At 38.1% G+C, this 72,089-nt stretch overlaps 1 pseudogene; it reads right to left on the bottom strand.

Annotated features, from left to right (window-relative positions):
- Nucleotides 1-52,139: 52,139 nt before the first annotated feature.
- LOC149260637 (tobamovirus multiplication protein 3 pseudogene) lies at nt 52,140-52,763 on the bottom strand (annotated as a pseudogene).
- Nucleotides 52,764-72,089: the final 19,326 nt, after the last annotated feature.

Here is a 72,089-nt window from a genome sequence, read left to right as displayed (position 1 = left end):
GACCATAGCATGCTTCTACTAATTTTATATTCAAAGTCATTACTTATCTATCTTTTTTTGATATCGATCGTAAACCATATTTTAACAATGGGATGAAAAATTGGAAAAATATATAATTTTATTTATTTGTTGTTTTTTCTGTTGCAATTCCTTAAAATTCTTTTGGCCTTACTCTATCTGATTTTTTGGAAAGAAAACAATTAAAACATATAACAAGTTTCCACTACTTGTTTGTCGTTATTGTTATTTAAAGATATTTAAAACAATTTTTTTATATTTTTGTTAATCTCATAAATTCTCAAAATCTTACGAGAAGAGTCCCTAAAGCTAATCCACTTAGTGACATACTTGCAATTCAATCTTGGTTAAAATTCATCAACAAACTACAATATTGTAAATTATAATCACTTAAATAAATTCAACAATCTTTGCAATCCAATCTTGATTAAAATTCATCAACAAATTACAATATCATAAATTATAATCACATAAATAAATTTAACAATCTTAGAAATCTATATAACACTTAAATTATGTATACACCAAATAAGATATAATTTAACATTAATTATATTTAAAAATATAAATGTGAAAATGATAACTTATTATCCTACTTTATTTATATTTATGTTTTAAATGTTTAATCATAACTGCTTTCTTAATTAGCATCCTTTAACATTAAATGAATTATAATTATAAACTAATTTAATAAATTGAATTGGTTTAAACCTTTTGAATCACTGTTATAAATGAGTAAAATAACAAATTCAACCTCACAAAAGTTTGAACTTCAAAATTCCAATCAAAGATAAAACTTAAAAAGCCTAACGGTAACCCCAAAAACACCTACGCTACCCATGACTCGGTTCTATCTATTTATCATTATTTGTACCAATCGTCTGATTCAACTCTTTGTTTACGAACTGATTCTGAATGTCTTAGGTATCCTGCTGTTTCGAGCGCACTCATGTTTGAGAGGCTCGTTTGTCGCTTATCGACTTATCTAATCGATCTGTTTACTTTTAAAATTTAATCTCCAACATTGTGATATTTAAAAAGCTCTATGATCTCTTTTCTGTGTATGAATCTTATCTGTATATTTTTAAAATTCAATTTTGAAAGATTATAGTATTTGAAAAGCTAAGTGAACATATGTTTGTTTGGGGGTAATTTATGGTTGTGACTGAACCGAAGTTTTGGGTTCAAATGAGTAGTCTTGAATTCAAATCTCGGGCTATCCCTAGATTGGGATGAGTAGTTAAACATGATGAAAGTGTAGTCCTACCAAACTTAAAAAAAACAAAACACATGATTTCAAATCTTAAACAACTAAATAAACATATAGAATAATCTTAAAAAATTGACAAAATGCCAAAAACATAAACTTTATATACCAAAATGAAAAAATGCCATAAATATATAGAACTTTAGCTTCATATGTAGACTTTAGGGTGCAACGTGACCATGCCGAAGAGCCACTGAAGGTTGGAATACATAACATCTAGAGGTGATGTTATGATTACTGAACTATGGTGCACCATTCCTAAAAATATGGAACTTACTGAGGCAACTGGAAACTGATATGTAGCAACTACTATCGATTGGCAATATCTGCGTGTGAGATCTTTTGTGTGTCTTAGTGGGGCAAGTACATCTATTGTTGAGTTACGTGACGTTATATATATCTCTGGTTTGATGTTTTGGGAACATATATGATTGTGTGTGCATTGAAATTGCTACAGTGAAAACCTTGTAAACCTTGTAATTTATAGATCTTTTTCTCAGTAATGTGGAAAGTAAAAAAACAAGAAGAAAAATTTTGATTTTTACTATCATTTTAAGATTTTTTGAAATGAACAAAAATAGAAGCGGAGAAATTGTCTTGATAATTAAAAGTCTTTAAAATTTGGATAAAAAAATTCAAAAAATCTTGCAATAAATATGTTTGAATCATATTTTTTATGGTAGAAATAGATTCAGCACCATCAAAAACTTCTAGAGCACCCAAAATCTTTAAAAATCCTTGTGAAATTTTATCAAATCTTATCAGAATTTCTATGATTTTCAAAAAAAAAAAAGTCTGTTTAGACTACTTAACGTAACCCTTTTGCAATTCATATAGTTTGCAACAATCATCCCATAAAAGGCTATAAATGATCTATTTATTGCTGTGGTATGCAGTTGATCCAGATGAGGTAAATGCCTTAGCACAATTAATGACATGGAAAACTGTTGTAGCTAACATACCATATGGAGGAGCAAAGAGTGGTATTGGTTGCGACCCACGGAGTTTGAAGCATCAATGAGTTAGAGATGCTTACTCGTATTTTTACTTCGAAGATCTCTGACCTGATTGGAATCCATATACATGTTCCTGCATTAACATGGGAACTAATTCACAGGTCTTTTCCATGATTTCTATGGAAAGAATTAGAATTTTGTGGAAAAAGTTTTTTAGGTTCGGGATTCAATTCATTTTGTCTTCGTTATCCACTATGCTTACACAGTTGATGTGAACAAACAAAGCCCTGAATATTAGATAAATATTCCAAATTCCATGGATACTCATCTGCAATTGTTACTGGAAAACCTGTTGGAAGTATATAGAACTTTATTCCAAAATACCTGACCAACCTCTTGACTGTGTTATAATTTACATAGCTTTCTGATGTTGAATTTTTTTTTTTGTGATGGGTAGGATCTAAGTGGATCCATTGGCAGGAATGCTGCAACAGATAAATGGGTTATGTTTGCAATAGAAGCTTTGTTGGCTGAGTATCGTAAAAGCATCTTAGATCAACGTTGTGTAATCCAGGTAGATTGTTTTTCTCTTCAGCCTTTCTTGTGAATGTAAGTTTAACCACGTTAGAAAACCATTTTGCTTACCTTGCTTTGAATTTACTGCTTGCAATAATTGCATCGTAAAACTCATTACCATACTTTTGCTTTCCTCAAAGGATCGTAAAACTCATTACCATACTTTTGCCTTCCTCAAAGGATATTTATGGACACTATATGACATGAAATTGGCTGGGTAAATATGGCAATAAAATCAATTCGAATTTTATTATTTTTATCTTCATTGTATTGGGGGATTGGAACCATTATAGACTGAAATGCATCATTCTTGAATCAAAGCCTCTATCCTTTTTAGAGTTTGGAAATGTCAGTTCCTAGGTAGCCGAAGTTATCCATGAAAAGGGTAGAAAAATTGTAGCAGTGAGATATTCTAGAAGCTATAAAGAGCAGCAATCCAGCTTACATGAAGCACACAAAGACAAATGGTGTTGTTAAAGGAGTTGAAGCAGCAAATTCAGTTGATCCCAAAGCCCTATTACTTGAAGACTGTGACGTGCTCATCCCTGCTGCTTTAGGTGGTGTTCTGAATAGGTCAATATCCATCCAGCTTAAGTTTCATGGGACTATCTGGCATTTGGAAGTTCATAGGGTTTTGAAAGTGCATTTTATTCAATTGACAATGTAGCATAAATCTTGCAAGAATCTATTGGGCATAGGTGAGGCTTGTATGTAACTTCACATTAGTAAAGCATGTTTGTTAAGCATGATTGTTTCTGTTGAAATACATAAATGAAAGGAAAATTACAGAGGATACAAATTATTTTTCTACTTTACCAGCCATGATAAGGTACAAGGATTGAAGAATGAGTAAGTGTCCGATCACACTGATGAGTTAGTGGTTGCTAGAAAAGCTTCCATGGCAACTGTACCAAACAATTTCCAGTTTGAATCTTTAAGATGTTCAATAAAAGAGAGAACAATGATCATGCCTGAGGCTACGTTTCAACCACAATCCAGGCAAGGAATACCCCCACTTTTATAATTTCCTTCAGCTTTGACCTTTTACTTAAACCATAACGAGAAATCCCGATTCTTTAAATTCAGGCAATTATTGACCAGGCCCACCAAATGAGTCCAACCACACATACTAGATGGAAAAGGCATGCATTATAAAGCCTATAATCTGTGGGGTCATACTGATACACAATATCTATATCCAAAACTGTTCCAAACTGATTACTTTAATCATCAGAATATATTAGCTTATGGTTTCACTCATTGCGGGTCACAATGTGATTCAGGGCTCCCTTCAAATCACCCTCCCCAAAAGAACCAAACAAAATTGCTCAAGGAAATATGGCACGGGTTTCCCTGTCAACTGACTGGGATGTTGCAGACATCATTATCCCTTTCCATCCAAAATCTGCAAAGATTAAAGTAACCTAAAAATCATGCTAAGTTCCTGGCTTGTCCATGATGTTAAATCTTTCAACATGCAACTATAAGAGAATAGACCGGAACACAAAGAGGATAACTCACAACTAAAGTCCTTAACTAAAATGCACCAAAATGCCAGACCCGATCATTCTAGAAAATACCCGGCGATCAATAGAAATTTAACACATAAAGCTGTATGTGGAGTTAATAGGATCTTTTCCGCGGCCGGCCTTCACCGAAGGCATGGGCAGGTTCAGACGATATGGAACTATATCGTAGGGGTATTGTCATCAGTTTGTCGCCCCACTTCATACCTACCATCTTTGCGCTCCTGGAAGAGCGTGGAAAACTGCTATCTCAAAAATCTGCAATCCCAGTGTTCAGAAGCTGAAATCCTTGACTGATTCTGCATCTCCAAATCTACCCTGATGATTCAAATGATTATTTGAGGACTGCCAATGGAGATTTCGGCGATTCATGGTCTGCCAGATTCCAGACGGATATGGGGGGAATTGAGTGCCCCTTATACAATGTATGCTTGAAGTACCCAATCCAATCCATGAAGAGAAGGCCCTTCAAAGCCTTATTGGCTACAACGCCCAGCCAGCAGAGAGTTCTATGGTGATGGGATCCATGAATGTGCCACAAATCATTTCAGGGGAAATAACGTACATCGAAAACCTTCAAACCACCAGCGAAAGTACTTCTTGAATCCAGACCATACATAAACACCTAAAATAACCATTATTTGACTACTTAAATCCAAACCATCTATTGATGAACAGCTAAAACGACCATTATCTAACTACTTCTCGCATTAAAACCATCAGCCCATAAACAGCTAAAACAACCATTATTTAACTACCTCTTAAATCCAAACCATCAATCCAGTAACAGCTAAAACAACTATTATTTGCAGAAAAATAAGTAGAGAATCGACATAACAAACACGAAAATTCACCAGTATGTCCCAGCACAAAAAGTGTCCAAAACATGGTCCCCTGAGCAACCCAAGAAATGGGCCAAAACACCCAAATGTTAAAATCACTAGCTGCAGTGGCCAGCCCAATTACAACAACTATATCCCTCATCAAGATATCTCATATACTTCCAAGGATCCTTCACCCAACAATGCTTCCGAATGGCTCCTCGAATGTGTGCCAAGGTGAACGGACGAGAAACGCTCAAATCAAAGCCCGCTTCATCATTCTGTTATCTGAAACCTAAGTAGGCCTGAGAGGCACTGCAACACCAGTCTCGCCTCCTAGCCTTGGTCCTCTGCTCAAGGGACCGTTACGGAGAGCACCAACAACCTTATGCTTAGGAAAGGATCACCCCAGATACAATGAGGGCAATGATCTCAGCTCCACAATAGCAGGGACATCTGCTTGAGCCTTAGGAACCATGGGCTTGTGTTTTGCGCCCATTTGAAGAGAAGACATCGTTTTCAAAACACAAGAATCAGATAATACTGAAAGCGCCATTACTGCAATGGATAATTAATTATTTCTTGCCTGTGGATGAATTGGGTTATCTTGCTTTCAGATAAAAAAAAATGGTACCGATATCAAAATCCAACCAAAGCACAAGTACCATGCAATAAATTGGGCTCAAGCTACAGTTTTCCAATTAGCTGTGTTCGGTTCCATATGCACGGAACCGATCAGAGTTAACACGGTCCTTTGCATCAGACGATTTCGAAGTTTCCGCTTTAGATCATGAACTGTGAAACGTGCCAAGCGCCTCCTCGAAAAGCTGCCAGCTGGTCAGCAATGTATCTTGCTCGAGTTGGGTAAACATTGACCCTTGGGGGACACATTGTAACCGGGCGTCGCCAATTGCTTCTGCTCCTCAACTTCTTCCACGCGACCACGACCTAACTGTTAGGTGCCCCTGCTCTTCCCCTATCTGCTCTGTGTTCACGCAAAACAAAGCCAGCCCCGCGGAAGGCGTCCTGCGATAATTTTTGGGCATATCTATCATTTCCCCTGCACCCCAATGGGAACTCTATCTTGGAGTATTCGTGATAGTCCTGCGGGGATCCTCCTGCGGCTGTGCCTGTGGCCGCAATTCTGCATAAATTACACTTAACGTAGGATTTTATGATGGAGAGGGATTCGACCCTTCGACTTACGGTAAACACGAGGCGCGTGAAGCCGAGCGCGAAGCTGAGAGTGAAAAAAGAAAGAAACAAAATGAGCCTTGCGATAAACACGACGCGCGTGGAGCCGAGGGTGAAAAAAGAGAAACAAAATGAGCGTGAATCTAATACAGAAAGAAAGAAGAAAGAAAGGGCATAGACCGGGAGTGTTTTTTTTTTTTTTAAATTCATGGAAATTCAGGTCATATTTTGAAAAAATCTGGTAAAGGTTTTTGTAGATATAAGTTACAATTGTTAAGTTTTAAAATTATAAGTGAGAGGCAATTGTTAAATTTTAAAATTGTAACTGTCTTAGAAATTTTTGGATCCTAAATTTATTTCCAATATCAAAAACATAATTCAAACACGGCCTTTACAAAAATTTTGAATATTTTTACCCAGACTCACAACTTTTCGCGGGACAATTTTTCCACCTCCATAGAAGACTATTCTGAAAGAAAAGAAAAGCACAGGAAACCCGGGAAACGTCAAAGGAAAATCCAGACAAGACCAATCCCCATGCCTAAGATATGAGCTTCAGTATGAAGCTATGGAGGTTCGCAGGTGGGCATGAGGGGTACCATTAGGCTTGGAATTTCAAATCCTTTTTGCCCATCAAACAAAAATTTCATGACGTTTTTACATTTTCGATGCCCTTCATTTTACATTCTAAGTAAATTTATAAATGTCAACCTCCCTAATTAGACAACCACTTTCCAAACTGTTTCATAGAGTGCAGGATGCCAACTAAAAACTGCAACCTCTACCAACAAAAAACTACAACCTCTACCAACAAAAAACTACAAACTCTACTCAGTTAAGAGAAATACCTCGTTTCCACTAATGTTAAGTGCAATGGATATTCCCCTGCACAGACATTGGAGAAATTAAATAAATGGATATAAAGGAGTTATCAATTTCTATAGCTTTGAAACTCCAATGTAAGTCTATTCTAGTTTTAGGGTAAGGAAAAGCCTCGAGTTTTAGGGTAAGGAAAGCTTTCTTCAAAAACCATTGGAACTTAACCCAATGACTACATAATTATCAATTGCCAAATATTTATTTCAGTTCTGAAGTATCATCAACCTAAAGCTTTACAAGTCCAAAATAAAAACTAATACCTTTGACCTTTAATCAGTTTACAGTAGAGAGTTATGCCCAAAATTTTCTCTCCAGTCCAACTTGAAAGAACAATGAATCATATCAACTTAAAGTTTAACGAGTCCAGAATAAAAGCTAATGTCTTTCTTTAACCATTGAACATAGACAATTATGCCCAAAATTTTCTCTCCAAGTGAAAGAAAAATGAATCATTTATGCGGAACTGTGAAATGATAATCAAAAATATATTTAACGATAATCGAACATGTATCTAACTGCGTATTCATGTTATATCCGAAATAATGGCAGAGACTTTGAGAAATCAAGCATTCAGTGTAGGGAAATACACATTAATAGTCTAGCGAATAAAAGAGAAGTCAAACATTCCAAAGAATTATGTAGAATAGAAATCAAATAGTTAAGGAAAATACTCATCGAACACACATGGGATTGGTGAATTCTTTGGTGAATTCTTATAACTTCCCTATTGAGGAGAAAATTAGAAGTCCCACTTTAGCATCGCACCGAGAGCTCATAAGCTTTCTGTAGCCCATTCCTGCTCAAGGAGGCAAGGATGCATAGAAGGATAGAATTGTGAACTTACTATTTCCGTGCGCATTCCAGATCTAATGGAAACCCAAGATTGAATGGAAACTCAATATTTGTTGATAACTAAACAAGCTTGTGAACCCCAAAAGTTCAGAATGAGAATCTGATAACAAAAAGGGAAAAATAATACTAATTACAAACGTATACCAACCATCCCCGTTCATAGGGGTTCTGGTATCCTAATAAATAGGAGCATAAATACAGTGTTAAAACTCTCACCAATCTATTGACATAAAGTTAATGTAATGTACTATAATTTATACGTATAGTTGAATGAGGTATTATAATATTCATAATATTCTACTGTAGGCTATCCTTACTTACGCTTAAGGTACTACAGATTTTGACGATTTAACTTTAAAATTGGAAAGCATTTTTACAGTTTACTTATTATAACACCGGTGAAAAATTTTCAACAACGTTCTAAAATACGTCTTGTGACACGTCAAATTCCAAGCCTAGGTACGACCATAGCTACCTCAGCAGATTCTTCTTGTTCTTAACCACCACACGAAATAGACCGCCCCATCAGAGGTAAGATGCGTTGGTGTAATGCCTTATGACGTACTTAATAATTATACCTTATTCCTTTAATTTACAATGTAGCTTGAATGGAACTAATAACACTCTCAAACTTTAAAATGCATGGAAGATTTTTGTTTTTATTCACACATTATTTCACATCGTTTTCAAGTTTCATCGTTTTCAAGTTTGCAGAGTTGTTTTAGGAGTAGTTTAATTAGTCGACGTTTCACCCTTTGAATTGTGTCCTTCCCCCGCGGGTGAACATCCACCATCATCCATGGATGTTTCACACCATCCACTATCATCCATGGATCCATTGAATTCAGCGCCATTAATTCAATTTCAAGTAGTGGTGGGATTTGAAATTTGAATCTCGTGATTCCCACTACCTACTACACCATCTTGTATGTTCCATGTTAAGGTTGTGGCTGCAGGTGTTCTGTTGCAGGTAGGCGAGGATACAGTGTTGTAACGCCCAATGTAGATTTTTCAGTAGGCTCAATTCGAGCAATCATAAGGAATTATCTATTATGATGGAAGAGAATGAGCATTCTCATATGAACGGAAAACAAACAGAGGATAAAGCTTTTAATTGAGTATTCTTCCCTTAATCCTTCCCATCCACGACCGAACTTTGATTGGTTCTGTAAATAGAAATTACTCAGTGTGCTTAGAATTGGCAGAGTTTTGTTTTTTGATATATGATCTTTTTCTGTTGGGAATAACAACTAAATGTGAAGCTTGAATTTGTAGAATTTTGATATCTATTGGTCTTTTTTTATTGCATTGCATAAATAAAAAACGTAATTTTACTTTACAGAATTGGTTGTAGATTTGGCTAATCTTTTTTAGCATTTGTTGGACACCTAATCCTCTAAGGGTTGGTGTGGTATGTAAGCAGTGAAAGGGAGTCCAAGAGACCTTGGAATATGGAATCCAAGGTCATGTAAAATATATTATAAATGTACATCATGTGAATAATAATGAATCATGTGATTATCTTTCCTGTTTGTTGTTCACATTCCATGTGTGTTTAACATGGTATAAGAGCAGGTGTATTCCCACCTTGCCCAAATTTGAGCCACTGGTTTTGTGGTCTCTCTCTTTGTATGTCAATTATGCCTTCCTGTTGCCTTCCTACGTGTCAGAATTACCATTACTATTCTTTTTGCATGTTGTCCCATTGACCTCTCAGTGAGATTCATGTTAGGTTCTCTACCCCCTTGCTTCTCTGTGCTACTGTGTCGTAACTCCTATGTTGTGTGTTGAACCATTTGCATTGCTTCCTCTGCATTGAAAAGAGTGTTACTTCTTGGGTATGATTCACTACTCAACGCTCTCCTCACCTTGACTCTTCATAACATATCTATCGTTATATCGCTGCTACATATATGAATCCAACAGATGTTGAAGGAAAACAAGAATTATAGATGTTATCGAAGGTGTCACAACAAAAAATGTCCTCCATTCGTTTCCAATTCTTTCCCTCTTGGACGGAAAAATTTCATCTTGAAAAATAAAAAGCATTCCCTTTTCCCGTCATTTCTGCTTGCGCTCCATCTGTGACTATTTGCCTTCTCTTCGAGAGAAGGGCAGATATTCTCTCTTCTATATCAGAGAGCCCTCAACTCTTCTCTCACTTATAATATTGTCCAACGGTAATCAGGTGCTCAGAATTATGCTCAAAAATCAAAGTGTTAGAATCTTCTCAAACTCAGCTTTAGATTGAAGAGCTTGTCATTCTGAATCCAACGGCACGAGCAGCACTCAAATTTGAGTTCGTATGCAAAGGTTAGAGCAAGTCAAAGTTCAAGGTTGACTTGCCTACATGGCAGGATTAGGATGATGTGGCAAGTCTTCAGCGGATAAGGAGGCGCCAAGTGGGAACCTTCCATTGGTCCTCACAAATTGCATATTGCAATGGTAAGTGTTTCGGTGTTACAAATCGACCCTCGGCAGGTTCAGGGTTGCGATGCGATGAGGCAATCACAAATCGCAATCGCAATCGATGAAGGGGAGAACAGAACAGCTTATCGGCCCCGGCCCTGGCAAGGTTGAAGTTGTGATGCGATGCAATCGCATATCGCAATCACATCGGCAACAAGAATCGACCCCGGCGTAGTGGAGTTCCAATTGCGATAGACCCTGGACGCGATAGGTTTATATGCCACAGTTTAATACCTTGGCGGGTCCGTGAAATCGCAATCGCAGTGTTCTGTCGGGTAAACAAGACCTTCGCCCACAACCAATTTCCGATTGTGATGAGCGGGAGGTTCTAGAAGCGGGAATTTGATAAGTTGCGGTTCATTATCCCAACGGGTCTGCAATATCGCATCACAACGTTTGTTGTGTTAAGAGCCCGCAACACTGCCGATTGTGATTGCGATAAGGTCGACATAATATAGCCCGCCAAATGGCGAATTTCACGCTTCCTTAGCAGATTTTGGAGCGGAAAAAGGATTTTTGGTCGGTTTTGGAGAATTTTGTGGAATAAATAGTGGAGGAACTGGGAGAAGTCATAACTCCTTCAATTCTTATCCAGATGAGATGCAAAAATAGTTAATTCTAGCATTTTTTGGTATTTTGAACTCATTGAGACATGTTTTAGAGGCATCTGAGCATTGTAAACGCACTTTTGATGTAATTTGAGCATAATAGAGAGGCCCACGCGATTGGAAGTTGAACCAAGGAGACGTAGCCCAGGAGGGGTGAACTCCTTTATCATGTGCTTATTGTGTGTTGTATATTGATGTTGTTTAGCATATGTTTTTATGTTAGATTGTTTATAACATTTACATAAAAAACTCTCATGGGAATCTGTTAATTGCAAAAGTTTTTGAATCCTTAAGCACTTGAAAAGAAAATGATAAGCATCTTAGGTTTATTTTTGAATGGGGAATTAGCACAACATTGCTAATCTGCTCCAATTCAGATCAAGTTGGTATTAGAGCACTGATTTTGCTTACTAGATTTTCTTTGTGAAATAAGGATTTAATTTTTTGCAAGTTTATGTCATGTTCACAAGGTTAAAGCTCAAAAGAGGTGAAGGAAAGTTGGTTGAAAGCCCTGAAATTTGGTCAAAGGGAAGAAGAGCAAGGCTGCCAAAATCTTCTACACCAGTTCAGCCTTAAGGTACAGAAGCTGCAGTTGAGATTCCAACACCAATACAGCCTCAAGTTGTAGTTGAGTCTTCAGATGCCATGTTTCATGAAGGAGAATCTATCATGACATTAGATGAGAAGATCTTCGGAAATACTTTCTTTGATATGACAGGGATGGTTAAGGTCCTCTATGAAGAGAGGAACAATAGACTCCGAGGAGAAAGTTCCAAGCCTCCTAATGAAAAAGGCTCTTCAGGAGGACGTAATGGAAAATAAGATAAAGGAAAAGGAAATAATGGGAATGGAGACAAGCCTCCACCATCTCCACCATCTTCTTCATCTCCTTCTTCGAAAGCCTCTTCACACTCTTCCACCAATACCACCGTTACTCATACTCATAATCATTCTTCAAAACAGGCTGGTAAATCACCTTTTCTGAAGCTTGATGTTAAATCTAGTTGCCTATGTACAATGGAGAAGCTAATGCAGAGAAGTTGGATAACTGGATTCATCAGTTGGAGGTGTATTCTAGAATTCAGAACCTTCAAGAGGATGATAACAAGTTTTAGTTGGATTCATTGAGAATGGAGGGTGCAACACTTGTATTGTGGGAATCAAGGACTCAAGACAAGATTAAAAAACATGGGAAGATCTCTATTACTTGGTCTAATTTCATTGCTGCTATAAAAAGGCAGTTCTACCCTTTAGCTCATATGAAAAAAGCCATTATGAATTGGAAAAATTTCAGATAGTTGAAAGGTCAAAATGTGCAAGAGTATACTCAAGAGTTTAAGAGAAGGGCTCTTATGCTAGGAGTAGACTTATAGTCACAAGGTACCTTACTAAAATACATAGGAGGGTTGCATAGCTATCTTCGACATACTATTCTTATGTTCAGTTCCATGAATCTTGATGAGGTCTGTGTTCAAGCTACACACCTCAAAGCAAGAGGGAAATATGTATTGGAAGAAGGTAAGAATAAGCCATTTCAGAGTGGTGAAAAAGGGAAGAAGTTTAAAGGAAAGCAGAAGAAAAATGCTTCTGTTAAGAAAGAAGGGAAGAGACCCATGTGCAAGAATTGTTCCAAGGAGGGACATGATGAAGCACATTGTTGGAAGCTTCATCCAGAATTACGACCAAAGAAATTTAACAATAAAGGGAAACAGAAGACCAATGTTGTTGCACAACAAGACTTGGGTTCAGACTCAAGGGATGAAACAAAAATCGCAGCCACAGTCACCAAAGGAAAATTCGTGGCAAAAGCAAGCAAAGAGGTCAGCAAAGAGGCAGCCGTAGCAAGTACCAACGCAACAAATAATACCCACAACGTTTCAAATGAGGAAAACCGAATAGAGCTATTCCATATCCGAGTCATTTCCAAACATATGAAAATCGATATGTTGTTTGATAGTGGATCGTATGCCAACTTAATTTCTGTGGATTTGGTTAAGAAAATGAATCTAGAAATCGTGCCCATCACAAACCGTATCCATTGGGATGGATAACCAAGGATGCTAATTTACAGGTCACATGGAAATGTATTTTTAGGTTTGCAATCATCGCTAATTTCATTGATGAAGTTGAATTAGACGTTGTGCCATTGGATATCTCAGGAATTGTGTTGGGAAGTCTATATTTGTATAATAGGAAGGTGGTTTTCCACATATTTGAGAACAAATACCATTTGTTCAAAAACAGGGTGGAGTACATTGTAAGAGCCCATCGCAAGAAACTTAATATGTCTTTGGCAAGCGCAGGTGAAATGAAACGATTGGTTAATTCCAGCAAGAGCCTCGTGCTCCTCATGATCAAGCAGAAAAATGACACGGAGCAAGAATCCTTTGCAGGCTATGATGTAAAGTTGAAAGTTGAATTGGTTGATGTGGTCAATCAATATGGAGACATGTTTCAAGAACCAAAGGGATTGCCACCAAAAAGAGGAATTCAACATGAAATTCAGCTACAACAGGACTGTCCACTCCCAAACATTGGTATGTATCGAATGTCAATTCTAGAAAGTTTAGAAATTAAAAAACAAGTCCAAGAATTGTTAGATAAATGAGTGATTCATCCTTCTACTTCTCCATGTGGTTCATCAATTGTATTGGTATCCAAGAAAGATGGAACTTGGCGCATGTTTGTAGATTATCGAGCTTTAAATAATATCACAATAAAGAATCGATACCCACTACCCAAAATAGATGATTTGGTAGATCAGTTAAAAAATGAAAAGTATTTTACTAAATTAGACTTGAGAAGTGGATATCATCAAGTAATAATAATTGAGGACATGTGGAAGACTACTTTTAAAACCGAACATGGATTGTTTGAGTCGTTGGTTATGCCTTTCTGTCTTTGCAATGCTCCAACTACATTCATGAGAGTTATGAATGATGTTTTAAGATCCTTTCTTGATGAATTTGTAATTGTCTATTTTGATGATATTTTGATATTCGGCAAATAACGAGAAGAGCATGTCAAGCATGTTAGGAAAGTGTTGGATGTCTTGAGAAAAGAACAATTATTTCTGAATATGTCTAAATGTGAATTCGGGAAAACTTCCTTAGTGTATTTGGGTCACATAGTTGGAGGAGGTGAGCTGAAGATTAATCCTTCTAAAGTTTCGATCATTGTGAATTGGCCAATACCCAAATCAGTCACAGAAATAATGAGTTTTTTAGGAGCAACGCAGTACTGGGGGAAGTTTATTGCCAATTTTTCCTCCATAGCAACTCCATTGACCAACGCAAAGGTTGTCTTCTAGTGGGGAGGCAAACAACAAAAAACATTTGATGCTTTGAAACAAAAGATCAGTTCAGCCCTAGTTTTGGCATTGCCGGATTTGAAACAACCATTTGAAATACAAACAGATGCAAGTGACTACGCAATGGGTGCAATTATTTTACAACATGGTAAGCCCATTTCATTTAGTTCTGAAATTTTTAATGTGTTGTTGTTAACTATCCTACGTATGATAAAGAGCTTTATGCATTGGTGCAAAGTGTGAAGAAATGTAAGCATTATTTGATGGGAAAAGAAGCCATTATTCACACTGATCATCAGCCTTTGTAATATCTGCAATCTCAAACCAAATTGCAGTAGTCAAGGCACTTTCGTTGGATGGGATTTTTACAACAATTCCACTTGGTAATCAAGTACAAGAAAGGTATATATAACAGAGTTGCTGATATGATTTCTAAACTGATTGTAAATGTAGCCATTTTACTCTAGAATAATTTTGTTTTGCCTTAAAGTTATGTTGAACAATACACATAGGATGCTGACTTTCAAGTGGTATATTTAAACTTGAGCCAAGGCCACCAAGTTGAGTAATTATACTACCATGCACATGATAACATGTTGTATCATTTGGGAAAACTTTGTGTTCCACAAGGAGAGAGAGTAAATGTCACAAGGGAAGCGCACACTTCTCTTATTGATGGACATTTCAGTGTACGTAAAACAATGGAAAATATTCAGAGGTATTCGTACTAGCATCGTATGCTTGAAGGTGTGTCACGTTTTACCAGAGGTTGTTCATTGTGTGCAGTCAGTAAGCCTAGTAATAAGAAACTAGGACTGTACACACCACTTCCAGTGCCTTCACGACCATGGGAAGTGTTTCTATGGATTTTGTAGGAGGCATTCCTTTGTCAAGCAAAGGTCATGATTATTTGTATGTAGTTTTGGATAGGTTCAACAAGATGTGCATGTTAATTCCTTGTAAAAAGAAAATTACAGCTGAACAAACAACTCAACTTTTCTTTCAAAATATATGGGTTCATTTTGGATTGCCTACTTCTATTGTAACTGATCGTGATTCTCGATTTGTTGGGAATTTTTGGTCAAGTTTATGGAACTTGATGGACACCAAATTGAAGAAAATTACAACCTTTCATCCGCAAACAAATGGTCAAATTGAAGTGATTAACATGACAGACATTCATTTGCTACGAAGATATTGTAGCAAACATCCTAAGTTGTGTGATGAACAATTGCATTATATTCAGCATGCTTACAACCGAGCAAAACACTCTTCTACTCTAACTTTGCCTTTTGAGGCATATCTTGGTTATTTTCCTAAAACACCTTTGGATTTCATCTTTGAGAAAGATGCAGTTGTAGATAGACATAGTGACATAGACAGGGCAAAGAAATTCATTGAGAAAATTCAGTTGATTCACCAAACAATTCAAGAACAACTAGAAAAAGTCAAGGCAAGTATAAGGTAAGGCATGATAAGCATCGTGTGGATCATCAATTTCAAGTAGGTGATGAATTTTGGCTATACATTAGCAAGGAAAGGCTTCAAGGTGAAGGTAAAAAGCTGAAACCAATTCGTTATGGTCCATTTAAAATTATGGAAAAGATTGGTAATAATGCTTTCAAGCTTGATTTGCCTTCATATATGCAAATCTATTTCGTTGTTAATGTTGAAAATTTGAGATTATATGAACCTCCTTTGATTGAAGATCAAGGAGAGAATGTTCAAATTCCATCTATTGAAGACTTTTCTCCAGAATACCTTGATGTGCTTCAACAAGACACTATACTTGATAGAAGGACAAGGACAACTAAAAGGGGAAATATTGATTATCTTCGGGTGGGTCTCAAAGGTACACATCCATCAAAGGCCAAATGGATTGAAGTGGGGAAGGTGAGGGAACAATACCCTCATCTATTCAATAACTGAAAGTGATCATTTTGGGGTCCAAAAGGCTTCTAGTGGGGAGGAGTGATCAGGTGCTCAAAATTATGCTCAAAAATCAAAGTGTTAGAATCTTCTCAAACTCAGCTTCAGATTGAAGAGCTCGTCATTTTGAATCCATTGGTGCAAGCGACACTCAAATTTAAGTTCATATGCAAAAGTTAGAGCAAGTCAAAGTTCAAGTTTGACTTGCCTACATGGCAGGATTAGGATGATGTGGCAAGTCTTTAGCGAATAAGGAGGCGCCAAGTGGCAGCCCACCATTGGCCCTTGCAAATCGCATATTGCAATGGTAAGTGTTTCGGTGTTACAAATCGGCCCCTGCAGGTTCAGGGTTGTGATGCGATGAGGCAATCATAATCGGTGAAGGGGAGAACATAACAGCTTATCAGCCCCAGCCCCGACAAGGTTGAAGTTGCGATGCGATGCAATGCATATCACAATCACATTGACAACAAGAATCGACCCGAGTGCAGTGGAGTTCTGATTGCGATAGACCCCAGACGTGATAGGTTTATATGCCACAGTTTAACACCTCAGTGGGTCCGCGAAATCGAAATCGCAGTGTTCTGTCGGGTAAACAAGACCTTTGCCCGCATTCGATTGTCAATTGCAATGAGCAATAGGTTCCAGATTCAGGAATTTGATATGTTGTAGTTCATTATTCCATTGAGTCCACAATACTGCATCACAACGTTTGTTGTGTTAAGAGTCCGTAGCACTGCCGATTGCGAAAAGGCCGACAGAATATAGCCCACCAAATGACAAATGTCATGCTTCCTTAGCGGATTTTAGAGTGAAAAAATGGTTTTTGGTCGGTTTTGGAGCATTTTGTGGAAGAAATAGTGGAGGAACTGGGAGAAGTCATAACTCCTTCAGTTCTTATCCAAATTGGATGAAAAAATAGTCAATTCTAGCAGTTTTTGGTATTTTGAACTCATTGAGACAGGTTTTAGAGGCATCTGAGCATTGTAAACACACTTTTGATGTAATTTGAGCATAATAGAGAGGCCCAAGCCATTGGAAGCTGGACCAAGGAGACGTAGCCTAGGAGGGGTGAAATCCTTTATCATGTGCTTGTTGTGTGTTGTATATTGATGTTCATTGTTGTTATATTGTTGTTGTTCAACATATGTTTTTATGTTAAATTGTTTATAACATTTACATAAGAAACTCTCATGGGAATTTGTTAATTGCAAAAGTTTTTGAATCCTTAAGCACTTGAAAAGCAAATGATAAGCATCTTGGGTTTATTTCTGAATGGGGAATTAGCACAACATTACTAATATGCTTCAATTTAATTCAAACGGTGCTTACGATTCTTGTTCCTATTCACTCTATGTGCATTCATGAAATTGAACATTCTTTATATGCCTGAAATTTGTTCGTTTCCTCTGTTAAAATTTGTCCAAGTCTACGACCTTTGTTTGAGACTTTGAATTTTGGAGTTCAAGATTGCTGAGAAACGCATGAAAGTTGTGGAAGATTGTTGAGAAATACATGAAAGCCATAGAAGATTGTTGATAAAAGCATGAAGTCAAACCCGTGGAGGAATGATGAGAAGTTCTTTGACATTGAAGCTGTAGAGGAATGCTGAGAAATGCGTTGAAGCACGTTGTGTGTGGAAAATCACCAAAATGGTTTTTTTGGTAAGTGTAACACACGATTCATTAATGTTCCAACCAAGTCTGCATATCCAAATTTATCCACCGATGAAGAGAGGACAAAGATGTTTTTAATGTCTCTTGTGCCGATGGCGCCCAAGAGATTGAGTTGGTTTGTCTCTTGAGTTTTATCTATAGTGGTATCATGCTACTAGACTATGCTTTCAACAACAAGAGCCTTTGTGGCTTGTAATATCCGAGACTCCTTTTTTTGAGTCAACCACCACCGCAAGATTCAAAGGTTTTGTATTATAACCGTGATGTCAACTTTTAGAGAATATTCGTGGACTTGTGCAAATGTTGATATGGATGTACTTGTCAAGAAAGAGCAATAACAATCCAAGGTGTGTGAAGAGAATAAAATCCTGAGGTTTATCATGGAAGCAATCAAGCTAGAAACAAATGCCACTTAGTTTTCGCTGAAGAGCTTCATTGACATTTCTTGAATTTGTGTCAGAGGCTCCTCAATAATGCGTCCATACAAGACACACATTATTAATAACGACCCCGTGAAGAGGAAGACGAGGAGCTATTATTGCATCATCCCTTCTTGTTCGTCTAGTTTTACTTCTACATCGATGAACATGCCTCGAAATTCATCAAAGAAATGACATCTCAATAAACATAGCATTCTATCTAAAAATATCAAGTATTTAGTGCTAAGGTGAACATCTGGGAGGGTTTGAATCACGTGGAGTCAGGCCATCCTCTGGAAATACTTTCTCAAGATCTATAAATTTCGCTGCCAACAATGATCAGTGTTCTCAAATTCAAGTAGATTTCTTAGAAACCACGCCAACACTTCACTCATCCCATCAGGTGAATTCATCACTTCACTTGCCAGCTTTAACGACAAGATTTCGACGTAAATTAGCAACGGACACGCAATCATGTGACACATTATAAAAAATATGGGATACTTGAACCCATGGTTGTTCAACAGATACTTTTCAACATTCTCAAGGATTCTTCTGCTAGCCATTTATGGAGGAGATGGGTGATAGTCTTGGCGGCCTTTTCTAAATTATAAATAGCTCAATATTTTATAAATTTTGGACCAACGACCTTATAACATGGAGGAACATTGATCTATTCGAAAATATTTTCGACCATGACTTCTATCTAGTATCTAAGTAAGAGAATTGTAGATCCCATTGTAGATCTCTTTTAGAGAAATATCCTTCTATTGTTGGTGCATTTTTTGTAGAAGTTGGCACCTTCATCTACTGAAATTGGATACTTGAGAAAATGGCCAAAGTTGATGAATGCCTATAATTATTAAATACTCTAATACAGTCTATTGTTGATAACACCACCAAAATCAACAAAGCCTCTCTCCTTGACATTCAAATATGTCTGCAAAATGCACAAGACAAGATAGATTTTTGCAGCTTGAATCTGAATTCCAGCAACAAGAGCTACAACATAATAGACATCATTTTGAACCTATTTTTGTTCAGAACACTAAGACAAACTCCCATCAGCAACAAGAAATTGCAGATACAGTACCCATTTCAGGAGCATATGTGTGAAATATGCAGAAGTTGACACCTTCATCTGCTAAAATTGGATATTTGGAAAAATGGCCAATTTGATGAATGCCTAGAATTATTAAATACTCTAATACAGTCTATTGTTGATAACACTGCGAAAATCAACAAATCCTCTCTCCTTGACATTCAAATATGTCTGCAAAATGCACAAGACAAGATAGATTTTTGGCAGCTTGAATCTCCATTCCGGCAACAAGAGCTACAATAGAATAGACATCATTTTGAACCTATTTTTGTTTAGAACACTGAGACAAACTCCCATCAGCAACAAGAAATTACAGATGTAGTACCCATTTCAGGAGCATATGTACAGAAATATGCAAAAGTTTAGTTTGCATGTCCCAAGCCCATCATCAGACCTCGGGAAGAACTTTTCCGTAACAAATACAGAACTGGACTTGGATATGACAAGGATGTGTCCTTTCATATTCCAGATTACTCGAAGCCCATACAGTTTCAGAGTGTTGGATTTATTTATGATAGTTCATCTTCAACTCTTCTAAATCCTGCTCCTCTTCCACGGAAGCCACAACAAGTTGTTAAATGCCAACATTGTGACTGAGTTGGCCATATGAAATATCATTGTTTTTATCTTCATCATGTGAGCATTGTCATAAAACTACTAATTCTTCAAAAACAAACCTCCTGCAAGAAAAAATATTCATCTTGGATGGATTGCTTCTTGGTAATGAGATTCAACAACCAAGAAGATATTTTAGTCATATGTCAGAACTTGTTCTAGAGTATTGAACAATCTTACAGTTGAGTTTTCACCATCTTCTCACCTTGTATCTGACAGGGAGGGAAGTGATGGTCATATACATTTTCAAAGCCACATCAAGTGAGTCTGAGCCACAACCTACCATACTAGATTCAGAATTGTAGCCAGAGACAAAGATGCCCTTGAGCATGCCTTTAGTTGGTGGTCAACCTTAAACCATCTATGCGGGGTTGAGACCTCTTTTTTCAGGTTGAGCTTCTCCCTCTTCAAAGAATTGGGGACACTTCCTGTAGCAGAAGACTTCAGTTTCTTGCCAGTTTTGGAAGAGTCTCAGGAATTGCATTAAGCTTTCTAGAGTTGGTGGTCAACCTTAGACCATCTATGCGGGGTTGAGACCTCTTTTTTCAGGTTGAGCTTCTCCCTCTTCAAAGAATTGGGGACACTTCCTGTAGCAGAAGACTTCAGTTTCTTGCCAGTTTTGGAAGAGTCTGAGGAATTGCATTAAGCTTTCCAGAGTTGGTGGTCATCCTTAAACCACCTCTAGTTGAGACCTCCCTTTTTAGGTTGAGGTTCTCCCTTTTTTACGCGTTTTGTGAACCACCCTTTTTTAGGTTGAAGGTATCCCTATTCAAAGCATTAGGAGCACTTCCCCTAGCAGAAGACTTCAGCTTCTTGCCAGACTTGAAAGAGTTCTGGGAACTGCAATAAGCGTTCCCATGTTGTTGGTCATCCTTAAACCATCACCTTATACCAACACCTCAAATAACACTTTCCACCTAGTGCTACCATGATTTTTTTTGTATTTCATATTACACCTCTTTTTTGGACTCTCTTGTGGCCACCAACAACCCCCCTTTTTGTTTGGTATTAGCAATAACACCAAGCAAATGGGGACCCTTAATAAAAAATCCAAAAAAACATTTTATGAAAATTTTTGTATTCAACTCCTTAAAACTATATCGCATCGCGAGAAGAGAATAAAACATTTTCTTATGAGCATAATAAACTGCGAAGAAGCGACGCGAAATTCATCACATCGCATACATTATGAAGCGCTCTTAAATGAAAAATCTTAAGAAATCTCCGACGGCCGATATGCGACGTCGCATATCGCAACATCGCGTAAGCAACACACAATGATTAAATGACTAAGCGCGATCTGCGATCTGCGATGCTGCGATCTGCGATGAATGCAATTTGCGATAAATGCGATCATGAATTTCTGCGATGACACATCTTGACGACGCAATCCGAGATGCTGCGATGCGAGTCGCAGAAATCACCCATCGCAAATTTTCCTCGGCACAGTATTCAAGGAAAGCTGTCCGTAAACCAAAATTGGGCGCGCGCCTTAAAGGAAATTAATGAATGTACGCCAAAGTATTCAAGAAGGACAGTTTTGTGTTTTTTGAAGAGTCAGTTCGCTATGGGTGTCATGATTTTATACATTCATAAGAGCTTAAAGCTTTCATGTCAATCTTTATTATCATTACTCTTTTCCTTTGCGTAAACTGTAAGACAGGAAATAACATGAAGCAATGTGTAGGAAACATCTAAGGAAAAGGGGAAAGCGTCAATGCTCAGAGAACAGAGATGAGATGCCTTCATAAACGGATGCCGCATGCAACAGGACCACAGATTCCAGAGTATAACTCAACAGATGCTGATGTCAATAGGCCATCCAACGCTCAGAGTCAAAAGCGCACAAAATAAACATGTTTACAAAAGATCCTGAAGCTTATGCCTGGTAAAGGAAAAAAGGCGCTAAAGAAGGAAAACGCACTAGAAAAGCCCAGAACAAAGAACGGAGGCAGTTTTCGATGCAGAAAATTGTTCAGAGAGCAAAGTCCCTAACTTGTTCAGTCATTCGCAAGGCCGAAAACCGAAATAGCAAAAGCAGAATCAGTTTGAGAGAAATTTGGGTTATTACCAAGTATACACACAGTGAATACACCCAGCCAGAGGAAGATTCTCGAAAATATCTTCTAGTTTACCAGAAAGTGGTGCCAGTGCTTGTTATTTCTATTTTCATAGCTCAAACGAAAGCAGAAGGCGACCAACCGACTCTTCCCAGGCGAATGTTGCATGCTTGCAGCACTAAGGAGCAAATACAGAAATTTTTACGAATTAGATTCAATTTTTAGAAATAGTTTTGCTTTAGCAGAAGGGCAGTCATTTAAAACCGTATCCTAAATTTATGTAATTAAGTTAATTAGTTAGCAGTATTTAAACCCTTCTCAGGCATTAGGAGAAGGGTCCAAAAATTTGTCAAAAAACTTGTCCTCAGAACATGCACTTTTGCACCCTCGGAGGGGGTTTTGATGAATGGATGGATCAAGGTTTATTAATGTTTGCATTTGATATCTACTACTGATGTTGCACTTCTGTACTCTTAGTAGATGTTAGAGCAAGGAGAGATAAATCATTGTTGCTTGAAGCTTATGAGTGGAACCAGTCATAAATGGTACTTTTATCTCTTGACCGTTTCTGTTTATATTCTTAAAGTGATATACAGTTTTTAGTTGTTCATATGTTATTGCATGAATGTGTGAGTTACCATTTGGCACTTTTGTACGGTGGAGTCATTTATTTATGTTTGATATATGAATAACTTATTATGCTATATGCTGTTCACAACTGTTTTGCCTAACTTTTTATGCAAAGTGGTTTATCTTAATTGATTCCTATTCTTATGATAGCTGAATGATCTTTATTACCAGTTATTGTTTGAAACCTCTTTAGATCGCATAATAGAAGAAATACACCCCAGGTTAGTGTAGATTAGATGTATTGTTTCTCATTAGATTACAATAGCATAGAGTTAGTTTAAAAGCTTGAATTAAATTAACTTTAAGTACTCTTAGATCAACATCATCCAACTTTGCATACACACACACCCTTAAATTAGGAAACTGGTCCCATTATCCCCAGTCGGACCTGCTATACCAAACGGATAAGGAGCTGCCAACCAAGGTCCGGACCGGGTGGGTATCCCCCTTGTTGTCGACCCGATTTTCGGGGCTTCAACATATTTGGCTCTAGAAGGAGGGCCCGAACTATGAATGGCACCTAAATCAAAATCTAAATACCATTATGAGAGTAAATCACCCTCATCAACTCCCCCGACTTCCCCAGTACGTTTAAATCTAGAGTCAGAAGTCGCTCGAGTATTAACCGCTGCTACATACCCTAATATTTCAGACCAATCTAACATTGAACCCCCTGAAGTTCAAACTCTGATTCGCAAACTCTAGGGATTTTCTATTTCTACACAGAGGTCTGATAAATCTCAAAGCAGCGTGACTTCACAGTACAATCCTGCTCATCCCCTGACCAGATTAAAGAGTGAAAAATTTGGCATCCAGCCAACTGAATTCCCTCTCCCCACCAGGAAAAGAGCAAGGAAAACACCACAAGAGTCTGACAGTGAGACTATTTCATCTACATCATCCATTTCAACTCCCTCACCGCGAAGTTAGCGACCCACATCTTCATTCCAAACCACCCATCCATATTCCACAACCCCTCTTCTTCAATCATCTAAGATCATAATATCTTCATCTTCCTAGCCTCGGGGATCATCCTCTGCGCTTTCATTTACTAGTAGCTGAATGATGGCCCAGTCTCCATGGAACAATCCTGGGGCAGTTTTAATGCCTCCACCCCTGAGCCAAATATCGGCCCATCCTGAGAAATGGCTACCCAAATTCAATCCAGAAGCAGGCATGCTAGCTGAAGAGCACATTAACAATTTCATGCTTTCTGTCAATCTCAATGGAGTTACCAACGAGGATGCTGTTGTCCGGCTTTTTCCCTATACAATGCAAGGAATAGTGTTGTAGGGAAAAGTATCCGACTCGGATGACCCTATCCCACTCTAAGGGTGATAGTACCTCAGCAACAACTGTAAAGAAAACTACTTAAGGTTTACTTCTTTATGAAAGCAAAAGAGAATGAAAGAATGCACTAACCGTTGCCTTGCGCTTAATGTCGAATCCAAACTCTTCTCTATGGCCGCTTGCTCCCAGCTCTTTGCTCTTTTGCCGGCCCAGCTACAATGAGATCCTGAAAAATGACAAAGAAGGAAACTACAAGAGGCATGCAATCATAACTGATTCACGGATTAGCATAAACCAAATATACAATTATCACAAAACATCATTGGAACAAATGCATATAGAAGAACCTCAATAGCTTTTATTAATGAAGAAGTAAAGGTTCTGAGAGTGTTACAACCTTTGAAGGCCCCAATCCAGCAACACCTCCCAGCAGAAAGAATTTCTCCTCCTCACCTCCCTCAAGCAATCACCCAATAGCTCTATAGTGAAACCAACAACATATCATTACTTTGCACAAAATTCCAGCCTCCTTAGCTCATAGGAGAGAGCTCAATATATAGATGAATTGAGAAAGGATGAGTCAGCTTGCAACTGATGTGTAGCTGCCTTGTGTCCTCTCTCTCTTCAGTTGATCTTCAGTTCTTGAGTCCACTTGGAGAACCTTGCTTCCACTTGGAGAAACAGGGCCTCTGACTCATCACAAGGCGAAATCCCTGATCCAAGTGTCATTTTTGGAGCAATGACTCAGTGTGCCACTTGTCCAATCTCGCTCAACGCAGGTGGCTTTTTTTCTACCTGCTTTGCAACGCAGGTACACCATGGAGGAGTTGTGTTTCAGCGCAGAAGCCTAGTGGAGCACCTGCTTTGATTTCAGGATTGCTTGTTTTTGAGTGTTTTCAGGTGGAGAACTGATCTGAGAGCTATTGGTTTGCTGACCTTGTCCTCTAGGGGTAGGAACATCATGTTTAGGGAACTTTGGATCCCTTGGATTATTGACAATTCATGCCTGTTGCTGTAAGGCACAAAATTGTCTATAACAGATGCCCCCTAAAGTATGAGGTCGTTTATCGGGTGAAATGCTTTATTGAGAGGATCCGAAGTTCATTCAATCTGCTGAGAAGTGTCCTGTAATAAGATACAATACAATACATTATTTTTCATACAATTTCATGATCTAGCTGAGGCGGGCATTCCCATGCTCAGCTTTATAAATACATTTTGGTACATAGAACAGACGATCGTCTGATTGTAGACCGATAATTCTCTGCTGAAATTATCATCCTTTGAGAAGGATGATCATCTGCTGTAATGATGTACATATCAAATGTCTTTATGTCCTGAATATATATCGCAGCACGGATGGATGAAACTAGATCCGGGGTCTTCGATCTCTTCCGATCTTCACTCGATGTACAAGTCGATCCATGTGAGAATTTCTTGAAGTCGAACATGGAAAGACATCGCTTGATTACCGGTCAATGATGTAAACCGTTAACAAGCGCGAGAGGAATCACCGATAAGGATGATGACCCTCAAGGTACGGCAGTACAATTCACATGGTGGGAATAAAGGACTTGGCGTCGACCACCATGAAAAATCTTCTGGTCGAAGGTCGTTGATGTATACCTGTCGCCGGAAGTGAGAAACTTGCCATTGAGGCATGCAAGCTTCAAAGTACTGAAGGGGGTGTTCCTAGATCAAATCCTTGGATAATGAGCTGATGTCGACAAGGGGTGATCCGTCAAAGGAGGGCCTTAATGAATCCCACATTAGTGACACGGAACGGAGCTAATGATTGTGATGAGGTGAAAACAAACTGTGATGTATGATTCAGGGTGGCGGTCATGAAATGGATGAAGGACAATGTATGGCAGTGGATGGGACACGGTTGACTCTTTGCAGAACAACATCTCTTGAACATATAACGACACTGATGTGATAGATTGGTAGCATTACCCCAAAATGTGGATGGTGTGGCGAGGACCATGGTTATGAGACCGGTGAATGAAACAACCCAACCCGATGTGATACGGAGGACAAAGTGTCATGTTCAAGAGCGACTTGCTACCATTAAAGCTGTGAGGTTCTCCCAATTTTTCCCCAGTCATTGCTGACCAGTACCTCTTTATTTTTGTCAAGCTTGAGGAGGATAACATATGCTTGTTCTATAACCTGCCCTTCGGGCAAGCCCATCGCTATGTTTTAACGAGCCTAGCGATAGGGAAACTCGTTCTCGTCTAAAGACAAGTTTGTCGCTATTTAATCATTTTAACGAGTCTAACGACAAGGAAAACTCAGTCCTTTTCATTTTTAAAGAGTCTGAAAAGGTACGGAAAGTTAACTCCAAGATTCCTTTTTCGTCATCTAATCCCTTAAGTCCGAAAAAGTATAAAACAATACAGAAGGGATGAATTTTCGATTTCTTTAACGAGCCGAACAAAACAAGCGCTCGATCTTTTTGTGCAATAATCCCTCAGGTCCAAAAAGATTAAAATCTAGAGGAGGGATAGCTCTTCCGGTCCTTTTAACGAGCTGGAAGGCCAAAACTCGGCAAACTTTTCATATTTTACGAGTTAGTGAAAAGAGCTCAAAGAAGACTCGTCTTTTGAGGAACGAGTGATAAACAGGGATAGCAGCAGATTCCAGGTACAGGTTGGAATTTTCCAATCATGGCAGTGTCACAAGGATGGCTAAGTGAAATCACTCTTCGCAGTTGTTCCTCAAAACGGGTAAACAAACATATGGAGATGAACGATTGGCCAACTGAACGGATGGAGGTGATGGCATATAAACACGACCAAGGGCTTTTAATATGGCTGTCAAAGGTTACATTTCTCAAGGTTATTTACCGGTTCATTTTTTCTGGGTGAGCTTGAACTGTAGGGGAAGATTGCTCACAACTTATGTTTATTTTTTAACGAGCATGAACTATGTATTAAAACTGCTCGGATTCTTGCGTTTATTTTTTAACGAGCATGAACATTGCTAAAACTGCTCGATGATGCCCCCAGCATAATAATGCAGACGAGGCATATGCCCCCTAAACTTTAAGGGGCAGTTCATTTTTTAACGAGCTTGAATGCGTTCAAACCTTGCTCAATTATACCAGTCTTAATACAAGGAACGCCTCAGGTGAGGTATTCTTATTTAAGGAGCTATACCTCACTAGCTACTCCAATTTGGCAAGTTTTAACTTTTGCCCCACATCCTTTCTTCGTGCAAGCTGGAAACGGCTAGTCCTACGAGTTTAACGGGTTAGACCTACAGGTTTAAAAGGGAGGACCTAAAAATTTAAAAAAAATAAATAGTCATCCCGTGCTCGCACTCCAAAAGGTTCGCATGCCCCCAGGTATAAAGTATAATTTCGAGATTCTTCCTCTTACTTATTATCCGAAAAATGGTTTTGTTTGCTGCCGCAAACTAAACTCTCTTTTCGGCGATGTCTATCATTAGGTTGCTAAGGAGGGTGACTACTTGTTGCAGCAATTTCATCTCTTTCTTTGGAGACTGCCCCTACTTATCCTTCAAAACATATGTTTTAATGGGTGAGGCTTGACTTCAAAGATGGTGGCTACTTGCTGCCACAAATGGATCTCCTCCCTTAGGAGAGCCTACTTTTTTAGACAAAGGGAGCGATTCTTCCGCTCACATAACTTTGACAAAAGAACTTTATCCTAGAACAACCTTCTCTTCCTTTCTTCGGACGGGGTACGGACTAGTCCATTCTTCTGCGGAAATTATCTTTATACCCAAGGTTTCCTCTGCCCAAGGCAGGCCAGGGTGCATGCCCCCTGGGTCCCAGTTCTTTCTTTCCGAATCACTCGCATTCATCGGGAAGTAGAACCGGGGGTGGAGGCATTCCTTGAGTGAATAGACCGTTAAGGGATGGTATTTGACTATTTGCGATGCGTGATCCTGGAAATGAAAGTTGGTCTACGAGCTTGACCATTCTTCCTTCATGCGGAAAACACATAACTCTAAAGAGTGAGGACACTATCGCCTCCATGAAATATATATAGTCTCGTCCAAGGAGTAAGTTATAAACCAAGGGTCCCTGGACGACCATGATGTTCATATGAACTGTCTTCCCTTTCAATGTAACTGGAACATTGGGGAGAATCCCTAACGGGTGACTGGTTCCTTTATCAAAACCTGATAGATTTCTCATCTCAGGTAAAAGCGTCGGGGAACCTAGTGCTTTCCAAGCAATAGAGGAAAGGATACTCACAGATGCCCCTTCATCAATGATAGTTCCAGCCATCACCATTCTGTAGATTTGGATGATGATTCTGAATGGGATACTGGCTGGTAACCGGGGTCTGCCTAGTTGATTCCAATCAAAGGATACAACTAGGTTGCTTGGTGGTGGGACCGAATATACGTCCGGATACGACCCTGACGATGTTCCTTCCTGCGATAAAGGAATGGGCGCATTGCCCTGATGCTCATCAGAGTTTGTGTTGATGAAAAGAATATGGACGGTGTCATCCTTATCCTCTTCAGTGAGGGTGTCATTTGAAGATAAATCTTCAATGACGGTGTCATTTGAGGATGAAACCTCTGAAGGAAGAACCGGGTCAACTGCCGTTTCGACCTTTAGACTTTCGTCTGGTCTGGATTCAGCAGGTTCATTCTCAATGACTGACACTTCAGCTGACCACTTGAGCGGGTCAGCTGGATTTTCAACTATCGAGGGATTAGGCACGAGTTTTTGGTATCCAGGAGGAAGTCGTAACGGTGATACCGGACGATCTTCCAAAACTCTCTTCGCCTCATCTAAGAATGGACATCGGTGGATGGCGTGATCGCCTTCACACAACATACAGGGTGATCTTGGTCTCCCTTTTCGTCCTTCACTCTCGCTAGTTGACGGACTGCAATCAACATGACTACCAGAGGTTGATGCTACCGGATTGTGCAACCTGGGGGACCAGTCCCTTAGTATCCAGGGAATACAAGGACAATCACGATGGAAGTGGGTCCCTTTGCAGATGACACATGGCGATTTAGGCCCGGTCGGTGCAGTGTGTGGATTTTTGTCAGATGTCTTTTGCTTGCCCCCAGTCGCCTTCGCCATAGGCCCCTTCTGCTTCTTTTCTTTCTTCTTCTTTTCCTTCTTCTCCATGGGAGGCTGACTTTTGCCGGCTCTACCTTGCGAAGATGGAGGATCAGAGGAAGAATTGTAAGAAGTGGAAGGCTGGTGGGTAGCTCTAGACTGGTCTGACTGTTGATTCGACTGCTCAGGATTAGTGGCGATCTGAACTACATTAGTTGAAAAGAGCCATACGGGTAGGCCAATTGTCAATCCTGGAAGTGACAATGTGGCCATATGAGGCGCACCAACATCTCCCCAAGAGGAGAAGGGATTGGGACTTCCGCCAAGGTTACTTCCTTGGTTGGTGGGCTCCATACTTTTCAACTGAAAGATCAACATGGGAATAACAGGTGATTATGTTCCGATTTAAAATAAATTTTATTAACGACGCTTTAGACACAACTTTGCTTTTTCATGTTTTAAGAGTCGAGAAAAAGCTAAAGATGACTCTAGTCTCCTTCGATGTTTTAACGAGCCCGAAGTGACAAATGCTCGGATGGACTTTTTCAGTTATAGAGTTTGAAAAAGGCCAAAAGAAACTTCTCTGGAGTTCTAGGCAGAGGGTGTGCCAAACTTTTCGCGAAACCACAGAATACGTTTTACGGTACGGGTGGTCGATCTTCGTGAATGCTGTGTTCACTGCATCGCGATCAGTAGGGCGGTCGACACGGCTTCCTATGGATAAAGGCTTTGTTCCTATAGGGGTCTCCCAATATATACGCGATGGTACGTGGGAGCACAAGTCCGTATTAGTGCCACCGACTCTCAGGAGGAATCACCCACCTTCGTAGAGATCGACAGTCACTATGTTTAACGACGCCGGAACACGTCTCTACCTACACCTCTATGTGTTTGCGTTATGTTACAAAGCGTTGTTATGTAAATTGAATTTATTTTAATGTTGATCTTGTTTAGCAGTTTGCCTTTAAGGATCACCACGAGATGTATGCAACAAGTTCCTGAATGCAGTCTAAGATGAGAAGCAAACTTTTCAATCTTTCAACTTTGAAAATCTTAACTACTGAGGGAGAAGAAAGGCAAATCTTTTCTCACAGATCATAGAGCACACACTAATGCAAATTTTTCCTAAATCGTCATGCAAACAGTCAGATGCAAAATGCACAATGCATGTATTTTCTTTTCCCTTTCTTAATGTTGATGGGTTACAAAAAGAAAGTTGTTATATAACTTTGATTTCGATTTAAAGCGAAAGTAAACAAGCTTGTCCAAAATCAAAAGACACCTTAAGATTTACTTGTTTAATCACTGGAAATACATGAAATCAAACCATAATGACGAAAGTAAAATGACTAATCAGCTATGGACAGCAAACAAGCTAACTCTTTAGACCAGCAAAATGCCTAACACAGGTTCAGATCTAAGAGGCCAAAGCAAGACTAGTTTACTCTTCGTTATGGGAAATTGTAAATGAAGTAAGAAATACAAAAGAACAAGTACAATTTCGTTATATAACATAGGCGGAATGATGGCAAGTAAGGTTGGTTTCAGAACTGGTACAAGACTGGTAACTGGCTGCAAAACCTATAATGAAAACAAGCAAGAAAAAGGGAGGAAACCCAAACTGCACTAGGCAAAATTGGGCCAACGCAGGTGCTGCTCAGCCAGTCTGGCTCTCAGCGCAGGTAGCCCCTTCGGGACCTGCGTTGCAAAGCAGGTAGCCTGTGTACTACCTGCTTTGGAAAACGAAAGTTGTGTTTTCACAGTTTCCGGGTCACAATTTTCTAAAAAATGCACAGTTTTTGCTCAAATCAGAAGCAATCAGTCAAGCACACACAAAGGGATGATTAGGAGGATGAAAAGCTATCACTAAGAGCTTACAAGGATCCTTGTAGATCAGATCTTCAAATCATGAACATGCTCAGAAATGAGCTAGAGTAGCTGCCCTCTACTTCGCTTTTTGATATAGTCAAAAGCTTTTCGATTTGGTACTCTTTTGTTCAGGAAATGAATAGCAAAATACTACAAACAATCAAACGGATACGATCCCCAGCGGAGTCGCCAGTTTGTTGTAGGGAAAAGTATCCGACTCGGATGACCCTATCCCACTCTAAGGGTGATAGTACCTCAGCAACAACTGTAAAGAAAACTACTTAAGGTTTACTTCTTTATGAAAGCAAAAGAGAATGAAAGAATGCACTAACCGTTGCCTTGCGCTTAATGTCGAATCCAAACTCTTCTCTATGGCCACTTGCTCCCAGCTCTTTGCTCTTTTGCCGGCCCAGCTACAATGAGATCCTGCAAAATGACAAAGAAGGAAACTACAAGAGGCATGCAATCATAACTGATTCACGGATTAGCATAAACCAAATATACAATTATCACAAAACATCATTGGAACAAATGCATATAGAAGAACCTCAATAGCTTTTATTAATGAAGAAGTAAAGGTTCTGAGAGTGTTACAACCTTTGAAGGCCCCAATCCAGCAACACCTCCCAGCAGAAAGAATTTCTCCTCTTCACCTCCCTCAAGCAATCACCCAATAGCTCTATAGTGAAACCAACAACATATCATTACTTTGCACAAAATTCCAGCCTCCTTATCTCATAGGAGAGAGCTCAATATATAGATGAATTGAGAAAGGATGAGTCAGCTTGCAACTGATGTGTAGCTGCCTTGTGTCCTCTCTCTCTTCAGTTGATCTTCAGTTCTTGAGTCCACTTGGAGAACCTTGCTTCCACTTGGAGAAACAGGGCCTCTGACTCATCACAAGGCGAAATCCCTGATCCAAGTGTCATTTTTGGAGCAATGACTCAGTGTGCCACTTGTCCAATCTCGCTCAACGCAGGTGGCTTTTGTTCTACCTGCTTTGCAACGCAGGTACACCATGGAGGAGTTGTGTTTCAGCGCAGAAGCCTAGTGGAGCACCTGCTTTGATTTCAGGATTGCTTGTTTTTGAGTGTTTTCAGGTGGAGAACTGATTTGAGAGCTGTTGGTTTGCTGACCTTGTCCTCTAGGGGTAGGAACATCATGTTTAGGGAACTTTGGATCCCTTGGATTATTGACAATTCATGCCTGTTGCTGTAAGGCACAAAATTGTCTATAACAGATAGCCGGGTCATGGTACTTTTCATTACCCTCCGGGTCTATCACAAGTTGGGACATTTTTCAAAGTCAATTCCTTACCAAGTTTGGTGATGACAGATCAACGGAAACGTTAATCAATGACCTATCCAATCTTAAAGCCGAGGCTAGAGAACCCATCAAAGATTTCAATTTACGGTTCAATAAAATCCTCAACAAAATTCCCACTGCTTCCCAACCCAGCGAAGAAGTACGATGTGAATGGTATATTACGGCCTTACCATCAAACTTAGCAATCTTCGTGGATAGGGCAAATAAAACAACCTTAGTTGAAAACCTGACAGAGGCGATAGCAGTAGAGAAACGCGTAGTAGCCCTGGAAAAGAGATTTGTGATAGAGGAACACAAATCTAAAAAAGTCACCTTCAAGGAAGACTCCAAGAAGAAACAAACGAAAGACCCTTTCAATTTGGAAGGATTGAAAAATGTATTAAAGACCATGTCCAATGATATGATTGACATAAAAAAACAAGTAGCAGAAACTTCTTCAAAAAAGCCCTACAGAGCTTTTAAAAGAGGCCCTTCAATGGATGTGAAACCACCCAACGCTATCTCAAATGTCGAATCCGAAGAAGAGGAAGAAGAAGAGAGTACCACTGAAGGGCAAACCGATGACGAAGAAGTTGTGGAACTACAAGGAATGTGGGATTTCATCCTCCCACAAGAAGCAGATCAAGAAGCATTTCCGGTTAGCACACGAAGCAAAAATCAACTTGATCCTCCCCAAACTACCCCTAAGCAGAAGGGTGCAAGCCCTGCAACAAAAGATAAAGTCGCAACAAAGAAAACGGCCGCTAAAGCAACTCAATCTAGCCCAGTCCAACCAGATCAAACAAATCCATCAAGAACACTGATAGTGTCAGATGAAATGGAATACAATATTATTGATGACATGAAAAAGAATAGGGCTAATATCACTCTTTATGAATTGAGCAAATTGAAACATCAACAGAAGATAATGATGAAATAATTACATGCCGTGCCTACTACATCTTTACATAAAGTTGTAGCTTCCCACAACATGGGAAGACCTCCAACCAATACGATCAATAAGATTGATCCAAATGACATCGCCTTGATTGGAGGAAGATCAAGGTCTCACACTCCCCCTTTTCTTCTCACTTATGAAATTTTCAATAAAAATGTGCACAATTGTTTGGTAGATTCTGGTGCTTCAACGAATATTTTACCCATATCAATATGTGCCAAGTTGAATGTTCAACCACAAAAATCCGCAGTGCGCATAGTTCAGCTTAATCGATCTCAAGTCGAAGTGATTGGTGAACTTAATCAAGTAACCATAAGATTGTCGTCCAACCCGAAGGTATGTCAGGTTATTGACATTCTAGTAGCTGATATCCCAGAATTCTATCGCTTGATTCTTAGCAGGGATTGGTCCGAAAAACTCCATGGATACTTCTCAACCGACTGGTCGCACATGTGGTTACCCTACAATGGTAAACCGAATCAAATAAAGGTTGAACGAGAGTTACACCAGAAGTACATAGTAACGGAATTGGAGGGAGAAAATGAAGCAATAACATATAACAGCGGTATCATAGGCAATTACTCGGTAGATTCTTTCCTCGGCAATTTCAATTCTCATACATCACCTTACTTAGAAAATTCAGTTTTGTCCCAAGTCGAAATTTTTTCCCAAACTGATAATTCAAAGTGTGTTAATTTTGTAGATAAACCTGTAAATACATCTTTGTTTTTGAAATTATATTTTGATGGATCTAAATCTAACGAAGGAGCAGGAGCAGGATGCGTTATGATTAGTCCAGAAGGAAATAAGACCATGCTTACGTGCAGACTTGAATTCGATTGCACAAACAATACAGCAGAATATGAGGCCTAGGTGCAAAGCCTATACAAAGCAATTGGGTTGAACGTCAAGTATCTTCAAGTCTTCAGAGACTCTGAGATTGTCGTCAAACAGGTACGTAACACCATACATTGCCTATCAGGTCATTTGAAACACTATCAATCTTTAGTACAACATCTGACTGAGCATTTCATAGCATTCAATATTTCGTCAATCCCAAGACTCCAAAACGCGAGCGCAGACCTTTTAGCTAACGTAGCCTCTAGACTTATTCCCTCCGAAGATTTTAGTCCAGATAGATTCTCAATAGAATTAATCTTTAGACCGTCCATCCCCGACAACATTACAAATTGGAGAGTATTGAATGACGATCCTGATATTGTAAATTTCCTCACTTCTGAAGGATCCTACTCCAATAAAATAATTGACGAAGACCATCATGATCGACAAATACAACAAGATAGCACTGATAATGCTATACCTAAATCGGTGGTTAAGTTGGAAGACTTATACGATTTGAAAATTCGGTTTAAAAGGTCTACCAATTCTAAGCTCTACAGTTCAACTCTGAACTACGAATTAGTAAACCTAGGAACTGATGATAAACCACAAAACGTTAATCTAGGCCACGGCATAGCCCCTGAAGAAAAACTAGCGTATATTCGTCTTTTGAGACAATACAAAAATGTTTTTGCCTGGAATTACGATGAGCTGAAGACATACGACACTTCTATCATTCAACATACTATCCCTATGATTGACAACGAAAAACCTGTCCAACAGAAACTCAGAAAAATCCACCCCAATTTAGAAAATCAGATAAAAACTGAGCTAAATAAGTTATTAAAAGCCATAATAATTTTCCCCGTCAGACATTCCAAATGGGTCTCCAATATGGTACCCGTTAGAAAGAAAAATGGAGATATTAGAATCTGCATCGATTTTTGGAATCTCAACAAAGCCTGTCAAAAGGACAATTTTCCCCTCCCACCTATGGAGCAGATATTACAGGCAGTAGCAGGCTCAGAACTAATGTCTTTTTTGGATGGATTTTCAGGATAAAATCAAGTGCTGGTACATCCCGATGATCAGTTAAAAACCACATTTTGAACTAAATGGGGTACATACGCATATCGGAAGATGCCATTTGGTTTGATCAATGCTGGCGCTACATTTCAGAGAGCCATGGACATCGCATTCAAGGGTTTAGTCAATAAATCTGTAGTAATTTATTTGGATTATATAATAGTGTACTCCAAGAAGCGAAGTGACCATCTCAAAGACTTGAAACAAATATTTCAACGATGTTTAAGGTATGGAATTTCACTTAATCCAAAGAAATCTTTTTTCGCATTAAGTGAAGGAAAACTTCTAGGATTCATAGTGTCAAAATCTAGTATTCACATTGAGCTTGACAGAATCAAAGAAATTTCCGAAATATCCCTACCTCATAATAAAAAAGCCATGCAATCTTTCCTTGGTCAAATAAATTTTGTGAAGAGATTTGTCCCAGATTTTTCACGAATTGTTTCTCCTTTGCAAACCATGATTAAAAAGAATTCAAATTTTAAATGGGGTCAAGATAAGCAAGAAGCATTCAACCTGATCAAACAAGCTATCATTAACGCTCCATCTTTAGCAGCCCCGAGTTTTTCAGAATCTTTTATCTTATACACATTTGCCTCAGAGAAATCATATGCTGCGATTCTAACTCAATAAAATTAAGAGAAAGCGGAAGCTCCAATCGCATTTTTTAGCTCGAATTTACAAGGTGCTGAACTCAACTTTTCAGACATGGAGAAACAGGCATATGCTGTTTTCAAAGCGGTCAAATATTTCAGACCTTTCTTACTTAAAACCCATACTAAGGTCATAGTACCATTTCCAGCGGTAAGAAATATTCTAGTACAGAAGGATGTGGGTGAAAAAAGAGCAAATTGGATCACTACTTTACAAGAATACGACCTTGAGATCAAACCAACAAGCATTGTAAGAGGTTAAGGCTTCTACAAAATGTTGGCTGCAGCATCGCAAATTCCTGAAAATTCATCTGAAGAGGTACAAATGTATGAGGTAAGCCTAAACGATGCAAAATCATTATATGCTGACACCATTTATTATCTTAAGAACGGGTATGCTCCATCACACCTGGATCACACCAAGAAAAGAGCTCTGAGATTGAAAGCTAAACAATATCAGCTCATAAATGATGTTCTGTTTAAAAGGAATTACGATTCTGTTCTTCTTAGGTGTCTTGAGAAAACTGAAGCCGAAAAGGTTTTGCAGGAACTCCACGATGGACCAGCAGGCGGACACTATGCTGGAGATGCTACTGCACATAAAATCTTACGTGCAGGATATTATTGGCCCACGTTGTTCAAAGACTCACACAATTACGTGAGGAAATGCCAAGTCTGCCAAACTACTGCAGGGAGACAAAAGAAACCGTCCATGCCACTACAGACGGTAAACATCGAGCAACCATTCAGTCAGTGGGGCTTGGACATAATAGGTGAGATCGTTCCTCACTCTTCTAAGCAACATAGATACATCCTCACGGCAACAGATTATTTTACTAAATGGGTAGAAGCAGTTCCTCTCAAGACAGCTAATTCTGAAAACATCATTGAATTCATAGATCAATTTATAATCACTAGGTTTGGATTGCCAACGGCTTTAATGTTTGATAATGCCTCATACTTTTCTGGGAATGCAATGACTGAGTTTGGACTTAAAAGAGGGTTCAAACTGAAATATTCGGCCAACTACTATCCGCAAGGTAATGGATTAGCTGAGTCAACAAATAAAAACCTAATCAGGATTATTAAAAGAATAGTTGACCGGAACCAAAAGAATTGGCACAAAAATTTAGTAAATGCTTTATGGGCAGATATAATAACGAAGAAAGCTTCAATCGACACTTCTCCCTTTAATTTAGTTTATGGGAAGGAAGTGGTTCTCCCAACTCACTTAGTGATCCCCTCCTTGTCTTTAGTACAATACATCGATGAAGTATCTACTTCCTCCTTACAATTAAGACAAATGGAAATAATTAAATTAGAAAAACGACGAGAACAAGCTAAGAAAACCCATGCTCATCACCAAGCTCTAATAAAATCCTCTTTTGATTCAAGCATAATGACCAGAATTTTTTTTCAGATGGGAGATCTAGTTTTGAAATGGGATAAGGCTCACGAAGAAAAGTGCAAACATACAAAATTTCAGAAGATGTGGCTTGGTCCTTTTCAGATTGTAGAAGTCATAGGCCCATCAACATTTGTGTTTCAGGATTTAGCAGGGAGAAGGGATTCTTTGCCTGTTAATGGACAGATCCTTAAAATATATTTTCCATAGAAGATTATTCTTCTATTTTGTAGGATAGTGTTAGTTTTTATTTTTTATTTTTTTTTTCTTATAAATAAAACCAGTTGTAGATGGTTACTACAGGGGTTCACGAAAAAGACACCAATTCTCTATCAGATTTTGATTTTTTTTTCGCTTGTACAAATAGTAAAATTTTTTGAAAAATCTGATCTTTATTATTGACAGATAGAGTTAAAAAAATAAATAAATAAATAAAAAAAAATGAAAACAACCTTTAGCCTAGATATGATACTAGTTTCAACTTCAAATTTTTTTTTTGATGAAAGCAACCTCTGGCAAAAAATTGTTTTATATCAGCACAATGAAAGGTATCAATAATAAAATAAAGATTCTCTGTAAAACTACTGTTTTCAAACTCTATTATTGTCATCCAAAGCTTTCTTAAGGAAAAACAATGATTTCCTCCTTGCTAACGAAAATCGCAGCATTCAGAGAAACAATCCAAGAAAACACTATATCTCAAAGAATACGAGGTCTCATCACGAGCCAGCTTATCATGATCACAGATATTATAACTTGCTAACTTTGCCAATACTGTGCACCAAAACAGGGCAACGACTCAAGATTGTTGCAATCAAAAGACAAGGGGTCTCATCACGAGCCAGTTTGTTCAGCAAAAGTGTAAATCAAGTGAATGATTGTGTCATAATTTGGCCACCAAACCAAGACATTGTTCTTTAGAGAATAAAAAAGGAAAAAAAGTGTCAAAATGGGTTTTTCTCTGAAAAGTTGTAAATAGCCTTAAGCAGGATAAATGATCATTGCTGGGTAACAGGTAACCCTGTCGAGGCTATGGACGCCTGCTGGCAGCAGAGGCTCTACCTACGACCAATGAGCATATTTTAAAAGCCAGCACACAGAGAAGACCTTATTTTATCTTTAAAAGACCAAGTAATGGCTGATGTAAATACAAGGACAAAGCCTGAGGAAGCAAACAATTGGGATAGAAAAAGGTTGAAACAAAATATCATTGATAGGATAAGGCATAATGTACTCTATATGTCCATAACAAAATTTAGACTTATGAAAATTTTTTCTGCTTTGGAAGTTAAAATTCAATAGAAAAGTAGAGATAACTGGTTCTTCCCAGTGAATCGCCATTGTTGTGGCCACCAACAACCCCCCTCTTTGTTTGATATTATCAATAACACCAAGCAAATGGGGACCCTTAATAAAAAATCCAAAAAAACATTTTATGAAAATTTTTGTATTCAACTCAAAACTGTATCGCATCGCGAGAAGAGAATAAAACATTTTCTTATGAGCATAATAAACTGCGAAGAAGCGACGCGAAATTCATCGCATCGCATACATTATGAAGCGCTCTAAAATGAAAAATCTTAAGAAATCTCTGACGGCTGATATGCGACGTCGCATATCGCAACATCGCATAAGCAGCACACAATGATTGAATGACTAAGCGCGATCTGTGATCTGCGATGCTGCGATCTGCGATGAATGCGATTTGCGATAAATGCGATCATGAATTTCTGCGATGACAAATCTTGACGACGTGACCCGCGATGCTGCGATGCGAATCGCAGAAATCACCCATCGCAAATTTTCCTCGGCGCAGTATTCAAGAAAAGCTGTCCGTAAACCAAAATTGGGCGCGCGCCTTAAAAGAAATTAATGAATATACACCAAAGTATTCAAGAAGGACAGTTTTGTGTTTTTCGAAGAGTCAGTTCGCTATGGGTGTCATGATTTTATACATTCATAAGAGCTTAAAGCTTTCATGTCAATCTTTATTATCATTACTCTTTTCCTTTGCATAAACTGTAAGACAGGAAATAACATGAAGCAATGTGAAGGAAACATCTAAGGAAAAGGGGAAAGCGTCAATGCTCGGAGAACAGAGAAGAGATGCCTTCATAAACGGATGTCGCATGCAACAGGACCACAGATTCCAGAGTATCACTCAACAGATGCTGATGTCAATAGGCCATCCAACGCTCAGAGTCAAAAGCGCACAAAAGCAACATGTTTACAAAAGATCCTGAAGCTTATGCCCGGTAAAGGAAAAAAGGCGCTAAATAAGGAAAACGCACCAGAAAAGCCCGGAACAAAGAACATAGGCAGTTTTCGATGTAGAAAATTGTTTAGAGAGCAAAGTCCCTAACTTGTTTAGTCATTCGCAAGGCCGAAAACGGAAATAGCAAAAGCAAAATCAGTTTGAGAGAAATTTGGGTTATTACCAAGTATACACGCAGTGAATACACCCAGCCAGAGGAAGATTCTCGAAAATATCTTCTAGTTTACCAGAAAGTGGTGCCAGTGCTTGTTATTTTTATTTTCATAGCTCAAACGAAAGCAGAAGGCGACCAACAGACTCTTCCCAGGCGAATGTTGCATGCTTGTAGCACTAAGAAGCAAATACACAAATGGTTAGGAATTAGATTCAATTTTTAGAAATAGTTTTGCTTTAGTAGAAGGGCGGTCATTTAAAACCGTATCCTAAATTTATGTAATTAAGTTAATTAGTTAGCAGTATTTAAACCCTTCTCAGGCATTAGGAGAAGGGTCCAAAAATTTGTCAAAAAACTTGTCCTTAGAACATGCACTTTTGCACCCTCGGAGGGGGTTTTGATGAATGGATGGATCAAGGTTTATTAATGTTTGCATTTGATATCTGCTACTGATGTTGCACTTCTGTACTCTTAGTAGATGTTAGAGCAAGGAGAGATAAATCATTGTTGCTTGAAGCTTATGAGTGGAACCAGTCATAAATGGTACTTTTATCTCTTGACCGTTTCTGTTTATATTCTTAAAGTGATATAGAGTTTTTAGTTGTTTATATGTTACTGCATGAATGTGTGAGTTACCATTTGGCACTTTTGTACGGTGGAGTCATTTATTTATGTTTGATATATGAATAACTTATTATGCGATATGCTGTTCACAACTGTTTTGCCTAACTTTTTATGCAAAGTGGTTTATCTTAATTGATTTCTATTTTTATGATAGCTGAATGATCTTTATTACCAGTTATTGTTTGAAATCTCTTTAGATCGCATAATAGAATAAATACACCCCAGGTTAGCGTAGATTAGATGTATTGTTTCTCATTAGATTACAATAGCATAGAGTTAGTTTAAAAGTTTGAATTAAATTAGCTTTAAGTACTCTTAGATCAACATCATCCAACTCTGCACACACACACACCCTTAAATTGGGAAATTGGTCCCATTATCCCCAGTCGGACCCGCTATACCAAACGGATAAGGAGCTGCCAACCAAGGTCCGGACCAGGTGGGTATCCCCCTTGTTGTCGACCCGATTTTCGGGGCTTCAACAGACTCATACATACCCCTTTGGATTAAGGGGCGTGATGTTGGACACCTAATCCTCTAAGGGTTGGTGTGGAATGTGAGTAGTCAAAGGGAGTCAAAAAGACCTTGGAATATGAAATACAATGGTCATGTAAACTGTATTATAAATATACATCATGTGAATAATAATGAATCACACGATTATCTTTGACATATGTTGTTCACATTCCATGTGTGTTTAACAACATTGATATAATAATGAAAAAGTTATTTGAAATCTACTAGTATTTTTTATTGACTTATAATTAAAATAATAATTTGAATTTGCAAATGATTCTTATTTATTGTATGGTAATTTTTACAAATTAATTAAAATTATTTCTTTTTATTTGTAGAATTTTATTATTAGTCGCCCTCATCTTTTTGTTATAATAATTAAAAATTTAGTTTGGATTTGAAATTAAAATAATATTAAACTAATAATATTGTTAAAATTTAAAACTAATTTATAATAACATAATATTAATATTAATATAATAATAATAATAATAATAATATTATTATTATTATTTTAAAATGTCATAATAATATTTAAAATTTCAAACTCATTAAAATTAAAATACTAAATCATTTATATGAAATAATTTTACATTAAATTAACTTATTGGAAAAATTAACTTTATATAAAAATGTAAAAATCAAATATATATAAAAATATAAAAGGGGTTATCATTTTAATTTTTTTTATTATGTAAAAACATTTTTTTTTATATAAATGTCTCAATAAATTTAAATTGTAACTAAATTAAAATAAATTAATGTATGGAAAATATCAAATTATCCTTATTTTTATCGTTTTGTATTTGAAATTTATAAATTATTATAATTTAGTTTGGTGAGAGGTTTTTAGAAAATAGTTAAATATATTATTTTGAAGAGTTTTTTCTCTTGATTTTTTTTTGTAAGGCTAATTCTATTAAAAAGAAACAAAAATATAATTACAAAGAGGCCCCAGCCTCAACCGTTGTCACTGAAGTTCATCATGAGTATCTAAACTGCCCCAGATTTGGGGAAACCAGTTTGACATAGCAAAAACCATACATATATCCTGAAACCGACACCAAAGGAAAACCATACATATGACCTGGACCCATTCTTTAAGGCAAAAACCAGAAGAAGTTTTGACACAGCACCACCTGATGCAACTGAAAATATGACAAACCCGCTTATCGTTTAGACAAACAACAAAAACAACAAGTAACTGGACCAAACCTGTCAGCAGCATAAATTTGAGTTGGCGCGTGGGTGGCAACGGATGCCACGTGGCTTCACTTGTTATCATCCTGGTCAGGTGTCTCCTCGACAATGAGGCAAGCGTACCGGCCCCAATCTTCATCCTCCTCCACCACGTCGCCTTTCGCTACGCCACCTGGAGGCTCCCTCGCAGGCTGGGTGCCGCTCGAACTGCCAGCTAAAGCCATCGTAATAGAAGCTCCGACTGAGCTGCCACCTATTTGCTGAATGTTGCTAGCATGATCTCCTTCTGCATGCAGTCCGCCACGCCTAACTCCCCTGCATTCATCCTTCGGGCGCTTCTCAGAACCAAGACCAACTCCCTGACTTCGCTCCTCCTGAAGTTGCGCTTCAGAATTTCTCATCTGAGCACTGTGCTGCTCACTTTCTTCAGAGAAAACAATGGTTACATTGGCAGTTATGATGGGCCTGTTCAGGCTACTCTGGAACCTGAATTGAGTCGAGTGAGGGACAGAACTGGGATGCAAAGGAGAAATTTCAACGTCGAGCCTGAAATCATTGTGCGCGGCCATTGAAGCCTGCACTTGCCCTTGACCACTGTGCATTTTGAGGATAGTGTCTATGAGGCGAACTGGGAGGGGGCGAATTCTCATGGGGATGAGGAGGTGAGGCAGGAACAGAGCTCTGCGCTGCTTGTGGGCGAGCGTTGCCACCACGGGTGCCTCCTCTGCGGCTCCTCATATGGTGACGGACCATATCAATGTGGTTAGAGTGGAATTCAGCTGGACAAAGGGCGGGAAGGAGAACAGGTTGTGAACAGAGGGCGACTGTGCAGGATTCAAAGGGAAATGCCTGGAATGGGAGTAATGATGCCCATTTCTGAGGTCAATACAACACAGAAGCCAACAGCGGCTCCCGGTAACAGTTCTGCTGCAGGGATTTCCAGCCTGAGGCGGGCAGATGCTGAGGGAAGGAGGATAGACAGAGGGGTTGAAAGGCTCCATGTTATGTCCAACTGCGTCCGGATCTCGGCCTGAGTGGCCATTTAATGCTGCATGTAGGCTGGCTTGCGTTCGTTTCAAGTGAGCTTGGAATGGTGCGCTATCCACCGTCTGGCATGTCCGAATGCCATTAATGCTATATACCTAGGGGGGATAATATGGGGTACCAAGGGAGGTACCCAAGGTAATAATGTAATAATGGGTGGGCCATAGTAATAAATAAGGTGGTTAACCCATGTCATGTAAGGGACCACAAGTAGTTAATAATAATGTAATGGACCCATGGTATTAGTTGATGGTATGAGGGAACCATGGTAATGACCCATGGTATTGTATGTATGAGGCCTATATAGAGGCTAGAGACTCCGCTTGGGAGAGAGTGAAGGATTATTGTATGAACATGCATATGGCTTGTGGAGTGTTCTCCTTCCTTAAGGAGTGAATGTATGGTGTTGCCCTACCTTAAGGGTTTGATAATAAAGAAGAATTTCTATATATTTCTATCTTGTCATTCTTGGGTTATTTCTATTATCATAATATCTTTGGGGTTAGATCTACAACAATTGGTATCAGAGCACTTTCTTGGGCACAAAAGTGGAGATTTTTTTTTTTGTAAGGTTTCGGGGGCGGCGACTTCGCAGGTCAGATCTGTACATTTTAGTGCAAGATCTATAAAATGTAATTACAGATCTGGATTCTTTGTGCAAAAATAGTCGAATTCAAAAAAAAATTAGTTGAATCGGAGTCCGGATGAAGGAGATATCACTGATCTAAAAATCAATGGGGTTGCAGACAATTTTCAGGGCAGCGATTTTGCGGCGCAGATATAGATGTTCTGGTACAAGATCTGCAAAATCTAATTGCAGATCTGGATTCTTTGGGAAAAAATACCCAATTTCAAAAAAAAAATCAGTTGAATCGGAGTCCGGATGAGGGAGATATCGCTGATTTAAAATTAGCTTTTTTTGCAGAAATTTTGGTGACGGCGGGATAGTAGCAGCACAGATCTGAAATTTCAAGTGCCTGGATCAAGATTTCTACCACATGGGCAGATGCAGAATGATTGTCCCATTTCTAAAAACAGGTTATAATAGAGATTCTGAGCAATATTGACGAAACTGTAACAATTTCAAATTTTCGCCAAAGTAAGTGAATTTTTTTTTTAAACCCTCTTCATGGAAAATTTTACTGGAAAAGGAGATAGCCCTACTATTGAAGAATTCATAAAAAACCTAAAAAAAATATTTGAGGAGACATGGAAGTTTATGGTACCATTTTTTTTGAAAGAAGAGGCCGCCATATGGTGGAACTCACTGGGCCATATAGCCTTGTCCAAATTCTCGAATGAAGAAATGGAAAAACTCCTTATGAACAAATGGTCTCAGACTAGAAAACAAGATAAGGGAAAACATGTGGGGTTATTTCCTACTGGTATATCTTTATTGCAGGTTCATGGATTGATTCAGAAAGAGAAAATCATTATTTCTATAAATCCTAGTTGCAAGCATAATTTCATCAATGTTAATTTGGCAAACAAATTGCAAGTTCCAACGAAACAAATTGAAAGTACACAGGTTGATGATGAGGTTGTTCAAATTTATAAGGATTTGAAACTTTCTATGGATAAGTATGTGTTTCATGGTGATTTTTATGCTTCAAATATGGATAACATGGATGTTGTTTTGGGATACCCTTGGATGGAATTAGTGGGTATTATAAATATTAATGTGCAGAAGAAATTCCTAAAGTTCTGGTATAAAAATAAGAAAATTACATTACAGGATATTTCCATTAATAAGCAGGTAGAGTCCAAGGAGGTTGAAGCAGAAGATGTTTCAGGGACTGACATATCAGATGATGAGCAGTTGATGGTCGACAATCAAACACAAACAGAGGCTGAAGCTGAAAAGGTAACAGGTGCTAACACATCTGATGAGGGTTCAGTGGTTGAAGTCATATTGGAAAAGAAGACACCACAACAGACACTACAACAGGGTGAATTAAAGAAAAAGACATCGTGGGTTAAAACTTCAGCATATCATCACCCACATCACCCTGCAAGACAACCATCAAGATGGAAACCAAGTAGTCACATGACGGATAGCGAGGAGAGACGATCCACCCACTACACATCAACACAGAAGAGCTGCCACGGTCAACTTCCATCTCAAGCAAGCGAGGCACCGGCGAGATCGAGGGTTCACCTTTCTCTTGGATGGCTAGATGTGTCACACGGAATCTGTCAAGGGTGCGAACACGACTGACCTTCCTAGAAGTCTAAGACATTCTAATGACAAACAAGACAAAAAGGAGTGATCTTTCTCTAAATACACCTTTTATAACATGAAAAACTACAAGTGTTTAGGCTTACCTTATTCCAAAACGCTGTTGTTGAAGTCCGTTCTTGACGATCCGGATGAGCTCCTCCTTCAAGTCAATTCCTGCAACCACAAACAATCAAACAATTACCAAGCACTTGCATTTCATATAATAAAACATATATCCAACATGCAGACCAAGGAACACATGAAATAACTCATTAACATAAGCTATTGAGAAAAATAAACCAGTTTGTATTAATAACGAAACAAAGAAACTCTTACAACCTGGCCTTGGTGTTGTGCAAGTTCCTCCCAGGGTCCATCAAGGGTTTTCCTCTACTTTGACAAAGCTCACCCTCTCCCAAGTAGAATCAAGTGAAGACAATCTCTCCTCACAAAAGCTCTAATGGAAGACCTAAATCCTGCAGCATTTACCCAAAGAAAATGTATAGCTCCAACCTCTCCTCCTCCTGGCTCAATGCCTTTATTTATAGTGCTGTAAAGAGGTTATTCTGGTCCACCATCAATGGGATCATCCCCCTCTTTGGGTGGGATAACTCCCTTATTGATGGGATAAGCTTCCCCTTAATAGAGATACATGAACCAACTGGAGGCGCATCCATTTCATCAAACCGACCTCTAGAATGTTCTAGAAGTAACCACAAGTAACTTTTTCAAGATAAAACTCGCGCATTTTGTCTTTTACAGAGGGACGCACCTGTCCCTTTACATACAGAGCGTCCATGGACGCAGTTTTTGTGAACAAGGTCCGCGTCCCCGCAGGTAAGACTAGAGAGAACCTGCGACCCCAGAGATAAACATGATTTTTACAAGACTTTCTCTCTTCTTTGAGTTTGAGATGGATAACAGAGGCATGAGACTTGCCTAAGAGGGTAGCATGACTGTTGATTTGAGCCATACTAACTGTAAGTAGTCAAGGTGACATTTTTTAGTGTAACAGATTGCCCCCTAAAGTGCGAAGCCTGGAATAGAATAGGGTTTTGTAATTCTAGGAAGGGTGAAGCGCTTTATCATTTCAAGGATTGCCTTGTGGATGGCCTGGTTGGAACCTGCAATTTTCAACACAAAATACATGGATAAGATTATATCATCACTGAGGTAGGCATTCCCATACTCAGATTCAAAACTTTAACTAATGGACTAACTATTCCGATACAGGAATGATCTTGCAGTACATCATTTTTATAGACTTTTGTAGACACAGTATGGACGCAGCCATCTGTTTATGATTAGTCTACATAGATAATGAATACAAAACTCCTCGCAGCCTGGATGGTAGAAACTAGATCCAGGGTCTTCACTTCTACTTCTCGAATTGGTACGATTCTAACCATGTGATTAAATGATTCGATGTCGAACATGGTAGAAACCACTTGATTACCAGTCAATGATGTAAACTGTTAACAAGCGTGAGAGAAACCACCAGTAATGTCAATGGTTCTCAAAGTACCAAGCACAACCTGTGAAATGTGAATAGATGTTTTGATGTCGAACACTTCACGGAATCCTTTGATCGAAAGTCAATGATGTAAACTGACGTCAAAGGCGAGAAGCCTGCCATTGATGCATGCAGACTTCAAGGTACTGTCGATTCCTAAGTCATCTTTCTAGATAATGTGTCGATGTCGATAGAAAGCGACCCGTTGCAGGCAAGCCCGCAACACGAAATCATTGTTCAAGTTGAAGAAATGTTGCTGTAAGGACTGACTCAGGGATGGTCAAATGGATGACAAGTATTTTGCAGATGAAAGTTTTGCTTGCAGACCTCTTGAACACATAACGACACGACAGATGGCTTGGTGACGAATAACTCAATTCGTCCCCAGCGGAGTCGCCAATTTGTCACACGGAATCTGTCAAGGGTGCGGACACGACTGACCTTCCTAGAAGTCTAAGACATTCTAATGACAAACAAGACAAAATGGAGTGATCTTTCTCTAAATACACCTTTTACAACATGAAAACTACAAGTGTTTAGGCCTACCTTATTCCAAAACGCTGTTGTTGAAGTCCGTTCTTGACGATCCGGATGAGCTCCTCCTTCAAGTCAATTCCTGCAACCACAAACAATCAAACAATTACCAAGCACTTGCATTTCATATAATAAAACATGTATCCAACATGCAGACCAAGGAACACATGAAATAACTCATTAACACAAGCTATTGAGAAAAATAAACCAGTTTGTATTAATAACGAAACAAAGAAACTCTTACAACCTGGCCTTGGTGTTGTGCAAGTTCCTCCCAGGGTCCATCAAGGGTTTTCCTCTTCTTTGACAAAGCTCACCCTCTCCCAAGTAGAATCAAGTGAAGACAATCACTCCTCACAAAGGCTCTAATGGAAGACCTAAATCCTGCAGCATTTACCCAAAGAAAATGTATAGCTCCAACCTCCCCTCCTTCTGGCTCAATGCCTTTATTTATAGTGCTGTAAAGAGGTTATTCCACCATCAATGGGATCATCCCCCTCTTTGGGTGGGATAGCTCCCTTATTGATGGGATAAGCTTCCCCTTAATAGAGATACATGAACCAACTGGAGGCGCATCCATTTCATCAAACCGACCTCTAGAATGTTCTAGAAGTAACCACAAGTAACTTTTTAAGATGAAACTCGCGCATTTTGCCTTTTACAGAGGGACGCACCTGTCCCTTTACATACAGAGCGTCCATGGACGCAGTTTTTGTGAACAAGGTCCGCGTCCCCGCAGGTAAGACTAGAGAGAACCTGCGACCCCAGAGATAAACATGATTTTTACAAGACTTTCTCTCTTCTTTGAGTTTGAGATGGATAACAGAGGCATGAGACTTGCCTAAGAGGGTAGCATGACTGTTGATTTGAGCCATACTAACTGTAAGTAGTCAAGGTGACATTTTTTAGTGTAACAAGATGCACGTGCATGGTACCAGTGGACTGCTCTTTTGAGTAGATCTTATTATTTATGTTTTTCCCATGTTTCAGGGACAAAACATGCTTAGGGGGGTGGAATGTTATATACCTAGGGGGGATAATATGGGGTACCAAGGGAGGTACCCAAGGTAATAATGTAATAATGGGATGGGCCATAGTAATAAATAAGGTGGTTAACCCATGTCATGTAAAGGACCACAAGTAGTTAATAATAATGTAATGGGCGCATGGTATTAGTTGATGGTATGAGGGAACCATGGTAATGACCCATGGTATTGTATGTATAAGGCCTATATAGAGGCTAGAGACTCCACTTGGGTGAGAGAGAAGGATTATTGTATGAACAGGCATATGGCTTGTGGAGTGTTCTCCTTCCTTAAGGAGTGAATGTATGGTGTTGCCCTACCATAAGGGTTTGATAATAAAGAAGAATTTCTATATATTTCTATCTTGTCATTCTTGGGTTATTTCTATTATCATAATATCTTTGGGGTTAGATATACAACAGTTGGTCTGTCGGGTCACCATTAATTGTCTCGTAATTCACCCGCATTCGGGTTCTCTTGATTTTGTATTAATAAATCGAAAAAAAATAATTATAATTTACTTAAATATAAGTTTAGTTTAAGTTTTATTTTCGTTATAGGATGTTAACCATGATCCCAATGAAAATTGGCGAATTTTCACTGTGATCAAATTTCACAGATGACAGGGGACACATGTCAAGAAAGCTTAAATAAAACAAACGTTTAAACGAAGCACAAGCTAACAAATTGTTATTTTTAATTAAAATAAAAAATACTTTAATTATTTATAAATTAGAAGTTGTCATAGTCAACACTAAATTATTAGTGGTCAACAAGAAAATCAATTGTTATAGTCATGCCTTGGTAGGGCCTAATAAGACTCCATTATTGTGGAATGAATACAACTAAATTTTATTATTTAAAATTTGTAATATTTTTTTGGTTTATGGTATCTTCAAATTCATAAATTTTGAATATTGATAAAAAGCTTAATTATGGTCAAAGTGATTATAAAACAATTTCAATATGACCAAAATCTTACTCAAAGAATTTATAAAAGTTATAACACAAATCTATATTAGATGAGATCTTAAAGGTGTGGATAAGAAGATCTTAGAGGTTTGGATAAGAAGGTGACTTTTACTAAAGGGTATAAACAAAATTTATTTACTAAATACTTAATATTTGATGGAAAAACAATAAATTTTTAATATATGATACTTAGGTGTTAAGCTTGAATTACACAAAGAGGCTAAGGAGTTGTTTCTCCATTTATCTTGTTTCAAGATCGGCTAGACAATATGTGATGAATATAAATGAGCTCTCACAATCTAGTGTAACAAGTGCTACATAGTAGCTTGTCCCTATCGCTTAGTAAAAAAATAGTGAAAATATCTTATCACAATTGTTATATATTAAAAGAATTAGTTACTATGTTTTGTAAATGCACTTATAAAATGTATTTTCCTATTAAAAATTTATTCCACTTTATATTGACATAAATTTATGAATGATGCCATAACATTGATTATACAATCCTTAAAGTTATGCACATTTTGCCAATAAACATTTCATCATTTAGTGAGTGACTATATTAATGATTTCATGAAAGCAAAATAATAGAAGCACATGAATTGGTTATTAGCCTAGAATTTTTTTGCTCAGAATCAATATTATTCCATGCCAATAATTTTGTCGTGTACTTTATGCTTTTTAAAAATAAGTACGATCAATTTCACAATTAGAGTTATGTTTTTAAGAATGTCAATGAGGAAAACGAATTATTAATGTATGAATGTTTGAATAAAATTTTATTAATTATAAAATTTTAGCGAGCGAAATAGAATGTTGTTGGACACCTAATCGTCAATGGGTTAGTGTGGAAGCCGAATAGACAAAAGGAGTCCAAGAGACCTTGGGATGTGAAACCCAACGGTCACAATATGTACTATAAATGTATATCTTTTGTTAATAAAAATTGATTCTCATGTTTTATCTTTCATATTTGTTGCTGCCATGTGTGTGTTTAACATGGTATCAGAGCAAGCATATTCCTGCCCTGCATAATTTATTTGAGCCATTTGTTTTATCGTCTTTATGAGCAGGTCCTATTTTTAGTATTCCTGTCTTTGTAACTCCATTTTCTGCCTATTTTCCTGTTCTGCCCATATTTCAGAACTGACACCCCTGACCTGGTATTTTCTCTGGGCTCTCTGCCTTGAACGCTGAACGTTGTATGGTGCCTCCACGCAGGAATACACATTGAATGTGTTACTCATTTTAATGCTGCTCTAGAGCATTTGTCAGAACAGAGCATTGTATGGATAATGCTTCATCCAAACTCGCGTAAACCAGTGATTCGTCCATCCTCACTACCAATGAGATACAGTGCTGAATGATGAAGGACCCAATGGGCTGCGACAGCTAGTGCTCTTAACCATCAGGGCAAGTTTCGTAGTCATCCCTTGCTATCTCTCACTCCGCCAACTGTCTGGATATGTGTTGTGCCTCTGTTTATATCAGCTTAAATGTTATTGTGTATAACTCAAGGCTTTTTGTTGGGTCATAGTTTCTTTCTCTGAACCTGAATCGGTTTTGTGTGCATGTCGTTTACAGGTAGTTGTAGTAAGCATTTTTTTACCTGTCTATTTGGTTTCTCAACCTCTGTTTAAGTGGGTCTACCCATTTTCCTACCGGAGCTGTCTTGAGAACAAGTATCGTTCTGCGGATGATTCTCGGCCTAAGAAGTGTATGTTGACGGCAGTCGCTTGGGTTCGTTTCGGCTTTAACTGCAGGTTCTCGAGTTTTTCAGAGAGAAGCATTTGAACAATGGTGTTGTTGGCGTAAGATACACTTTTATGCTTTCTGATATATATAAAAACAAACTTCCATACTTTCTGATATATATATCACCACATGTCAGACCAGAGTTCGAAGGGTTCCAAAATCTGTCGATAGGCATGCAATATTGTGACAAAGTAGTTATTAAACTTGTGGTTTTATAATGTCTGCTCAAGATCTCACTGGAAAAGGATTATCTGTGTTTTGGCGGATGCTGGAGCGTTTCCATATGGTAGAGATGAGGGAGATCTTATTTTTGTCAAAGATTTATTCTCATATCGTACGCCAATCATCCACTAGTTATCATTCTGTTTGATGGCTTCAAAGTTCAAAGTGCACCGCAGGAGGTGTTATTATACTGGACATCTTCATAAGGACTTGATTTATTTAATGTGATTCGTGAACTCTTTTCTGACTGTCGCTGATCCTTGAAACGCTGATAAAATGCTCTCTTAGAATTTGGTAGAAGTTTGATCGAGGAGTCAAATGGTATGAAAGTGTTGTTCGGTAAAATTTTATGACAATGTTGGCTTTCTGCTTTCTAGGAACAAGTAGAACGCAACGTTTGTTGCTTTCTTGAAACACGAGCCACCGATTTTGCCTCAACAGGTTGCAATATTCTCTTTCTGCGAGAGAGATTCGACGCTGTGAAGATCTGTCTGAATAACCAAGTTCTGGTACTTTTTACCATTGCGCCTGTATTTATCGTGAGACTTTGCGCTTGTATTATTTTGACTTGATTTGGACTAGATTATGTTCGAAGTTTCAAAGGCTTGACGTTTCAGTTGACCGACAAACAGAGATGGAGAAATTATCATAATACAAGCCTGTAAATTCCTGCTATCAGTGTTGGTGTAAGCTATGTTTTCACCCCATGTTCGCCTCAAAACAACCTCGCACTTGGTGACACTAATGAGGGCACATACGCAAGTTCCTCTCTGAAACAGGGTAGCAGTTTTATTATGAGAACAAGTGAAGATGGAACTATTTCCACTATCAAGTAATACATGAAGTTCAAGATCAGATGATCCAAAACATCAAGGTTTGCACCTTTGTCAAATGCAGAGAAAAACATCATGACGCATCTTATGAAAAAACAAGTAAAGCAGATTGTAGTAACATAGCCGACCTCTTGCAACTTCTTTCTGCGTCCTGTTGATTCAACTGGAAAATGTCGAAGCATGAAGAACAATCTGCCACCATAAAGTAAAAACCCCAACGCTGCAAAGAAGGAGACACCTGCAAAGAATAACTTGGAGAGGATCTCAACAACTGGACTAGGGCTCCACCAAGAGTAAATCCATATGCATATCTGAATGAGATAGATGATACCATTGATTGTGATAAAAGCAGGTCTATAACCGTCTACTGATATTGCCCGTGCCTGATAGTATATTTCTGCCCAAAATAGGACCAACAGAGTATACATGGTAAAAAATAGCAGGCCAGGCATATCAAGCAAAACATGTAGCAAAATCGCAGGTTCCTCTCTGAAACGTGGTAGCATGTATGGTCCTTCTGACGGGTAGCAGTTTTATTCTTGTGGCTAGCATCATACCAGTGGCGTCCAGTGTTTGAGATTGTCCCCACTCTTCCAATTCCTCTTTCAGAACATTGATTTCCCAGAAACACAGCCAACATATGATCTGGTAGCCTTTTCAACTTGGAGCAGCCAATCAAGTGAAGATCACGAAGGTTTGTAAGATTCCCGAACGACTCAGGCAGCGTTAGTGACTTCTCGCTTGCATACATTCTCAAATGTTTAAGGGAAGTGAGATGAAAGAACTCTTCCAACAATGATTCCATAGTGCATCTCAGTTCGATCTTTTCAAGTTTCCACAGTATAGTAGTTCACATCAATGATTTTATTCGGGTTTTGAGTAATAATTGATGTAACCTCTCCTAGCTTATCAAAATCAAAGTATCGATTCTTAGAACCCAGGCTGCCAGCAAGCTTTGAAGGATGAGACTCAATAGGAATACCCTTTTATCTTACAAATCATGGCAGAGCAATTGATGCCAAATTACAACCTGCACTTTCTGTTGGGCTAGTGTACTCGATAATTTCTGTGCAAAGATTTGAAGACTTGACTGTTCCCAAATTCTGCTAATTTCTCTTCTTGTTGCACGAGTCCTTGTACAACATATAAGAATTGCCAGTTTCTATCTAAGATTCGAAAATTGCAAACCAGAGATTCTGCGCTTGTACAACCTTCCTGGCCTTGCCCTGCTGCTCCGTTTTAAGGTGTAAATCAAACATTGAAGAAAAGAAAAATGGCCAGAATCAGTGAAGTATTAGAGTTCCTTAAAACACTGATATTGTCTACTAATCATGATACATTAAAAGCCAGCAAAGTTTCTCTCACAGAAATTCAGGTCTGTCTACAAAATGCATAAGAGAAAATTGATTTTTGCAGCTTGAAACTCAGCTACAACAAGAAGAATTAAAACAGAGGAATCATCTTTCTGAACTTGTTTCTGTTCAGAATAATGAAACAGACTCCCATAAACAGCAAGTCAATATTGTTGAAGTTCATTCAGATCCAGTGCCCAATAAAGCAACAGTTGTACACGCAGATGCAGAAACTCAGTTTGCACTTCGCAAGCCCATCATTAGATCTTGGGAACAACTTCTCCACAACAAGCACGGAACTAGTCTTGGATATGACAAGGACTTGTCCTTTCATATTCCAGACTACTCAAAGCCCATTCAGTTTTAGAGTGCTGGATTCATTCATGAGAGTTCACCTGCTCTTCATTCTACTCCTCTTCCACAGCAACAACAACAGATTGTGAAATGCCAACACTGTGACCGAGTTGGCCATTTGAAAGATCATTGTTTTGATCTTCATCCATGTAAGCACTGTCATAAAACCAGTCATTCTTCACACAGATGCTTCAGAAATAAACATCCTGCAAGAACAAAGATTCATCTTGGACGGATCGCTTCTTAGCAATGGGCATCAACAACCAAGAATATATTCCAAACACATGTCAGAACTTGTTCCAGAGTATTGAACAATCTTGCAGTTGAGTTTTCTCCATCATCTCACCTTGTATCTGACAGGGGGGGAAATGATGGTCATCTACAAGCTTCGAAGCCACATCAAGCGAGCCTGAGCCACAACCTACCACACTAGTTTCAGAGTTGTAGCCAGAGACAAAGATTCCCGTGAACATGCCTTCAGTTGGTAATCTGGGACACTTCCCCTAGTAGAAGACTCCAACTTCTTGCTAGTTTCGGAAGAATTCCAGGAACAAAATTGAGAACACTTACTCTAGCAGAAGACTCTAGCTTCTTGCCAGTTTTGGAAGAGTTAGAGGAATTGCATTAACCATTCCAGAGTTGTTGGTCATCCTTAAACCATCACAGGTTGAGACTTCCATTTTCAGGTTGAAGTTCTCCCTTTTATGCAGGGCGAGACCTCCTTTTCATGGTTGAAGGTTTCCCTCTTCAAAACAATAGGAGAACTTCCTCTAGCAGAAGACTTCAGCTTCTTGTCAGTTTTGGAAGAGTTCCAGGCACTGCACTAAGCGTTCCAGTGTTGGTGGTCATCCTTAAACCACCACCTTTTATACCAACATTTCAGAGAGCACATTCAGCCTAGTGCTGCCATGCATTTTTGCACATTTTGTATTACAGTTCTCTTCTTGGACTCATACATAACCCTTTGGATTAAGGGGGGGAATGTTGGACACCTAATCCTCAATGGGTTAGTGTGGAAGCCGAATAGACAGAAGGAGTCCAAGAGACCTTGGGATGTGAAACCCAACGATCACAATATGTACTATAAATGTATATCTCTTGTTAATAAAAATTGATTCTCATGTTTTATCTTTCATATTTGTTGCTGCCATGTGTGTGTTTAGCAAATGCTAATATTCTTTATCAAAATTATTAGGGAAAATTAATACATATTATTTAATTTTGTTCAAATTAAATTTGTTAATATTAAAAATAATAAAATTTTATTATTTAAAAAATAAAACATAAAATTAAAACATTTATATTAAAAAATATTTAAAATAATTTGATTAACCATTATATAATAATTATTATAAGTTATATATAAAAAAAAAAAACAAAAAATAATTTATCACAAAATTTAATTATCACTTTAAAAGGCCAAATTTATTATGACAAACAATATACATTCAACAAACTCACATTAAATGCTATATAAATTAAAATATATATAATTAGATGTACACTATGATATGATATGTATTGTTTAAGTCTAAAAACTTCCACACAAAACACAAAGCTATACAACTTTTATTTGTTTATTTGCTACGTTTCTAACTTTAACATGCTCAAATTTCTCTTAATTTCTCTTAATCTCTTTGAATCTATTGTACGTATCTGAGCATGGTGCCAATGCATAGTTTCATATATAATAAGAAGAGAAGCACTCTACTCGTGAAAAAAAAACCTACAATTTAAAAAGCGAGAACACGGTAATTGGTGGTAAAAACAAAGATGATTTTTTTTTTTTGGTCAATAGCAAGAAACGAATTTCCTTTCTGGTTGCTTATGATGGGTCCCATAATTAAGTGCAATACAGTGGACATGATATTACAAAAGTAGAATACGTTACAATCCACACAAGGATGATCTAAAATAAGTAAAATAATAAAATGTACAAAATCAACTCCAATGAAATACAATGCAAATTTATTAAGGGTATGGCTCAATAGTCGCACCACTTGTAATATGTATAAATACAACTATTCAAATAAAATAAAAAATCTTGTTTTTCCTTTTACTAGATTACTATACTCATAATAGATTCATCGTGTCTGATTGGAATGGTATTAAGCTTTCTATATTTTCCGAATGACATTCATGAAGTTGTGTAGCTCTTATAGTGGTTTTTTAACCGAGTTGAGGGTCCATTGACATTCACCCCGCATATTTTATATAGTTTTTGTTAACATAGAAATGGTATTCGAACAATTTGATTTTTATGCAACGAGCTCATAAAATAGAAGAAAAGATAGATCAACTAGTTCAAAATCAACCTCTTCGAGGGGACAATCTCCTTTACATTACACAAATGAACAATTCTTGGATGATACAAATGAAAAAACCTCCTTTTTATATCTAGGAGTCTAAGGGGTCACAATATAATCAAAGTTGACATAACAATGATAATATAAGGGCACAAAAATAACAATAATGGGCTTCTATAGGGCACACTAATAACAATATGGGGACAATAGGGGCATAACAAAAATAATAAGGGTTACAATGAAAATAGTAATGGGAGAATCACTAGTATTATAGGGAATCTTCAACGAGTAAGTTCTTCCACTTGATGAGATACTCTGAAGTTGATCGGTTTCGTAGTTGTTGAGTTCTTGTTTCTGTGACTGATTCAGATTCCAATATGATTTTTCCTTCCTCTTCAAGTTACGGCAATATTGTTTGAACTGGGAGCTTATCACCTATAACCTTCTTTAAGCATGAAACATGGAAAATTGGGTGCGCTTGGGAAGTTGCAAGAAGCTCCAATTTGTATGCCATAGTACCAATATTTTGCAACACCATGTATGGACCATAATACTTTGGTGATAATTTATTATCCTTCTTAGATTGCTTGAGGGACATTTGTTTATATGGTTGTAGCCATAGAAATACCCAGTCACCTACATCAAAACTTCTTTCTCTGCGATGTTGATATGCATGTTGTATCATTCTATTCTGTGTCAAAGTGAGGTTATCCTTTAAGAGTTGGAGAACTTGTTGTTGATGCTTGATGTGATCCTCCACTGCTTGAACCTTAGAATTTCCTCTTAAATATGATGTGATGGATGGTGGATGATATCCATAAAGTTCCATAAATGGGGTCATTTTTGTTGTAGTATGGAAGGAAGTGTTATACCACCATTTAGACAGAGGCAACCATTTGACCTATTGTGTATGTTTATCAGATACAAAGAAAAGAAGGTATCCTTCCAAATATTTGTTTACTATCTCAATTTTCCCATCAAATTGATGATGGTAAGATGACCTATGAGCTAACTGAGTACCTAGAAAAGAAAATAATTCTGTCCAAAATTTTCCAGTGAAAATGGGATCTCTATCGCTTACAATAATCTTTGGGTTTTCATGTAGCTTTTGAATTGTTTCCATAAATGAAATAGCAATTGTACTGGCTTAAAATGGATGAGATAATGCATAAAAGTGTGCATACTTGGTAAGTTTGTCAACTTCCACCATGATGACACTCTTTCCTTCGGACTTGGGTAAACCTGTGATAAAATCCATTGAAACCTCCTCCCCACATTGACTTGGAATCGATAAAGGTTGTAATAGACCTGGGTTCTTAATTGTTTCAACTTTATTTTGTTGGCAAACCAAACATTCCACCACCAATTTTTGAATATCATATTTAAGGCCATCCCAAAAAAATTCCTTCTTAACCCTTTGGTAATTTTTAAAAAATCCCGAGTGCCCTCCTAAGGGAGAGGTGTACAATTCCATAAGAATCTTTTTTTTTTGATTCGGGAATTCTTACAGAAGTATAAGCGACCTTTGTACCATAACACATCATTTTTCCAGCTAAATGTATCAGATATACTCAGATCTTGTTGTAACTTTGAAATGAATTCCAACACTTCTTTGCCATTCTTACATTCATCCTTTGCTTCGTTTATCCAATCTAGTTGGATAATAGAAATTGCACAAAACAACGCATCCACATCCTCATCCTTTCTTGAGAGTGCATCTGCAACAACATTTTTCTTCCCTTTTTTGTAGATGATTTCAACTTCATAACCCAACATCTTTGTGACCCATTTTTGCCGCTCTTCTAAAGATAATCTTTGTTCTAAAAAGTATTTAAGACTATCATGATCTGTTTTTACCTTGAAGTGTCTTCCCATTAGGTAGGGTCACCATTTCTTAAGTGCATGTAGTATTGCCAACATTTCCTTCTCATAAATATCTTTGTGTAAATACTTTCCTTTGATTGGACGACTTTGAAAAGTAATGGGTCTTTCTTCTTGCATTAAAACAACACCAATTCCATTTCCTGAGGCATCACATTCCACAATAAAGGTTTTTGTGAAGTTCGGCATAGCTAAGACCGGTGCTTGGCACATTGCCTCTTTAAGATGTTCAAAGGCCTTCATTGCTTCTGGAGTCCATGAAAATGCATCTTTATTCAATAATGTTGTTAGAGGTGCTACTATTCTCCCACATTTCTTAAAAAAACTTGCAATAATACCATGTCAACCCGAGAAATCCTCGCAGATGCTTTATGGATGTGGGGATTTTCCATTCCTTAATGGCTTTAATTTTGCTAGGGTCTACCTTAACACCTTCATGAGATACAATATGACCTAGATATTCCACCTCTTGTACTCCAAAGAAACATTTGGAGCTTTTTGCATATAATTGTTTCTCCTCCAATAGTTTGAGCACCCTGTCAACATGTTGAACATGATCCTTCCAAGACTCGCTGTAGATTAGTATATCATCAAAAAATACTAACACAAATTTTCTAAGGGTTTGAAAATGGAATTCATCAAACCTTGAAATGTAGAAGGTGCATTGATAAGGCCAAAAGGAATGAGCAAAAAATCATAATGACCCTCATGAGTTCTAAATGTTGTTTTCGGAATGTCTTCACTCTTCATTATGATTTGATGATATCCTGAACGAAGATCCAACTTGGTGAAGTAAATTGATCCATGAAATTGATCCAATAATTCATCAATGACAGGAATGAAAAATTTATCTTTAATAGTGAGCTTGTTGATCTCCCTATAAGTTAGACACATGCACCATGATCCATCCTTCTTGTGCACCAATACTACTGGAGCAGAGAAAGAACTTTGACTAGGTTGAATTATACCAACCTCTAGCATTTCTGCAACCATACATTCGATTTCACTCTTTTGGGAATAGGGATATCTGTAAGGCCTGATGTTTAGAGGAACACTTCTTGGAATAAAATAAATAACATGATCATGATCATGAATAGGTGGGAGGCCTTTAAGAGTCTCAAATACCTTGGAATGATTGTCCAATACTTTTTGGAGATCTGGAGAAATAGATGATTTCGATGTGGGAACCTCTAGTGAACATAATTGTGTAACTACACGTCGTTTTTCTTTCTTTAGAAGCTTTGTCATGTCGTTAGAGCTGATTATCTTTCCTAGTTTCCCTGCGATACTCCTTAATTCAACTTCATTTCCTTCCAAAAAAAATTCAAGGAAATTTCTTGAAAATTAAAAGTTATCATACCTAAAGACTGTAGCCATTGGACTCCTAGTACAACATTATCACCACCCATTGGAATTGAAAGCATTGGGTTATTCAATACATATTCTTCCATGGATAGCTTGATATTATGGCACTTTTTCAGAGAAATTTATGGTTCCTCCATTTGCAACCATCACTTGAAACTCTGGTGTTGGATATAGGAAGCAATTCAATTCCTTGGCTATCTTACAATGAATAAAATTATGGGTACTTCTCGAATCAATCAACACTATTACCTTTTTCTTCTTGATATGTCCTTCTATCTTGAGAGTTTGAGGAGTGGTAATACTGGCCAATGCATTACAAGATATGGTCGGATTCATTTCTTCTTTCTCTAGGGTTTGTTCCTAGTGTATATCCTCTTCTTTTGACATTTCTTGTTCATTTTCTTCCTCCTCTTCACAATCTATGTAAAATAATTTCTTCTTAGCAGACTTATGACCTTTAGTATATTTTCTATCACAACTGTAACAAAGCCCTTTTGCTCTTTTTCCTTCCAATTGTTGTGGTGTCAACCTTGTAGGTTGTGGAAGGCTATGAGCAACAACACTTCCATCTTTATAGTTGTGTGTGGTAGGCTTCCTTGTTGCCATAATTTTCCTTTCAATTTTTCTTGCCAACCTGAATGTCTTCTCTAATGAATTAGGTTCCCAAAGGAAAACCTCATGTTGGATGTTATCCTTTAATGTCCCTATGAACACATCAATCCTATGCTCCTTTGGAATATGTTTTACCCTTATATTAAATTTTTGGAAGTCCTCAATGTGCTCCATCATTGAACCATTTTGTTTGAGATTTATCAATTGGCTAAAAAGAGTGTTGCTTTTTGTATCCTCATAATGTGCTATCATTTCTTCCGTAAAAATTGCCCAAGTGACAATTTTTTTACGTGAGAAAAGCCATTGATACCATACAAACTGATTTAGTTCCAAATATAAAGTTGCAATGTGTACCTTTTGTGTGTTTTTCACATTATGGAGATCGAAATATTGATCCATCTGTAGTATCCATGTTATGGGATCCTTGCCATCAAACTTCCTCATATCGATATTTGGAACATGGTGGGTCTTGATTCCAATGTGAGAGTCTCTGAAATCATGATTAACATTTATTTTGTTCTCATAATGAGCTTCCTTTACTATCCATTGGCCATTAGTAAGCATTTATTGTAGCAACTTTGTCAAATCTATCTTCAAATCTTCCATGTTGCCTTTAAGATTTTCTTCTATACCATCCATCTTAGCTTACATGCCATCCATTTTAGCTTCCATGCTATTTATATTAGCTTCTATGCCATTCATCTTAGCTTCCATGTCATTCATCTTACCTTCCATGCCTTTCTTTAATACATCCATCTTAGCTTCTGCTACTTTTTGTGAGAGTGAAAATTGTTGCACTTGGTCTCATAATTTTGTTATATCATGTTGCATTTCTTCCTCTTATTCATGAGTCATGGTAGAGATTTCAGGTTGCTTACTAGGTGTTTCCATTTTCTTTCTTTGGGGCATAAATTAATGATAATTATTCCTTGCTATGCCCTTTGAATCACTTCAAACTAGTTTTTCAAACCAAACTTATGCAAATTAAAAAAAAAAAACTACACACCTTTGTTTTTATTTGTAGGTAATCGATATTGAATCTGTTGTATCTCTGAAATTTCATATCTCCAAGGTCTAAAATTGCTACCAATGGTAGCCCTCTGTGTCCTCTTTCCAACGACACCAATCTGATTGAAATTGGATTAACAAAGAAAGAATTATGCCCAATCTCCCAAGATGACCAGATTATATACTTTTTCAGTAGAGCGAACTTGTATGAAGTGCCATGTGTCACTATTTCGACCCGCGGACCTAAAAACAATATAGCAACAACTACAGTCCATCCCCTTTATGTAACTTCTTATGAAATTTCAATATGATGCTCAAGGAGAAAGTTATGATGATTTTTCCCAAGGTCACATGTTTGGGATGTAATTTGGGAGCCTGCAAAAACCCTAACTTCCTTAGGTCATATCTCCAAATATATCGCGATAAAATATCTGAAATTTGGATCTGAGGTTCATCAACATTTCAACTAAAATGGGTTTTAATTTTTCCATCTGAAACGTCGTAGAAAAAATGTTATAGTGAAAATTCCACGATGACTTGTTTGGAGCAGGGAAACCCTATTATCCAAAGCTCTAATACCAAATGTTATTAAACCAACTCATAAAATAGAAGAAAAGATAGATCAACAACTTCAAAATCAATCTTTTCGAGGGGGAAACCTCCTTTAAATTACACAAATGAACAATTATTGGATGATACAAATGACAAAACCTCCTTTCTATATATAGGAGTCTAAGGGGTCACAATATAATCAAAGGCGACATAACAATAATAATATAAGGGCACAACAATAACAATAGTGGGCTTCTGTGGGGCACACTAATAACAATATGGGGACAATAGGGGCACAACAATAATAATAAGGGTTACAATGGCAATAGTAATGGGGGAATCACTAGTATTATAGGGACCTAACATTGATTTTGGAAATAATTACGAGTATAATTTTACTTTGATTCACAGGTACAAATTATTAATTGAGCCACTTGTCCTAAGACTTATATCCTGCTCATCGTATTCATGGAGATGGTTTTCCAAACAAGGCATTTGGAAATAACATCAACAAATAAACATTCAATTAAATGACAGATAAATACAAAATTATTTTAAAAAATAAAAATAAAAAAATTTCTCAAAGTTATTAAAAAATATTTGATACATTTGACTGAATAATACCTAGTCAACATAAAACCCAATGCATTATCTCTGTCTAGCACCAAGGATAATAACACAACATGCATCTCATCAACGAAGATAATGGGAACATACCTATGTTCCCACATAGGCTAGTGTAGTTTACAGACCCTATAGAATTGCTAAAGACCCTTCTTCAATTCAAATATCCCACTCCAAGATGATGATGTTTTCCTCTGTGAAAAGAAAATTAATATTCCCCAAAAATAGAAATATCACATTCATATATGAAAGAACATGACATATAGGAGAGAATTCATGATGACCTTTCATTAGCTAGAATAATACAAAAATACATGATACCTCAATTCACCAATGGTCTCTCCTCCAATCCTTGGCACTCCTATTCCCTTATAGGAAGACTAGGCTCATATCACATGCAAGAGAAGTAAGTTCTAGCATAAATCCACAAGCATCACTCAACTATTCTTTTTATCTCTCTTCTCCCCTTGAGATTTGAAAAGGTTTCCCTTGAAATTTGAAAAGGTTTCATTATACAGGATTTTCCAAAACTCAGGAGGATGCATCTAGACATCTTGGGCCATGAGAAGATAGGAAAATTCTCTCATTGACCCCAACCTACTCAATATGAAGTGGATCAAGTTGATCTCCTCGAGAATGACCTACTCTATAAGTTTGACCCACATCCCTCCCATGCCAAAGACATGTTAATTGCGAGGCTATTCCACTACAAAGGAGCGACGGGTGAGAAAATGACAGAATTGTGGGAACCATGGGATAATAAAGAAGTAAAAACAAGCAGGAAGAATGACGCAAACTAGTGATTTTGGGAGGTTGATTTTAGGTTCCTCTACATAACATAAGGTGGTTAAACGGGCTATAACACTAGGGAGTCACCTAAGATAGAAAGGAGCTAACCTAAGAAGGAAATGAATGTAATGTGACCATAATAATGGAATATAAATACTACGTAATAAAATTAAAGAATATAATAATCAACAACATATATAATATCATTAGGAATATTCATGATAAAGTATAAAGACACATAAGTGTCATTGTATTGGATATGTGTTGAATTGTATTGTCTTGTAGCAAACATGACTTGTGGAGAGATTCCTTGCATTTCTTCTCTCTATATTTTTGTGTTGTTCATGGTGAATGTTTGGTACCTTGATTTTCAAGGGTTTGATTATGTATGAAATGTTTGTCTTGCATTATGCAGGTCTTGGAACCATTGGCATGGATGTGGACTTGGTAGTAGCATGCTTTAAAGAGAGCTCACCCCTTTTATATAACTTGAATGAGCCTAATGGTTAAGAGCATGTGTTTTCTCCTAAGGGATCACAGGTTCAAAACCAAAGGGGGTAGAGTATGTATGCATTCGTAGACTTTAGCATTCAACTTGTTGCGCATAGGTGGGTTCCTTGTGTTACACTAAAAAATGTCACCTTGACTACTTACAGTTAGTATGGCTCAAATCAACAGTCATGCTACCCTCTTAGGCAAGTCTCATGCCTCTGTTATCCATCTCAAACTCAAAGAAGAGAGAAAGTCTTGTAAAAATCATGTTTATCTCTGGGGTCGCAGGTTCTCTCTAGTCTTACCTGCGGGGACGCGGACCTTGTTCACAAAAACTGCGTCCATGGACGCTCTGTATGTAAAGGGACAGGTGCGTCCCTCTGTAAAAGACAAAATGCGCGAGTTTTATCTTGAAAAAGTTACTTGTGGTTACTTCTAGAACATTCTAGAGGTCGGTTTGATGAAATGGATGCGCCTCCAGTTGGTTCATGTATCTCTATTAAGGGGAAGCTTATCCCATCAATAAGGGAGTTATCCCACCCAAAGAGGGGGATGATCCCATTGATGGTGGACCAGAATAACCTCTTTACAGCACTATAAATAAAGGCATTGAGCCAGGAGGAGGAGAGGTTGGAGCTATACATTTTCTTTGGGTAAATGCTGCAGGATTTAGGTCTTCCATTAGAGCTTTTGTGAGGAGAGATTGTCTTCACTTGATTCTACTTGGGAGAGGGTGAGCTTTGTCAAAGTAGAGGAAAACCCTTGATGGACCCTGGGAGGAACTTGCACAACACCAAGGCCAGGTTGTAAGAGTTTCTTTGTTTCGTTATTAATACAAACTGGTTTATTTTTCTCAATAGCTTATGTTAATGAGTTATTTCATGTGTTCCTTGGTCTGCATGTTGGATATATGTTTTATTATATGAAATGCAAGTGCTTGGTAATTGTTTGATTGTTTGTGGTTGCAGGAATTGACTTGAAGGAGGAGCTCATCCGGATCGTCAAGAACGGACTTCAACAACAGCGTTTTGGAATAAGGTAAGCCTAAACACTTGTAGTTTTTCATGTTATAAAAGGTGTATTTAGAGAAAGATCACTCCTTTTTGTCTTGTTTGTCATTAGAATGTCTTAGACTTCTAGGAAGGTCAGTCGTGTCCGCACCCTTGACAGATTCCGTGTGACAAATTGGCGACTCCGCTGGGGAATCCATTAATGTGAAAGTCTTTTCCTTTATATGAACTTTGCTTTGAGAAAATCATTTTTATTTTCTGGTTTTTGACTGTGAGAATTAGTATTTGGGTGGCTTAGCTTTAGATTTAGTTAGATTTGGTTTTTCTTCATTTTCCCAGAAGGACGCAGTCTCTGAGTACTGCACAGTGCGTCTTTGGACGCGCTGTTGCCGTCTGCACAGAGCGGGGCCGCACCTGTGACAACGGGTTGCCTGCGTCTTCCTGTAAAACTTAAGAAAATTCCATTTTTGCTTCAAATTGCTTTTAGATTTTGTTTTCTCTTAGTTTTTTCTGCCCAGATTCATTAGTCCCTTGTCCAGAATCTTCACCTAAGCTTGTTCCTGCTCTTAGCTTTCATCAATTGGGTGTTTTGAGTCTCTTTCTTGAGAAATTCTTGATTTGATTTCCTTTGATCATTACTTGGAGGTTTGTCTCAGTCTTTTCACAATTTTGCATCTTTTTGCTTTTGTTTTTGCAAAAAAAAATTCCCCCTCATTCGCCGGGGGGGGCTAAATTGTGTATGAGTGTTAATCGCCTTTGAGTGTTTTTATGTTTTGATCTTTGGAACTCTCACCCAATTTTCTCAATTTGCACTTGATTGGTTCTTAGATCACATTAGAATCGTCTTGTGCTTGAGAATTCTTTTGCATAGATCACATTTGCACAATTAGAATTCTCATTTTCAGAATATTAATGAAAAATGTGCATAGATTACATTTGCATACTTTTCAAGTGAATTGTGCATAGATTACAATTGCATAGTTTACATTCTGAAAAAATCAATCGTAGATTTAGATCAGCTTTCTTTGATTTGAATTTACACAAAAATAAAAATAAAAAATGGTTTGGAATTGATTTGCATTAGTTTTTCTTGATGAAATTAGTGCATTAGAGAATTTGTTATATTTTCTCTTAGTGATCAATTTTTGCATTGTTGGAAGTGAATGGAAACTCTCTCCTTACTTTAGATAGGATTCATCGAATTGAAAAGATTACATTATCATATTCGATTGCATTCAGTTGAGTCGGGTCATAACACCATTGGTTTCATCTCCATTTACCCATTTGAGTAATAACAGCCTAATAACACAGCGCTTAATTAAAATTCATCTAGTAATTTTTACATTTCTAGGGCTCTGAAACACCAACATAGCTTAGGCTAGCGTCTTGGAGTAGGTGAGTACTTAACTCTCCAAGACTACAAAACCAAACAGATAGTTTATCTTGAGTAGAATAAATCCAATTGTTTCAATTGCACTCTGGGAAAGCTCCTCTTAAAGGAGAAGCACGAGCTCGTGTCCGAACCAGTGAGGGGATCATTCCTCCCTCGTTGGGAACGACGCCAGACAGTACGTATTACAAACGGTAAACCTCGGATTAACCATTGTCGAGGAGCCAGGGGTCACTTATCGGTAAACCTTGGATTGTTGTCAAGGAGCCGGTAAGGGGATTGAGCTTGCTACTCTGCCCTTGCGTGCTGTCGGAGTTTAGACTGTTCCCCCAGGTGTATTTGTTACTGTTGGTGACCTTAGTGACCATAATCTTTAGGGTTCTACCGAGGTGACGGTGGAGGGAAGGTCCCACTGTACCTGGAGCAGACGTCGGTTATACTCACTTGGATTTTCCGGGGGGTTCACTTCACTTCGAGACGGTTAAAGTGGAGGAACTTGTGCCGGTCTATTCATTAAGCAGGTTGCCGGGGTAACTGTTCCACCCGCCATTTCTGTACTGAATTCTGCGAGGTTGGGCTTCATCACCAACTAGTGTTTTCAGTCCGGAGAGCTTACTGTTTGTGTGTGGTTTGACTCCTAGATTTGATAGCGCGTGTTAATTTGTTTGTTTTTACTTTTAGAGACCATAGGTGTGAATTGTGAATTTTAATTGTTAGGTGTAAATTGTGAATTGTTAATTTTAGTTTTAAATTGTTAATAAAATTCACTGAAGTTGAATATAATGGCAAATGTTCCGGAATTTATCAACCTAGGAACCCCTCCTAATGAGAATCCTAGTACTTTTCCTTACTTTGGAAATGTTGGTCCTCCTTATATGGCTACTTTGTCATTACCTGGATTTACAATAGGTTTACCGATATGGTTATTTTCAACTTCGTTGGCCCAAAATACTCCAATTGTTCCATCTCAACCGGATGCTTCACCTCAACAGAGTTCACCATCTCAACATCCCCAACCTTCTGTTGACCCTTTACCTTCTTCGCCTAATTTTTCTTCCTCCATTTCTTCCTCTTCGCCTGGTAAAAGCCTTGATGCTAGTAACCAGGAGGCTAAGAAGAAGAAGAAAGGGAAGAAGAAGAAGAAGAAGAAGAAGCAAGATAAGAAAGAAGTCAACCAACCAACCATGGCTGTAAGTGTTAGTTGTGTTGAGGAAAATTCCGACATGCATCGTAAACCCAAATACCCTTGCAGGCTTTGTAAGGGTGACCACTTCCTTGTCAATTGTCCTGGTATTCCAAAGGTCCTGGAAGTATGGTCAGAAAAATCTCATCAACTTTCCGTTGATCCATCAACCAGTGATAGTCAGGTTCCTGGGAAAAAGGGTAAAGTTAGGTTTCCTTGTAAGTTATGCAAAGGGAGTCATCAAACTCACATTTGCCCTCACATGGATGAAGCCTCAACATTGTTGGAAAAACTTACTGTTCCACAGCAAGAATTTCCAACTGGTTACCGTAAACTTTCTCCCAACCTGTCGTCAACTGACGGAGTGATTGATCTAATTTCAAGTACAGTCGATCACACTCTCCCATTGGAGAGTGAAACTCATGTCACTCAGGTTGATGATCAATTAGTTGATCAAGTGGTCGATTCAATTTCACATTCGATCGCTCACACCTTCCCTTTGGAGAGTGAACTTCATACCGCTCAGGTTCTTCTTGTTACATCAGATTCTTCTATGCCGGGGGGCATTTCACCTGTTTCTACAGAACCCCCTCCAAGCACTGAGGTCTTTTCCTTTGATTGGAATAGACTGACAGAACCTCGTCTTCCTTCCTCCATCCCTTTCCAAATCATTGTCAAGGCTGGTGGTAGGGACATACATCGTACTCAGGTAGATGAAGGTGCTTCTGTTAGTATTTTATCCTCAGCTGTTTGGAAAGCTTTGGGTTCCCCTCAGCTTGCGCCTATTACGCAGAATCTGAAAGCTTTTAACAGAACAATTAGTGAACCTTTAGGGATCCTTCCTAAGTTTTCTATTACCTTGGAAGGTAAAACTGTTTGTGTTGATCTTATGGTAGTTCGAGGTCCCTTGGATTTCAATTTACTCCTTGGGCGAGACTATGTTTATGCAATGAAAGCTGTCGTATCGACACTCTTTCGCGTGATGTCTTTCCCTCACAATGGCAGTATTGTGACTGTAGACCAGCTTTCGTTCCCTAGTCTTGTTTCAACTACCAATAATATGACACCCCTAACTATTCCTGATTCTAAAGTGGTATCTACCCTGCCACGGGTTAATTATGTGGCAACCGGTCCCATGATTTCAGTTACCGATGTAAGTGAGCCACTCACTCTTTGCTCATCTTCCTTTGATTTAGCTCCGGTAATTGACATGGAAAACTCTATGGGATTACTTGAACACGATGTTCTTATCCCTTTTGAGTCCCTTGACATGTGTTCCTTCCAGAGTATTCTTCCTTCTGATGAAGACCTCTTGGAAGCCATGATCAAGGTGTGTCCATTGACATGTCTTTCTTCCAGTTGGAAGCCATGATCAGTGTGCGAGGATAGTTTTTTCCTGTATCAACCTCGTTAAAAAATGAAATAGGAGGTCACGAGGAAAGTTCCTTTTACTGTGTCGACCTCGTTAAAAAATGAATCAGTGAGTACGAGGATAGTTTGTTCCTCTCTCAACCTCGTTAAAAAATGAAACTGGATGGTACGAGGAAAGTTCCTTTTACTGTGTCGACCTCGTTAAAAAATGAATCAGTGTGTACGAGGATAGTTTTTTCTTGTATCAACCTCGTTAAAAAATGAAACAGGCTGTCATGAGGACAGTTCTTTTACTGAGTCAACCTCATTAAAAAATGAATCAGCTAGTTTTTAGGTCAGGTAGATTGTAGAAAGTAGGATTGTGAGGAAAGTTCCTTTTACTGTGTCAACCTCATTAAAAAATGAATCAGTGTGTGTGAGGAAAGTTCCTTTTACTGTGTCAACCTCATTAAAAAATGAATCAGTGTGTGTGAGGAAAGCTCCTTTTACTGAGTCAACCTCATTAAAAAATGAATCAGTGTGTATGAGGCAAGTTCCTGTTACTGAGTCAACCTCGTTAAAAAATGAATCAGTTTTGAGGATAGTTCTTTTCTTGTGTCAACCTCCTTAAAAATGAAACAACTCCCTTTTCAAGTTAAATATTGAAAGTAAACCTTCATTTCATCCAGCCGGTTGAATGCAATGAAGCCTGGGGGGCATGTACCTCTCTTTGCGTCATTATGCTGGGGGCATGCGAACTTTTTGAGCATAGTTCCTTGTCTTGTGTCAAGCTCGTTAAAAAATGAAACAAGGGTAGGTTAAGTAGGTAGATTGTAGAGAGTAGTCATGAGCATAGTTCTTTGTCTTGTGTCAAGCTCGTTAAAAAATGAAACAAGGATTTTAGAGCATAGTTCCTTGTCTTGTGTCAAGCTCATTAAAAAATGAATCAAGGTTTTTAGAGCATAGTTCCTTGTCTTGTGTCAAGCTCGTTAAAAAATGAATCAAGGTTTTTAGAGCATAGTTCCTTGTCTTGTGTCAAGCTCGTTAAAAAATGAATCAAGGTTTTTAGAGCATAGTTCCTTGTCTTGTGTCAAGCTCGTTAAAAAATGAATCAAGGTTTTTAGAGTAAAGTTTTTGTTAGGTAGATTGTAGAGAGTAGTTATGAGCAAAGTTCCTTGTCTTGTGTCAAGCTCGTTAAAAAATGAAACAACTCCCACAAGTCTTTCCAAGATCTTGAAAGTAAAGCTTCATTCCATCCACCTCATTGAATGCAATGAAGCTTGGGGGGCATGTACCTAGTTTTGCATCATTATGCTGGGGGCATGTGAACTTATAACAAGCATAGTTTTTCGTTTCAAGCTTGCATAAACATGAAACTGAATCCGAGCATAGTTCTTTTCCTGTGTCAAGCTCGTTAAAAAATGAAACAAATCCTCCTCTAATTGAGTCGAGAGTTTGACTAGATCTCGTAAATGTTAAGTTGTATATTTAAGTTAGTTATTTCAGTTTTTGCATAATTTTCTTACAGTTTTAGGTCGAGTCTTTCAAATGATCTCGTTCTTGAACCTTCATTTCATCCACCTTAGTTGAATGAAATGAAGCTGGGGGGCATGCGCTCTAACAGTTATGCTTAGGGGGCATCAAGCACAGTTTTATCTCTGTTTCAAGCTTGTGTAAAAATGAAACTAATTTGAAGCATAGTTTTTATCTGTTTCAAGCTTTTGTAAAAATGAAACCTATCTCGAGTCAATTTCAGTTATTTTCAAGACTCGTTAAACTCATGAAAACACCGAGATTATTTTGCTATTTTTCATTCTCGTAAAACAAATGAAAACGCCGAGTTCTTTCCGTCTTTTCCTGCTCGTAAATTAAATTGAAAGTCGGCCATATGAGTACATTTTTATCCCTTTTTCGAACTCATTAAAACTTACGAAAAAGTGAAAACCATGAGTACATTTTTATCCCTTTTTCGAACTCGTTAAAACTTACGAAAAAGTGAAACCTTGGAGTTCTCTTTTAAGCCCTTTTCTGACTCCTAAAACATGAAAAGATCACCGAGCATTTCTTTTACACTCGTTAAAACGGAATTAAAAGACGGTCCCCTTTTAGCTCTTTTCTGACCGCAAAATCAAGAAAAGATTGCCGGGTTTTTGTCGTTTCAAACTCGATAAGGAAATAAAACGACGTGTCCTTGATCACTTTTTACTTTTCAGGTCAACGACACTATTATGAAAGTACTCCTTGGTCGCAAGATCAAGCGGTTCCCCCAGGTATTATTTTATACTTTTTCGGGCTTGAGGGACACAAATATACGAAAAAGTTCAACGTGGAGTCTCCTTTAGTTTTTTCAGACTCTCTAAAAATGAAAAACACCGAGTTTCTCCTATACTGGGCTCGTTAAACTTTTACAGTAGAGGACCTGTTCAATTACAAACAGGAACGAACCACTCCTTCCTAGGGTTCAAATTTAAACTAGGTTGGACTCGTCCGAAGGATGAGCTTATAATCAAGCATATGTTATCTCCCTCAAGCTTGTTAAAAATAAAGAGGTACTTGCCAGAAATGGTGGGGGAAAAGAGAGAAGAATGAACCTGTTTGTCACCTTTTGTCTCTGAAGAAAATTTATTACCACTCTTGAACACGACACTTTTTATTCACCTGGGTTGGGAAATCTTTTACCTCACAGTTGACCAAACCACTTTGAAAGTCTTTAACCGGGTTCCCGGGATTAACTTTGAGTTATTCGTCACCAAGCCATCTGTTGTGTCGTTATGTGTTCAAGAGGTCTGCAAGCAAAAACTTTCATCTGCAAAATACTTGTCATCCATTTGACCATCCCTGAGTCAGTCCTTTCAGCAACATTTCTTCAACTTGAACAATGATTTCGTGTTGCGGGCTTGCCTGCAACGGGTCGCTTTCTATCGACATCGACACATTATCTAGAAAGATGACTTAGGAATCGACAGTACCTTGAAGTCTGCATGCATCAATGGCAGGTTTCTCGCCTTTGACGTCAGTTTACATCATTGACTTTCGATCAAAGGATTCCGTGAAGTGTTCGACATCAAAACATCTATTCACATTTCACGGGTTGTGCTTGGTACTTTGAGAACCATTGACATTACTGGTGGTCTCTCTCACGCTTGTTAACAGTTTACATCATCGACTGGTAATCAAGTGGTTTCTAACATGTTCGACATCAAATCATTTAATCACATGGCTAGAATCGTACCAATTCGGGAAGTAGAAGTGAAGACCCTGGATCTAGTTTCTACCATCCAGGCTGCGAGGAGTTTTGTATTCATTATCTATGTAGACTAATCATAAACAGATGGCTGCGTCCATACTGTGTCTACAAAAGTCTATAAAAATGATGTACTACAAGATCATTCCTGTATCAGAGTAGTTAGTCCATTAGTTAAAGTTTTGAATCTGAGTATGGGAATGCCTACCTCAGTGATGATATAATCTTATCCATGTATTTTGTGTTGAAAATTGCAGGTTCCAACCAGGCCATCCACAAGGCAATCCTTGAAATGATAAAGCGCTTCACCCTTCCTAGAA

The sequence above is a fragment of the Pinus tabuliformis genome, chromosome 6 (genome assembly GCF_031772625.1).
Source record: "Pinus tabuliformis cultivar Carrire ecotype Pingquan chromosome 6, CPIR1, whole genome shotgun sequence".
NCBI lineage: Eukaryota > Viridiplantae > Streptophyta > Pinopsida > Pinales > Pinaceae > Pinus > Pinus tabuliformis.
This window is presented reverse-complemented; position numbering and strand designations above follow the sequence as displayed.